This window comes from Pristiophorus japonicus, chromosome 11 (assembly GCF_044704955.1).
Source record: "Pristiophorus japonicus isolate sPriJap1 chromosome 11, sPriJap1.hap1, whole genome shotgun sequence".
Lineage (NCBI taxonomy): Eukaryota > Metazoa > Chordata > Chondrichthyes > Pristiophoridae > Pristiophorus > Pristiophorus japonicus.
In genome coordinates, this window is record NC_091987.1 from 130,552,413 (window position 1) to 130,624,501 (window position 72,089).

The 72,089-nt window shown below is 46.6% G+C and overlaps 1 long non-coding RNA gene across 1 annotated transcript; it reads right to left on the bottom strand.

The window, feature by feature from the left end:
- Positions 1-15,975: 15,975 nt before the first annotated feature.
- LOC139275849 (uncharacterized) lies at positions 15,976-45,752 on the bottom strand. The gene is made up of 3 exons (XR_011595768.1): positions 45,684-45,752; positions 24,067-24,160; positions 15,976-16,179 (listed from the first exon to the last, which is right to left on the bottom strand). It is a non-coding gene; the product is annotated as an uncharacterized lncRNA (long non-coding RNA).
- Positions 45,753-72,089: the final 26,337 nt, after the last annotated feature.

The window sequence follows — 72,089 nt, forward strand, 5'->3', positions numbered from 1 at the left end:
TGAAGTACTGATGAAGGGAAATCTCAAGACCAGGCTTTCTCTTGTTCATCCTGATTTGAATGATCGTGTTGAAAACAGACGTCAAAGTCAGCAATGGTATCATGATTGTGTTGCCGTGTCGCGCGACATCTCGGTCAACGATCCAGTTTATGTACTGAACTATGGTCAAGGTCCAAAGTGGATCGCCGGCACTGTTACAGCCAAGGAGGGTAACAGAGTGTTTATTGTCGTGCTCAAGAATGGGCAAACATGCAGGGAACACCTTGACCAGGTTAAACTGCGGCACGCGGATGAACTGGAACTGAGTGAGGAAGATGCAGTCAATGACCAACCAACCATTGTTCACTCATCAGAGGACTCTGCTGTCATTACTGACTCTGAACCTTCAGTCTTTGATGTGGTCATGACCACTCCCATCAGATTGGCTACTCAGCCCTCAGTCTCAACGGACTCAGAACGCCCGCCCAGAGCCAAAGTTGAACTGAGACGATCAACTCGTGAGAGGAAAGCGCCAGACTGTCTTAATTTATAAAAAGACTGTTAAGATTTTAAAAGGGGGATGTTGTTGTGTATTAATGCTTGGAGGTCACCAGAAACTAGAGGGCGCCGTGGTTAGCGGTCATCGGGCTGTATGTATGTGGCATGTGTGCTTGGTCACCTGTATATAAGCTGGTGTCTTTGTCACGCTGGCACTTTCGGGCTGGAATAAAGATGGATCAGGTTGCACCTGAGTGAATTTACAGTAACCAGACTCTTGAGTCATTACAGCAGAAGTGCTCCTGGTGGGGTAGGCCTCCTGCTGACACCCCTCACCCCCCCCCACCCACCTCTTTCGTCTCCCTCTGCGAGCCAGCTTGTCTTCTTTGCTGCCTGTGCCCCACCTCCCTGTCATGCTACCCCACTGGGGAACTGCAAGTAGAGTCCCCATGACTGGGAGCAAGTGATGTAGTGAGAGGCCTTCCAGTAGCAGCCAATGCCTTCCCAACATCCAGCAGCACTCCCTGCACACTTTACCAACTTTTGAACTTTCTCCCAGCAACCCAGTACTCCTACAAACTCTGCAAGAGCCTGTACAAAAGCAATAAACAACTTAACTGCAAGTTCTATGCGTCCCTTTAAATTGTGCACGGTTGGGAGGGTCCCTCGCGCAGCTGAACGTACTTTCAGCTGTGCGTGTTTAGGAGAGGGGGTTGTTCGTCGTCACCATCTGCCTACTCTGCATACTCCTGGCACACGTACGTCCCGCCCTGTTGCCCTCACCAAGATAACGACCAGTTTGAGCCTCGCCAGAAGTGAGCCAAAGCGAAGCAGCTGCCATATTTTTTTCAAACCCGCCTTAACTACCGACGCTAAGGTGCCGAATTTAATGGACAGAGTCTTTGCTTGTAGATTTATTAGAGGAAATGTAACTCACAGACAATATACACACGATGAGGAGGCTGCGGGTCACCTCGCGGTTCAGGTGCTGAGCTCCACAGCAGGGTCGCCAACCCTCGATCTTCCTAACTTCAAGTCACAATAGTCTCACTTTATCCCTCATCTGGAAGGCCAATACATCATACCTCTTCCCATGACCTTTACCCTTGGTTTACATTAGGGACCATTGGCTCAACATTTCAAGGACTTGCAGTCCCGTGGTACCAGGACTGAAAGGCTCACATTGGGCCTCAGGACATGGTACAAGAGGGCCAAAATTCGGTAGCTCCCTGTTTGGGGCCGCTAACCAAGGCGAGGTGGGACGTCCCACCCCAGTCGCAAAAGTGGGGTTACCGCCCCCGAAAGAAAGTGGAGCGCAATGTCGGGCGCTCGACTTCTCTCGGGGGCAGGACTGGGACGCTAAGTACGGCAATTTACCAGCGCTATGCGGAGTGCCACGTAGTGCTGGTGGGAGAACAGGGCCCTCCCCTTCTGTTAAAGCTGCGAGCTCTGCAGTGGGCAAATCAACATTCCAATCAACATTTATCAAACAACAATAAAATACATAAATGTGTATTTATTCATCACCATTGTGCATTTCCTTATATCCCCTCTTTCGTTGACCTATTGTAATACTCCTTCATAGTGTGTCCTTTGTGGCTGAAGCACGGCTAGTGGAAGGCTGCTGTGTGTTAGCTACCAGGGACTACAGATGGCCTTGCAGGATGCCCTCGACTAGGCCCGGCTGTAAACTGCACCACCTCAGGCTGGGCGGCGGCAGTCTGGGCTGGCTGGATGACAGGCAGTGACAAGTGCAATGGTGGAGTGGCTGTGCTGGGATCAGGAATGCTGTCATCCTGACAGAGGACAGCAGGTTCCTGCTCCACTGACTCACTGCCACTCCCTCGAGGCAGCACCTCAGCATTCCCACCAATCTGCTGCCGGACAGGAGGATGAAGCCCTCACTCTTGTACTCACTCTGGAGGAGATGCTGGTGTCGCCTATTGAGGTGCCAGCTCCTTTCCTGAGTGTTAGGACATTTCCTGGTTTCACACTGTCCGAGGCTGCGGGTCCCAGTGGGATGCAGTGAGCCACACCCAGGGCCCCACTGTCGGAGGCTGCGGGTCCCAATGGGATGCAGCGAGCCACACCCAGGGCCCCACTGTCGGAGGCTGTGGGTCCCAGTGAGATGCAGTGAGCCACACCCAGGGTGAGGAGAGGAAGGAGAGCTTGACAGCACTGTCTTGAGATGCAGGATGTAACAGATGTGGTTCAGATGATGGCAATGAGTGGGGAGAGCATTGACCTTACCCGGTCACTCCTGGACACCATCAGCGGGGTGGGTGATGAGGTATCGGGATTGTCGGGAGAAGTAACAACACTCTCATGAGAAATGGGAACACTGTCCAGGCACATTAGGGAGGGAATGTCGCAGGTAGCTGATACACTGTTGGTGCACATGAGGGAGGGAATGTCGGAGGTAATTGAGACGCTGTCGGGGCACATGAGGGAGGGAATGTCAGAGGTAATTGAGACGCTGTCGGGGCACATGAGGGAGGGAATGTCAGAGGTAGCTACTGCAATAAGGGAACATGCCCAGACCTCACGGCCATTGACGGAACCAACTGCCACTCCCACTCCAATCCCCAGACCAGCCTCTGAAGAGGCCCAATGCTCGAAAGAATAAGCTTGGTACCAACCTGAGAAATGCTGCGCCACTGCCTGCGGGCACCGAGACCAAGCGCAGCGGGTGGTCTTAGAGTAAGATGGAGGAGAGATGGGTGCTGCTTTGTTTGCTGCTGATGTTATTATTATTGTTGTTACTGTTCTCAAATTAAAAGTTTTTTGCAAGTGATGTAAATTTACAAGTTTTAAAAGTTTGTAAGTGATCTTAACTGAATAGTTTAAAGTTTGATACAAGAATATTTTTATTAAAGTTAAGTTAAGTACAAACAAGTGTTAAAATTTTGAATAAAACATATTTCAAATTATAACTGAATCATTTACATTATTTATTCCATTATTAGCACAACACAACATTACGGAACAGGTCCAAACAGGAAACATGGTCCATTTTGAATAATTGCCTCAGAGCCTTCAGGCAGCAAAGCGTTTACGGATGAGCTGCTGGCGCAAGGCTCGAGCAATTGTTAAAGGGGCACGATGGCCTGCCCTCCTCCGCTGTTGTACTCCGGGTTCAGGTAGTTGCATAGCTTCCTCCTCCTCCTCGTCCTCCACCTCCTTGTCATCTCCACCTTCCAGACCAAGAGCATGGGGGTGAGGGGGAGGGGGAGGATGAAGCCCCCACTGTTGTACTCACTCTGGAGGAGGTGCTGGTCCTGCCCGTTGAGGTGCCAGCCCCTTTCCTGAGTGCTACGAGTGTTGGGACATTTCATGGTTTCACACTGTCCGAGGCTGCGGGTGCCAGTGGGGTGCAGCAAGGCACACCCAGGGCCTCACCATCCAAGGCTGCCGGTCCCAGTGGGGTGCAGTGAGCCACACCCAGGGTGAGGAGGGGAACAAGAGCTCGACAGCGCTCTCCTGAGTTGCAGGATGTAACAGATGTAGTTCAGATGATGGCAATGAGTCGGGGAAGCATTGACCTTACGCGATCACTCCTGGACACCATCAGTGGGGTGGGTGATGAGGTAACAGGACTGACGGGAGAAGTAACAAAACCCTCACGAGAAATTAGAACACTGTCCGGGCACATGAGGGATGGAATGTCACAGGTAACTGATACACTGTTGGGGCACATGAGGGAGGGAATGTCGCAGGTAGTTGAGACGTTGTCGGGGGCACATGAGGGAGGGAATGTCGGAGTTAGCTACTGCAATAACGGAACACACCCAGACTCCGCGGCCATTGATGGAATTGACTGCCACTCCCATTCCAATCCCCAGACCAGCCTCTGAAGAGGCCCAAGCCGGGTTTTCCACATTACTGCCTGCCCACGAAATGCTCAAAAAAATAAGAACATAAGAAATAGGAGCAGCCTGCTCTGCCATTTAATACGATCATGGCTGATCTGATCATGGACTCAGGTCCATTTCCCCGCCCGCTCCCCATAACCCCTTATTCCCTTATTGTTTAAGAAACTGTCTATTTCTGTCTTAAATTTATTCAATGTCCCCGCTTCCACAGCTCTCTGAGGCAGCAAATCTCACAGATCCACAACCCTCTGAGAGAAGAAATTTTTCATCTCAGTTTTAAATGGGTGGCCCCTTATTCTAAGATTATACCCACTAGTTCTAGTCTCCCCTATCAGTGGAAACATCCTCTCTGCATCCTCCTTGTCAAGCCCTCTCATAATTTTATACGTTTCGATAAGATCACCTCTCATTCTTCTGAATTCCAATGAGTAGAGGCCCAAGCTACTCAACCTTACCTCATAAGTCAACCCCCTCATCTCTGGAATCAGCCTTATGAATGTTCTCTGAACTGCATCCAAAGCAAGTATATCCTTTGCTAAATATGGAAACCAAAACTGCATGCAGTATTCCAGGTTTGGCCTCACCAATAACCTATACAACTATAGCAAGACTTCCCTGCTTTTATACTCCATTCCCTTTGCAATAAAGGCCAAGATTCCATTGGCTTTCCTGATCACTTGCTGTACCTGCATACTAAACTTTTGTGTTTCATGCACAAGTACCCCCAGGTTCCGTTGTACTGTGGCACTTTGCAATTTTTCTCCATTTAAATAATAACTTGCTCTTTGATTTTTTCTGCCAAAGTGCATGACCTCATACTTTCCAACATTATACTCCATCTGCCAACTTTTTGTCCACTCACTTAGCCTGTCTATGTCCTTTTGCTGATTTTTTTGTGTCCTCCTCACACGTTGCTTTTCCTCCCATCTTTGTATCATCAGCAAATTTGGCTACGTTACACTCTGTCCCTTCTTCCAAGTCGTTAATATAGATTGTAAATAGTTGGGGTTTCAGCATTGATCGCTACGGCACCCCACTAGTTACTGGTTGCCAACTGGAGAATGAACCATTTATCCCGACTCTCTGTTTTCTGTTCGTTAGCCAATCCTCTATCCATGCTAATATATTACCCCCAACCCCATGAACTTTTATCTTGTGCAGTAACCTTTTATCTGGCACCTTGTCAAATGCCTTCTGGAAGTCCAAATACACCACATCCACTGGTTCCCCTTTATCCACCCTGTTTGTTATATCCTCAAAGAATTCCAGCAAATTTGTCAAACATGACTTCCCCTTCATAAATCCATGCTGACTCTGCCTGACCGAATTTTGTTTTTCCAAATGTCCAACTATTGCTTCTTTAATAATGGACTCCAACATTTTCCCAACCACAGATATTAGACTAACTGGTCTATAGTTTCCTGCTTTTTGTCTGTCTCCTTTTTTAAATAGGGGCATCACATTTGCTGTTTTCCAATCTGCTGGGACCTCCCCAGAATCCAGGGAATTTTGGTAAATTACAACCAATGCATCCACAATCCCTGCCGCTACTTCTCTAAGACCCTAGGATGCAAGCCATCAGGTCGGGGATTTACCTGCCTTTAGTCCCATTATCTTACTGAGTACCGCCTCCTTTGTGATTGTGATTGTGTTACTGCCTCCTTTGTGATTGTGATTGTGTTAAGTTCCTCTCTCCCTATGGCTCCTTGACTATCCACTGTTGGAATATTGTTAGTGTCCTCTACTGTAAAGACTGATACAAAATATTTGTTCAGAGTTTCTGCCATCTCCATGTTCCCCATTACTAATTCCCTGGTCTCGTCCTCTAAGGGACCAACATTTACTCTAGCCACTCTTTATCTTTTTATATACCTATAGACACTCTATAAGCTTGGTACCAATCCAAGAAACGCTGCCCACCGCCTGCGGGCAGTGGTGGAGTCACCGAGACCATATTGTAACTGTTCTCAAATTAAAAGTTTTTTGTAAGTGATGTACATTTACAAGTTTAAAAGTTTGTAAGTGATCTTAACTGAAAACTTTAAAGTTTGATACAAGAATATTTTTATTAATGTTAAGTACAAATAAGTGTTAAACTTTTGAATAAAATATATTTTAAATTATAACTGAATCATCTCCATTATTTGTTCCATTATTAACACAACTTTTTGAACTAAAGAAGAATCATTTCCATTATTTATTCCATTAGCACAACACAACATTATGGAACAGGTCCAAACAGTAAACATGGTCCATTTGGAATAGTTGGCGCTGAGCCTTCAGGCAGCAAAGCATTCACGGATGAGCTGCTAGTGCAAGGCTCGAGCAATTGTTAAAGGAGCACGACGGCCCACCCTCCTCCGCCATTGTGCTCCGGGTTCAGTTAGTTGCATGGCTTCCTCATCCTCCTCCTCCTCATCATATGCATCTTCCTCATCATTATCATCAGCCACTCTCACCTCAGGTGGGTCTTCTACTACCAGCTGCTATTGCTTCATGATGGCTAAGTTATGCAGCATACAGAAGACAACAGTGAACTGACCGACAATCTCAAGGGAGTATTGCAAGTAGCCTCCGGAATGGTCCAGGTATCGGAAATGCTGCTTCAAGATGCCAATGGTCCTCTCTATTATGCTGCACGTCGCAATGTGCGACATGTATTCCTGCTCAGCTTCCGTCCGGGTTACTCGTATGGGGCCTTATGAGACAGGTGGCCGTACCCTTTGTCTCCCAGCAGACAGCTCTGTCCTTCTGGCTGCTGCTGAAACATGGCAGATATAGCGCTCTCACATAGGATGAACGCATCATGGGTGCTCCCAGGGTATCTCGCATCAACTGACATGATGCGATGCACATGGTCACAGACAAACTGCACGTTCATGGAGTGGAAGCCTTTTCTGTTCCTGTACATCTCAGAATCCCCCAAAGATGCTCGCAAGGTGACGTGGGTACAATGAGTACAGCCCTGTACCTTTGGGAAGCCAGCAATCCTGGAGAAGCCCACAGCTCGGTCACGCATTGTCTGGGGTCATGGGGAACTTTATGTAGTCATTCCTCCAGCCATATAGTGTAGCAGTCACCTGCTGATATGTGGTTGATAAGAAGCCCGGGATGGGGGGGGGGTGGGGTGGTGGGGGAGCAGATGCCGAGCCCCAAGCCCGTGTCCAGGCGAGGGGGCGATTCTGCCGGACGACTCTCCGAACTTCGAGCCCGGTGAGGAGATGTTTGGTGGTGGGGTGGTACTTTGAAAAAAATCTAAAATTCAAGAATTGCATTACACTTCCAATTTCTCCCTTTTGACTGAAAAAGTTAAGATTTATGATGCATATTCTCTGCTTTCTTCACTCCCTCCAAAACTTCGGCTAAAACAATGGCGTCTTTCTGCACCGATTTTGTAATGTGTGCTGATTTTTGTTGTGGTACCACAGGTTTATTGGAGTGGTCACCAACGCTGTCCGAGGAAAAATGTGAGTTGGCCAAACTTGCTTAAATGTGAATAACTGGCGCACACATCAGGTTACGCAAAAAAATCCCTATGATGCAAAAAAATCTTAGCCTAAAAAATCGTATCCAACTGAATTACGCTGCCGCAGAAACTTTGGGGGAAACCTGGGGAGATTTTAATTGACTCCAAAAAAAATGGTGCATGCCAAAAAAAACGGCGCAGATAATTGGGGAAAATTGAGGCCATAGTTTTTTTCTGAAATATGTATCGGAATTTTTTTTTAATTAGTGGAGAAGTTCAGTCAAATTTCAAACTTTTACAAACCACAAGACAACTCTGCCTTAAATATTTTGCTCTTTCATGGTTGAATCTCTCTCCCCCACATCCAATGGTATTCTGGGTCACTGGCCTTTTCCCCCAACTCTACAGCCCATCCACTACTGCACTGGGTCACTCACTCCCCCCTCACCCCTCCACCACTGCCCTGGGTCACTCACTCCCCCCCGTCCCAGCCCTCCACCACTGCCCTGGGTCACTCACTCTCCCCCCTCCCAGCCCTCCACCACTGCCCTGGGTCACTCACTCTCCCCACCCCTCCACCACTGCCCTGGGTCACTCATTCTCCCCTCCCCGCTCCACCACCGCCCTGGGTCACTCACTCCTCCCTCGCCCCTCCACCACTGCCCTGGGTCACGCATTCTCCCCTTCCCGCTCCACCACTGCCCTGGGTCAGTCACCTCCCCCCCCACTCCCTCCCCCCTGCCCCTCCACCACTGCCCTGTGTCACTCACTCCCCCCTCGCCCCTCCACCACTGCCCTGGGTCACTCACTCCCCCCCCGCCAGCCCTCTACCACTGCCCTGGGTCACTCACTCTCCCCACCCCTCCACCACTGCCCTGGGTCACTCACTCCACACCCCCCCCCAGCCCTCCACCACTGCCCTGGGTCACTCACTCTCCCCATCCCTCCACCACTACCCTGGCTCAGTCACTCCCCCCTCACCCCTCCACCAGACTGCGCTGGGTCAGTCCTCTTAGTGCCCTTAAATGATTCTTCTTTGGGAGCAATGAGCTGGATATGATTTGGATGAGCAGTGTTTTTTCAGCGTAAATGAACTGTGAATAATAACTGTGAATGAAAGTCTGTATTATTCAACAGCACCACCACTGCAAAGTTAATCACCTTGCGGCGTAGTCAAAAAATGAAAAGTTACACAGAAACAAATAAAAATAAATGAAAGGAAGAGTTGCCTTTCATGTCTCTCACGACCACCGGACATCTCAAAGTACTTTACAGCCAATGAAGCTGTAAGTGTGGAGTGTAGTCACTGTTGTAATGTGGGAAAAAGTTTTAAAAACAGTTTAAGCAGCAACAGTGAATTTATTTTTGAAATGATTTAATTTATGGATGATATGCATTCCAGGAGCAAAGATAAAAATTAAATTAGCTGGAATTTCTAATGTTGCCTCAGGAAGCCTTAAGGTTCCAGTACCTCAAGTGGCAAAGCAGATTGTGCCTTTGAATGCACCCCTTTAATGTTACAAAGCATTATGCAAATACTACCACTGATCTCTCCTTTGTATCTCATGCGGTTTTCAATAGTCTTCCATTTGCAAATGACGTCTCATTAATATTGATAAACCACACATCCTGAAGTGATTTTCTAATTGAGACATCCAGTTCCTGTGCTGTTGAGGCAGCATCATCTACATTGCAAGCACAGTCGTTTTAAAGTCGAACTGTGAATATTTTGATTCAGTGCCTGTGGTCTGTACATTCGATGGTAGCACAACCACTTCTCTGCCCTCACAGAGGTGGGCTGCACCACACCGGTTTTGGTTGCTTTTGGTTGACAGCTTTTGGTTGGCCACCCTCCAGGTGCGAGTTGCCAACCCTTCAGGATTGTCCTGGAGTCTCCAGGAATGAAAGATTACTGATGCCAGCAACTTTGATGAAAAATGATAGGGGCATTAAAAACAATTGGATTTTTTTTTTCATTTTCTTTTAACACTTTTGTTTTTTTTGTTATAACAATATTGTGGAAGGGAGAGGGGGGTGGGGGGGGCGAAAGGCTGTTTGACCGGGTGGGGCGGTTGGAGCTGGGAGTCATGTGATGAAACCTCCAGGAATATGTCCAACCAGAGTTGGCAACCCTATCTCCGGTTCCTATGGGAATAGATACACTGCAGTCTGAAGTGGCACTGACAGCAGAGGAACCACTTAGAACCATCCTAACTTAGTGGTTTCTACTGCCTTTGGCAACAATTTACTTTGCATGCTTGCTACCGATTCTGGAGGTGTCATCCATGGCAAAGTGTAAATATACCAGTCAACGTGGCATTATTTAGATGGTTGCTAGATCCTGGTCAGAGTTTTGTCCAAATGTTCCTGCACCTCCTTCCAGATAGGTTGAAAGGTTGACCTATAGGGACAGGAGTAGGCCATTCAGTTCCTCGAGCCTGTTCTGCCATTCAATTAGAACATGGCTGATCTGCATGTCAACTCCATTTGCCCGCCTTTGGTTCATAGCCCTTGATACTCTTACCCAACAAAAAACTATCGATTTTGTCTTGAAAGCTTCAGTTGACATCCACAGCCTTTTCGGGGAAGGTAATTCTACATTTCTACTGTGCCTTGTGTGAAAATGTGCTTCCTGATCTCGCTCCTGAGTGGCGTGGCTGTAATTCTAAAATTGTGCCCCATTGTTCTGGATTCCCCCACCAGAGGGAAAAGTTTCTCTCTATCTACTCTGTCAAATCCTTTTATCATTTTAAACACCTTGGTTAGATGCAGGGAGAATGTTTCCCCTGGCTGAGGAGTCTAGAACCAGGGGTCACAGTCTCAGAATAAGGGGTCAGCCATTTAGGACTAAGATGAGGAGAAACCTCTTCACTCAGAGAGTGGTGAATCTCTGGAATGCTCTACCTCCAGAGGGCTGTGGAGGTTCAGTCTTTGAGTATATTCAAAATAGAGATTGATAGATTTTTTGACATTAAGGGAATCAAGGGATATGGGGATAGTGCAGGAAAGTGGAGTTGAGGTAGAAGATCAGCCATGTTCTTATTGAATGGCAGAGCAGGCTCAAGGGGCCGAATGGCCTACTCCTGCTCCTAATTCTTATGTTCTTTATGTTCTTATTAGATCACCATTCAATCTTCTAAACTTCAGGGAATATAAGCCAAGACTTTGCAACCTGTCCTTGTAGTTTAAGGCTCTAAGCCCTGGTATAATTCTGGTGACTCAGCATTGTATTTCCTCCAAGGCCCAAAAGGCTTCCTGAGATGCGTTGCCCAGCAATAAACATGCACACCAGATGGGGTCTGACCAAGACTCTGTACAACTGAAGTATCACTTCCTCCCCTTTGTAATCCAGCCAGTTTGAGATAAAGGCAAACATTACATTGGGCCTTTTGATTGCTTTTTGTACCAGTCCATGATTTATGTACATGGACACCCAAATAATTTTGCACCTCCTCAGTTCCTAGTTTTTCACCATTTAGAAAATATTTCTGATTTGTCTTTCTTGGATCCAAAGTGGATGATTTCTCACTTTCCCACACTGAACTCCATTTCCCAGAGTTGTGCCCACTCACTTAATCTATCTATGTCCCTTTGTAACTTCCTGCTCCCATCTGTGCTATCGAGTGGTGTAGAGGGTACCTTCGCTCAAAGAACATCGTGCAGCAGCACCTCAACTACAGCAGCCATCAAACAGTGGGCCGGGAGCTTGGTGCTCCTTCCCTGTTTGCAGGCTCATGCTTGGTACCAAGGGTTCCCCAACACTTCTAATCTCCTGGCTCTTCAGTCTTGGCAACAGTTGAAATGGCTTTTAAGGTTCCCTAAAAGCTTCCTGAATTTTCGTTCCCCGTTGTGACACTTGCCTTTAATTGTCCCCATTCCTTTAAATTTGACTTACTTTTAATGATCCCTTGCTCCCATTAGTGCCGTCCCTTGACCTGCCTGAATTTGCAGTTGTTGCCCATGGCTCAACTGCTAGCATTCTTGCCTCTGAGTCAGAATGGTTGTGGATTCAAGCCCTGGTCCAGAGATGTGAGCACATCATCTAGGGCAACACTCCAGTGCGGTATTGAGTGGGTGCTGGATTGTCGGAAGGGCTGTCTTTTTAACGTGACGTTAAACCGAGACTCCATCAGCCCTCTCAGGTGGATGTAAAATATCCCATAGTACTATTTGAAGAAGAGCAGGGGAGTTCTCCCTGGTGTCCTGTCCAATATTTATCCCTCAACAAATATCACTAAAACAACTTATCTGGTCATTATCACATTTCTTTTTTGGGAGCTTGCTGTGTGCAAATTGGCTGCCATGTTGCCTACATTACAACAGTGACTACACTTCAAAAGTACTTCATTGGCTGTAAAGCGCTTTGGGATGTCCTGGCGTTGTGAAAAGTGCTGTATAAATCCAAGCCTTTCTTTCTATAATTATACAAACGAGCTGCGATCCAAGCAATGCATACTATTTGCACTGAACCCTCACAGTGGGTTTAGTATCTGCTCCCAACCATTTAAAGCCCACTTAGACCTACTGACAAAAATCTATCCCAAGGCATCATAGCACCAGTGCAGGCCATGTTGAATGATGGATGGAACTGGGAGGTACAAGAGGCATGCAATCCAATGCCAGCTTGTGTGAGGAGTATTGGGAGACTAGTTCCTGTATATTGAGGAGTGGCAGCAACAATGGGAGTACCTCATGCCTGCTATCGATGGCACTGTCTTAGTGTGGCAATGCTTTGCTGTCCAGGTATTAGTGTTAGTTAAATGTCAGGTTGAATCTGATTATGTGAGGCTGAGCTGTTAGATGTATGAACTTCATCAGGGTTACCTTTCCAGTATTCGTAGAAAATGGCATCTAATCCCTTCAACTGTGTGAAGCTGCAATGATTGAAATATTTTTATGAATAGACATTCCAATGAAAAAAAATTACTGCACATTTGTACAAAAATACCTGCCACTTATACTGTTTTGATGTGTATTTCACTCCACTTACCTGTCAAGTTGATTCCTTCCCAGGTGACTGTAAGGTTGCAGCAATTGGCCTCCGCACACTGGGTTATGTAGTGGGGGGGAAATTGGTAAAAGGTCTTACACCTGACCACTAACAAATGCACCCTATAAGACGGTGCATCAGTTGTCAGTTGTGGCTCAGTTTGTAGCACTCTCACCTCTGTGTCATGACTGTTGTGGTTTCAAGCCTCATACCAAAGACTTGAGCACATAATCTAGGATGACACGCCCAGTGTGGTGCATCTTTTGAATGAAGTATTAAACCGAGGCCCCGTCTGCTCTCTCAGATGGGTGTAAAAGATCCCATAGCACCATTTTGAAGAAGAGCAGGAAGTTTTCCCCGTTGTCCTGGTCAATATTTATCCCTCAACCAGCATCACTAAAACTGATGATCTAGTGTTTATCACATTACTGTTTGTGGGACCTTGCAGTGCACAAATTGGCTGCTGCGTTTCCTGCAACAGTGATTGTACTTCAAAAGTATTTAACTGTTTGTGAAGCACTTTGAGTTGTCCTGAGGACATGAAATGCACTATATAAAGTTAAGTTCTTTCTAAATACAGGGCTGACTGCAATCATTCCATCGCAGCTGAATCAAAGCATGTGCATGATTTTTGTGAGATTGCTACATTGCACATACACTGATACATTCCTCAACTATTGTAGTTCAGTCTGTTGGCAAAAAAGATACAGAATTGCAAAGGACTAGAGTCAAACACCTCAATTTGGTTAGAAAATGAAAATTGGCTGTCAAGCGCTTTGGGACGACATAAGGTCATTAAAGATGCTGTATAAATACAAGTCTTTCTTTTACGTGTAGACGTGGGTGAGCACAGGATCAGGGTTCCCCTTCGCCATGTGGAATAGTCACCAACATTCTCTGTCAAGGCTACTTGGGTCTGGTGCTAGAGGTTGACTTTTAGAGATTGAATGTTACCTGGCAAGGAATCCGTGGCCTTATCATTCTGCCCCGCCCGGCCCTTGGCTTCTCGTTGGGTGCGGGTGCTGGGCCGGAGTTTAGAAAGTTCTCCGTCGCGTCCCCATCGATCTCTGGGGACGGACCTCATCAGGGCATGGACGCTCGTGGTAACTTGATCCAGAACAGGACACAGTCTTCTGTGTGTAAACAGCCTGCAGCTGAAAATAAGGAGCAGGGACACCTGCCTGAGACAAGCTGAGGACTAACTTAACCGGTGATGGACTCCAAATGGAAAGTCTCGGCAAGCCTCTTCATGGAATGGAAAATCAGTGAAGTAAACAATGCTCTTTACAAAAATCTGTAACTCATGAATTTTTTCCATTGTTTAATGCAGTATTGGTGTTAGAGGAGGCAGCCCCAGCGGCATAGGCTGTAAGAGAAATGAGGTGATTCGTGTGTCTCCAGTTATTCCTTCCCACGTTGCCAGTGGCAAATGTAAGAGGTGCTTCAGGTTGCCATCTGTAATTTTGAATCGGGTGGGCTAAGTGCTCAGTACTTGCGTTATTGGTGCTTTCAGACTGTTCCCTCACTTCGGGGGGCGGGGCGGGGGTCGGGGAGGTCTGCGTCTAGAAACTTGGAATCACAAGTGTGGCAGGATCACCCAGTTCTAATGAAAGGTGATTGACCTGAAACGTTAACTCTTGTTTCTCTCTCCACAGATGCTGTCTGCTCTAATGAGTATTTCCAGCATTTTCTTGTTTTTATTTCAGATTTTCAGCATTGACGGTATGTTGCTTTTGTCCTGGAGACACTGGGAATGTTCTCCTCAGAGCAGGGAAGGTCAAGGGGAGATTTAAGAGGTGTTCAAAACCGAATGGTTTTGATAGAGTAAGTAAGAAGAAACTGTCAGGGCGGTCGGTAACCAGAGGAGACAGATTTAAGATAATTGGCAAAAGAACCGGAAGAGAGATCAGACAAATTTTTTTTATGCAACATTTTTTTATCTTGTGGCATGCACAAGGCGTTGGAAGCAGATCCAACAGTTACTTCCAAAAGGGAATTGGATATATACTTGAAAAGGAAATATTGGTAGGGATTATGATTCTATGAATTGTTCTTACATAATCTTCCAATTATTATACTGAAACCCTGGCCAATCAATCAGCTGTTGCCACAGCAAGTAGACAATAAAAATGACGCCAGTTGCTCGAGACTTAAATAAACTCAAATAATCTGTCATCCTAAAAAAAAAGAGTACACAAGATTAAATGTGTTTGGCAGTATCGGTCACATTGGGATTAAGGCTGTCATCAGCAATCATTTTAATGACAGTCTTAAATCTCACTTGAATGCAATGGAGTTCATGCTCCTGCTGCTGCCGCCTTCCAGTTTACTAGCGGGTGGCACTAAACTCTTATTAATGAAAGGTGACATTTTACCCCCCTCAGTTTCACTCCAGGAAACCTCTATCTGATGTTCAACTGGCTTCAGAAAGGTGCTGTCCAAGTTTTGCTGTGATCTTGCAGTTGGAAATTCACTGGAATTCCTCAAGGTATAATTTGGGACCGTTGCCATCTTGAGTGTTTATTAACTCATTGCCATCTGGCGTATATTCAAATTTCCCATGTAGATCTTTATGGAGATGACACCGTATGTTTCTGTTTTAATAGGAACAGCAGTGAGGCAAGGACTAAGGAGGGACAGTGTGCAAATGGTGCACTGAAAGTCAGAGCTCAGTTTCTTTATAAAAGGTGTGGAGGCTCCTGAGAGAAGGACAACTGGCTGATCCAGAGTCTGTGAGATAGGTCACTTACAATCCAGCTGCAGACCAGGTTCTCCAGTCTGTCTTTGTTACCTGTACAATGGAACAGAACTAACATTTTAACTGCGGACAGTGCAACTTTGAGATTGATGCACCACAGACAGTTGGAGATTGCACACTAGACCTTGGAGGAAGCCTTGCTAAAAGGGAATGCAAGAAGAGATTCAATGAAATGATTCATTTTCAAGGCATGAGGTTGAGAAGATTTGTGTCCGTTTTGGTCTTAAACTTTAACCGTGTAATTGTACAACCATGCAGCAATCACAGCCTGCAGGGATGCTAATATCTGATGGATATTGCTCTCCTTAAGTTTCATAGCTATATTGGTTCATTGCAGTCTCAATGCAACAGAATGGTACTTGGAAGGAAAATAATATACAAAACAGAGAAAATGCAATTACTGGGTTCATTAATCACAGTTAGTTAATATTGTAAGAGAGATCCTTTACTTGTTGCGTATATCTTCTCAAATCTTAGCACACATCTAACGAACTGATACTGAAGGAAAGAGGAAGAATCGGAAGGTGGCTCATTCCTTAGTTATTCTTGCAAACCTTCTCGTGCCAGAGAGAGCCAGACATGTCACCCAATCTTGTTGATAGATGGCTCAAGAGAACTGGGAGAAAATAGAAGGAATTTATTACTTTACAGAAAAATTGCCATTTATTATTCATTAAGTGTCAAAGTTCTGTTCTATATTATTCAAGATGTTTTTTTCTAAGTATTTGCATAAGTATTCCTTTCTGTTCATAGAATCAGTGAAATTTATAGCATGGAAGGAGGCCATTTCGGCCCATCGTGTCCGCACCGGCCGACCAAAAGCTATCCAGCCTAATCCCACTTTCCAGATCTGTAGCCCTGTAGGTTACGGCATTTTAAGTTCACATCCAAGTATTTTTTAAACGTGGTGAGGGTTTCTGCCTCGACCACTCTTTCAGGCAGTGAGTTCCAGACCTCCACTACCCTCTGGGTGAAGACAATACCCCTCAAATCCCCTCTAAACCTCCCCCCCAATTACTTTAAATCTATAGTGTAAGAAATCACTTTGAGCTATTAATAAACTGTTAATATTTGGGGAGACTCTTTTTTCTGCTGATTTAGCAACAATTGCGATAACTTCAATTTATTTAGAAAAATGTCTAAAAGGCACTTCACAGAGGCGTAAAAAGACAAACTGGGCACTGAGCAGGAGAAAGGGCTATTAAGAGAGGTGACCAAATTTTGGCAAAAGAGGTATGTTTTAAGAGGCCCTTAATGGAGGAGAGGGCATAGAAACATAGAAAATAGGTGCAGGAGTAGGCCATTCGGCCCTTCTAGCCTGCACCGCCATTCAATGAGTTCATGGCTGAACATGCAACTTCAGTACCCCATTCCTGCTTTCTCGACATACCCCTTGATCCCCCGAGTAGTAAGGACTACATCTAACTCCTTTTTGAATATATTTAGTGAATTGGCCTCAACAACTTTCTGTGGTAGAGAATTCCATAGGTTCACCACTCTCTGGGTGAAGAGATTTCTCCTCATCTCAGTCCTAAATGGCTTACCCCTTATCCTTAGACTGTGACCCCTGGTTCTGGACTTCCCCAACATTGGGAACATTCTTCCTGCATCTAACCTGTCTAAACCCATCAGAATTTTAAACGTTTCTATGAGGTCCCCTCTCGTTCTTCTGAACTCCAGTGAATACAAGCCCAGTTGATCCAGTCTTTCTTGATAGGTCAGTCCCGCCATCCTGGGAATCAGTCTGGTGAACCTTCGTTGCACTCCCTCAATAGCAAGAATGTCCTTCCTCAGGTTAGGAGACCAAAACTGTACACAATACTCCAGGTGTGGCCTCAGCAACACCCTGTACAACTGTAGCAACACCTCCCTGCCCCTGTACTCAAATCCCCTCGCTATGGCGGTGGATAGTCACTGGACAAAGGGACAGGGAACCCACAAGTGATCAGAATCAGTGCAATGGAGAGTTCTCAGGCAATTGTAGGGCTGGAGGAGGTTACAGAGATAGGGAGGGGCGAGACCGTGGAGGGATTTAACCATGAAGATGATAATATCAAATTAGAGAATTTTGGGAACCAATATAGGTCAGCAAGGACAAGGGTGATGGGTGAGTGGAACAGGATATGGCCAGCAATGTTGTGGATGAGCTGATGTTGATAGCTAGTGGAGACTGGAAGCTGGAAGAGAGAGCATTGGAATTGTCCAGTCTCGAGGTGACAAAGGCATGTATGATGATTTCGAAAGCAGATAAGCTGGGGTAAGGGCGGAGACAAGCGATGTCAAGGAGGTAGAAGTAGGCGGTCTTTGTCACAAAGAGAATATGGGGTCACATGTTCATCTCAGGGTCAACTAGGATGTCAAGGTTGCAAATAGTCTGTTTCAATCTCAGACATTAGCTAGGGAGAGTGATGGAATCGGTGGTGACGGAACGAAGTTTGTGGTGGAGGCCGAAGACAATGACTTCGGTCTTACCAGTGTTTAACTAGAGGAAATTGCAGCCTCATCCAGGGCAGGATGTTAGACAAGCAGTCCGACAGCAGTGGAGAGCTTGAGAGAGGTGATGGAGAGGTTGAGTTGGATGTTGACAAGGTACACGTGGAAGCTGACCTCATGTCTGTGGATGATATTGCGCAGGGGCAGCATGCAGGGGAGGAAGAAGAGGGGGTAAGGATAGTTTATTTGTGGGACTCCAGTGGTAACAGTGCAGGGACAGGAAGAGAAGCCATTGCTAGAGATGCTCTGGCTAAGATTGACGAGGTAAGTGTGGAACCAAGCGAGGGCAATCCCACTCAGCTGGACAGCAAAGCAACATAAGAACAGAAAAATTAGGAGCAGGAATCGGCCATTCGGCCCCTCGAGCCTGCTCTGCCATTCAATAAGATCATGGCTGATCTTCTACCTCAACTCCACTATCCGCATATCCCTTGGTTTCCTCAATATACAAAAATCTATTAATCTCGTCTTTAATATGCTCAACGACTGAGCTTCAACAGACCTCTGGGAGAGGCACTAACCCATTCACCAGAGGCATAAACCCATTTACAGTAAATAAGTGACTGTCAGAGTTAAGATAACAGACGGAGGAACTACTTCCAAATATATTAGGCATTCATTTGCTACTAGCAGCAGCAGGCATCTCCAGTTCGTATCTTTTGAGATTTTCATTCAGCTCTAAGGTTACAGGTGTGTACATGTTTTAAATTAAATGATTTTCATAATTTAGAATGTGTAGAGCAATTCCCAGTCAGAAATAGCATTCACTTCACCTATTCCTTGCATAAGCTGTAACTCTTCAGCCTCACCATCCCACACAGTGTGTGGTCGTGTAACTTTCGGTATGAAGAGAGTTGGCACGGGGATGTGTTTAAGGATACCTGGTGGGTGTGTATGTGTGGGCATGTAAGACACTGTTACATTGATTGATCTGGCCAGCTGTGACCACTTAGAAATGCTTCTCTTGGTTAAACTAATAGAACTCTAGGGCTACCCTGCTCGCCAGCAGAGATTCAGCTTGGGACTCCAGCGAGACAAAATATACAAACAACCGGAAGAAAATAGGAAGGAGACAGAAGGAAAAAAGCAGGAAATCATATATAAAGACAGAAAGCAGAAGAACACAGAAATAAATACATATTGCAGAAGCTCAGTCTGTAGAAATGAGTTTCAATGTAATACATTGAATGTTTTGAAAACAGAAAATGCTGCAAACACTCAGCAGGACAGGCAGCATCTGTGGAGAGAGGAATTACATAACAGAATGTACAGCGCAGTAACAGCCCATTTGGCCCAACAGGTCTATGTCGGGATTTATGCCCCACACGAAGCATAACTTCACCTATCAACAGGACATCACTGTAGGAGTTCCTCAGGAGTGTGTCCGAGGCCCAGCCATCTTCAGCTGCTTCATCAATGACCTTCCCTCCCTCATAAGGTCAGAGGTGAGGATGTTCACTGATGATTGCAGAGTGTTCAGTGCCATTCGCAACTCCTCAGATAATGAAGCAGTCCATTCCCGCATGCAGCAAGACCTGGATGACATTCAGGCTTGGGCTGATAAGTGGCAAGTAACATTCGTACCACATAAGTGCCAGGCAATGACCAACTCCAACAAGAGAGAATCTAATCACCTCCCCTTGACATTCAACAACATTACCATCATCAAATAATCTCCCACTATCAAAATCCTAGGGATTACCATTGACCAGAAACTTAACTGGACCAGCCACATAAGTACTGTGTCTATAAGAGCAGGTCAGAGGCTGGGTATTCTGCGGCGAGTGTCTCACCTCCTGACTCCCCAAAGCCTTTCCACCATCTACAAAGCACAAGTCAGGAGTGTGGTGGTAAACTCTCCACTTGCCTGGATGAGTGCAGCTCCAACAACACTCAAGAAGCTCGACACCATCCAGGACAAAACCTGCTTGATTGGCACCCCTTCCACCACCTTAAACATTCACTCCCTCCACCACCGCCGTACCGTGGCTGCAATGTGTACCATCTACAAGATGCACTGCAGCAACTTGCCAAGGCTTCTTCGACAGCACTTCCCAAACCCATGACCTCTATCATCTAGAAGGACAAGGACAGCAGGCACATGGGAACATCACCTGCAAGTTCCCCTCCAAGTCACACACCATCCTGACTTGGAAATATATCACTGTTCCTTCATCAGCACTGGGTCAAAATCCTGGAACTCTCTCCCTAACAGCACTGTGCGAGTATGATCACCACATGGACTGCAGCAGTTCAAGAAGGTGGCTCACCACCAACTTCTCAAGGGAAATTAGAGATGGGCAATAAATGCTGGCCTTGCCAACGTTGTGCCCACATCCCGTGAAGGAATAAAATAAACATTCTTCTGTTCCTTTCTCCCTTATGTACTTATCTAGGTTCCCCTTAAATGCATCTGTGCTATTTGCCTCAACTACTCCATGTGATTGTGATTTCCACCTTCTCACCACTCTGAGTAAAGAAGTAAAGGTAGGGTTAATGTTTCAGATCGATGACCTTTCGTCAGATCCCTGTATTGTATGCTTTGCTCTTTCCATATCCGGACATTCTGATGCCTGAGTTGGAACAATGTGTGCACCTATATAGCATACACTGTTAGATCACCCAAAATATCAGTAGTTGAGTTAGATGCAGACAGATATTTGTTGACAGTGTTTTACCTATATGCAGGTCAGATTGTGGAGAGGAACAGGGAAGGTGTCAAGTGGTTCAAGAAGGCCCACCCCCATCTTCTCAGGGCAACCAGTCCTGATATCCCCGGGTGCCAGGTAAGGTCCAAAACATGCAGATAATCATGACTTTGCCTACCTGTACCAGCAATCTTTTCAACACTTTGCTTAAAACCCAATGCACTGTATGAACGTCTTGCTCAGTACCTGTACCATCCAGTTAACTGAAGTCTCCCTGAAGACTGACCTTTGGCACTGTATTGTATCTGTAACATCAAACGGGAAACTGCTGGGTCCGAAATGCTGCGCAGTAGGCTTCTGCATAACGTCGTTGTCAGCAGTGGCAAACCAGCATCGCGAGAGAGGGAGGCCTGAGATTTTAGAGTGGTGTTTTCCCGCACTTCCCAACACACTTCCTGGCTGTTTGAGAGGTGCTGCATTGTGTGGGTGGTGTCCTGGCACATCGGTACGGGCCTTGTGTGAGTTTTACAATATTGGTTCGTCAACAATGTATGACATTAAGAAGCAAGAGGATAAGATCCTTAAGTTTTTTTGCTGACAATGAAAGTAAGAAAAGTATGGCTTCTCATAAAACATTGAGGGAAGTAAAAAGTATTGACTTAGAGAGTGCCCCATTACAGTGGTTCAGGCTTCGTTGAAATGATGGTGTTAGTATTTCTGACGAGATGATAATGGCACAAGCGAAAATAGTCCACAAAGACTTTAGTCTGCAGCATGAATGTGAATATTCTCAAGAATGGCTGCAGAACTGTAAAACCAGGCTTGATGTTACTCTACATTGTGTGCGGTGAAAAAAGAAGTGCAGATCACGAAGCAGCAGCTAAGTTCGTCGATGAATTTGCATAGTTAGTTGCAAAGGAGAAGTTATCCCCAGAGCAGGTATACAATGCCGATGAAACTGCTCTCTATTGGCATTGTCTGCCTAGAAAAACCTTAGCAACAGATGCTGAGGAGACACCAGCTGGAATGAAGGCCTCAAAGGACAGGGTAACTGACCTTGGTGGCAGCAACAAGTGCAAGCTCATGGTCATTGGGAAAAGTGTCAAGCCAAGGGCATTCAAAGGGGTGGAAATATTATGCAGAACTTAAGCACGCTCCTGGAGCCTCTCCAAGTGCTACTCAGGAAGGGGTGTGATTGGTTTTGGGGGGACGCCCAGGAACGCGCCTTCAATAAGGCATGCAATCTTTTGTGTTCCAAAAGTGTTTTGACTTTCTTTGACCCAGGTAAAAAGCTAGTTCTCACATGCGATGCGTCAGCGTATGGAGTCGGGTGCGTTTTGCAACATGTCAATAGTACGGGCAGATTACAACCCATAGCTTATGCCTCCAGGTCACTTTTGCGGGTGGAGTGCGGGTACGGAATGGTAGAGAAGGAGACGCTCGTGTGCGTGTACGGTGTCAAAAAGATGCACCAATACCTTTTCGGGGCCAAGTTCGCTTTAGAAACCGACCACAAGCCCCTCACATCCCTCCTATCCGAGAGCAAGGCAATAAACGCCAACGCCTCAGCGCGAATTCAACGGTGGGCACTCATGCTAGCGTCCTACGACTACACAATAAGGCACAGACAACTGTGCCGACACGCTCAGCAGGCTACCCCTGGCGACCACGGAAGGGTCTGACGAACAGGACTGTGAGATAGTCATGGCAATCAATGCCTTTGAGTCCACAGGTTTGCCCATGATGGCTCGCCATCCTTAGTAAAAAGATGTGTCCTAACCGGTGACTGGGCAGAGGCTCGCGATGCCTGCCCCGAGGAATTAAAACCCTTTCACAGGCGCATGCATGAGCTATCACTACAAGCAGACTGCCTGATGTGGGGCAGCCGAGTAGTCATGCCTCTGTGAGGCAGAGAGTCATTTGTCCGGGAGCTCCACCGCGAGCACCCGGGGATCGTTCTCATGAAGGCCATAGCCAGATCCCACGTCTGGTGGCCTGGTATTGACGCGGACTTGGAGCTCTGCGTCCAAAGGTGCATCATTTATGCCCAACTCAGCAATGCCCCCAGGGAGGCTCCACTGAGCCCCTGGCCCTGGTCTACCAAACCGTGGTCACGGGTGCACATAGACTATGCGGGCCCATTCATGGGCAAAATGTTCCTCGTAGTTGTAGATGCATTTTTAAAGTGGATCGAATGCACCATTTTAAACTCGAGCACAACCTCCACCACTGTGGAGAGCCTCACAACCATGTTTGCAATGCACGGAATCCCTGACATATTGGTCAGTGACAATGGTCCGTGCTTCACCAGCGCAGAATTCCAAGACTTTATAATTGACCATGGCATAAATCACGTCAAGACGGCACCGTTCAAGCCGGCCTCCAACGGAGAGCAAATCATTCAACAAGGCATGCTTAAAATCCAAGGTCCCACGCTGCAGGGTCGCCTGTCGCGACTGCTGCTGGAATACAGATCTCGTCCGTACTCACTGACTGGGATCCCCCCCCCACGCAACTGTTGATGAAAAGGACTTTAAAAACAAGGCTCTCATTAATTCTCCCAGACATGCACGAAATCGTTGAGGCAAAGCGCCGTAAGCTGACTGAGTACCATGACAGAAATTCGAGGGGGAGATAGAATGAGATAGGGGACAAAGTGTTTGTACTAAACTATGGCAGGGGTCCCAAATGGCTTGCAGTGACAGTAACGGGCAAGGAAGGAAACAGGCTACTGGTAGTACAAATGGACAATGGCAAAACCTGCCAGAGGCATGTAGACCAAGTCAAAAGCAGATTTACCAACAACACTGCAGAACCAGAGGCAGACTACAATGTGGAACTCGCACCACACCTGGTGGACAGACAGAGGGAACAACCTGAGGAAAGGGCAATCCCAACAGACAGCCTAGGTGAGTCAACAACAATCACACCAATCGAAAAAGACAGCCTAGGCGAGATACCAGCAACCACACCCAAAGAAAAACAGACACCAAGGCAAACAACTGAACCACAACTCACATGCTCCACGCGAGAGCGTAGACCACCTGAGAGACTGAACCTATAAAGACAATAAGACCTTGGGGGAGGGTGATGTCATGTATCTTACATTATTATATATAACTGTATCCTAACATGCTATACATGACTGTAATAAGATATGACCTGTAACCACCAGCATACCTTACCACCAGGGGTGCACTTGCAAGAGACAGGTACATAAGGACAGGTCTCAGGCAAGTGCAGCATTCCAGAGCTGTGAAATAAAGGTGCAGGTCCAGAGTGACCTTGACTTCATTACATGCCTCGTGTGAATCTGTACTGAGGGGACAGGACTTTACAGAGATGTAATTTGAGTTAGTTACCAATTCTTCTTTTGTGGCTCTGTGTCAAATGTATCTGTTTTATCTTGTTGTACTGTTGTTGATCGCCTTGGAATGTTTTACGATGCTGAAGGCGCTACAGAAATAAAAATTATTTATTATTATTGCTGTACTGTATTATTATCATCACATCAGTAACACTTGGGACTTTGAATCACATCACTAATTAGCATCAGTTTTTGAGCCAGAGCGTGGCGGAGGCAGTCAGGGGCATGAGCGCTGTGATCAGGACTGGTGCCATCAGTGATTTCCAAGCACGGCAGTTGTCGGCTCTGTTTGATGTTGATATTTCCACCGCCCCCCGCCCCCCCCACCCCATTTATAAACAGATTGCCCCAAATCTTTCAGAATATTTGCTGTTACAATACAGTGCCAAAGGTCAGTCTTTAGCTGAACAAATACAGTTGCAAGATTAGGGAGACTTCAGTTAATTGGATGGTACAGATACTGAGCAAGGCATTCGTACAGTGCATTGGGTTTTCCAGTTCAGTGCAGATGAAAGCAAAGTGCTGGAACGATTGCTGGTACAGGTCGGCAAAGTTACGATTATCTGCATGTTTTGGACAATCCCCAGCGCTCGGGGATATCGGGGCTGGCAACTGAGGTTGGGAGTGCGGCAAAGAGATTGTGGGGGGTTGCGGTGGATCATGGTGTCAGGCCAGCGATTGGAGTTCATGAAAGTTGTAAAAATTCCGCTTAATGTACACAATAATGTGTGTACTTGGTCGCTATGGCACAGAAATGAAGACACGCTCTGTTTTTGACCAATGATTGACACCAATGAAGTTTTAAAAACGGTTTGTTTAGCGTTGCTCCCCTTGTAACACGTGACCTCTCCTCGTCCAGCAAGATCCCTTATTCAACACACGCCAGATCCCGAGGGTGCCAGATAAAGGAGGTTCAACCTGTAGTGGTATTTGGGAATCCTTTTAGGTTTACAAAATAGAATTAATATGCAGAGCAATTTTCTCACTTTTCTCAATAAGCAATCTGATTTGCTCAAATTCGGTGTGCTTTGTTAATTATTTGCACAAGACAATGAATGTTACATATTTTTAGTAATTTATTTAAATTTGTGCATTTCAGTTGTTTATGATTCTGCGATTCTGCTAATCACCTTCGCATTTTGAGGAGATACTTGTAAAGCTCTCACAAAGTGCACCATCTTAAAATGTGGACGATTAGCAATTGAAACAGAATTCAACCTGATTTTACTCTTAATTCACCTGAAGCAGAATATTTCAAGGAGCTCAATGCATTCCTGGTTTTCTTCACATGGAGGTGGTGTATTTTATCTGCAGTCATACTAAAATGTGTTGATGTGTGGGCTGGATTTTACGAACCTGGCCTCGTTGCTGTGTAGAATGATTTTCCCTTGATTGGGCTTGTTAAGCCCTCCCAACGTGTTTCCCAGCCAATTGAAGGAAGCAGGTCTGATGATGTCATTTGATGATACGTCATCAGCCGTTTTCCTTAAAGGGACCAGGTGAAAATTTACTTTGACAGTTGTGCTGTCATTGTTCTGCAGCATTGAGGTGCTGCAAACACTGACAAGTACTGCACAGAGGTGCAGGGCTGCATCCAGGCTCTCCCATCACTCCCTCCACATGCTTATGGAGGGAGTCACAGCACACAGGGAGGTTCTCTTCCCTTCCAATGGGCGGAAGAGACCTCCTCAGGACACCAATGCAGCCTGGTTGCACATTTCACAGGAGGGCACAAGCAGGGGTGTCGTCAGGGGGACCAGGCTGCAGTGACGCAAACCTTTCAATGATCTCAGTAGATCATGAAATGTTACTCAACCTCATCCTGCTGTGTCTCTCATCACATCCCCATCACTCTGCATTCCCTATCCTACTCCTGCACATCCTTACTCACAGCAACTTACCTTGCACCTCCAGCCATCCCTCTCTATCTGCATTATCACAAGCTCATCTCACTAGCCACCCCTCACACTCACCCTCATCCTATTCCTATCATATCAACTAACAACACACATAGATATGCACTTGGGTGTTTTAGCCAATTTAGCTAAATAACACGTTAAATTTCTGTTAATGTGCTGTCAAACATTAAAATCTTTTATTTACAATACTTTCTGTTCTTGGACAGATTTATGTAAACCTTTGGAAGTGGCTTAATGAGTTGCAGTGAATCGTGAGACATAATGGTAACCCCCACCCTCCCCGCCCCCACAATGCTGATGAGTGTGAAAGGAATGGCTTGGGCATTGTAGGGCTGCTTTATGGTGTTAGTTTGGGATGGTGTCAACCTGCCGCATCATGTGGCAGCCAGCATGTACTGCACCAAGTGAAGTCAATGTGGCCATGGTGAGGCCATTACTGGCGCCCTGGGCAGCAATGTGATCAGGTGCTAATGTCCTCTGAACGTGGTGGGATTCTGAGGACCAAGGTGAGACAGTATAAACCGTAACATTCTGATGTAATAGTGAAGTTGAGATGACAGAAACAATCTGTCAGTGGTGAGAGAGGTTGTCCCAATGAGGTGACACTGGATAGAGAGTTTACTCCAAACACTTGCCACCTGCATAACGCTCAATCTGTCTTCCAAATGCAGTAAGCAACAGCTTCTGAGCTTGGAGAGTGAAGAGCTGTGATATGGGAGCTTTTATAGCACAGTTGCAGCTGTCAAGTAATGAGATGATTCCTTGGCCATTCAACTCCTGCCCTGCTTACCTGTGATCCTGAGCAGTGTGGACTCTGTGGGCGACCTGGTAAACACTGAAGGTGAGCTGAAATGATTGTTAATCCTCTGTAATCCTCCACCACCGTTGTGTCAGGTCTGCTCAGCGCTGGTGGCCTGTTGACAGCGGGGTCCAAAAAAAAGCATTTGCCACCGATCGCTGCCCCCCCGCCCCTCCCAAAATTCTGCCCTATTTTTCTAAACCAGACACCCAGGTGATTGGTATTGAGGCTGTCTGATGTAAGAAACATCAGAGTCGTGGGAACAGCATCACCTCCAACTTTCTCTCCAACTCACACAGCATCTTGACTTGGACATATATCGCCGGCATTCCTTCGTTGTCACTGGTCAGTATCCTGGCATTCCCTACCATTATTGCTGCACCATTATGACAAGGAGTGCAGGTTCAAGAAGGCCCACCAACATCTTCTCAGGGCACCTAGGGCTAGCAATAGATGCAGCCTTACCTGCAATGCCCACATCCCAAGAACAATTAAAAAAACATGGTGCTGAGGTGTGGTGTCCTATAGCGGGTGCTCCTCGGGTCTCACCATTCAGGTGCAGTGATCGTTCCCTGCACCCAAATTTCTAGGACATCGAATCTCAAATCAGCCACGTGACAATTATCAGATGCCTGTGCAGCAGATTCCAAGTACTCCAAGGAGATGGCAAAAGACCAGAGAGCACTTCGGAGCCACCACTCTGAAGTGGCCCAGAAAGCTACACAGTTATAACAACTCATTACAAACATAGACTGCATTGGTTCAAGAAGAAGGCCCACCTTGTCAGGGCAATAGGGATGGGCAATAAATGCCGATCTTGCCAGCGACGCCCACATTCCAAGAATGAATATTAAAATAATGACTATTTCTCAACAGGAGCAGCCTGCTGAAGCATGGAAACAACTGGAGAAGGTAGATCCATTGATAAAGGAACTTGTAAAAAGACCAATGAATTATGGAGCTGAACAGAAACCACTTATGAGCAAATGTTCTTGGTGATCACTGTAGCATCCTGAGTAGCAGGCAAAGTAAAGAATTGGCAGGGTAAATACAATGGTATTCAAGTCACAGGAACATTGTGTGAACATGGAAAATTGGAAATAAGCCATGCAGAGATGATTTCTTTGGAGATTGTTTATTTCAAATTTAATTTAGAACGCCTGTGATGCTAACTTTAAAAGGGTCGCATATTTTATTGGGGAAAAGCCCATATTTGGACGCAGTAACTAATCTTCAGAATTGTGGCAGGACTTTAACTTTTAAACTAAAAAGGGGTTGTGTAAGTTGCAGATTGCTTTCTCAAGTAGGAGAACTGGAATATTGTGTAATGCCAATAAAATAATAAACTAACTGAGCAACCAGTGCAAACTGAATCACGGACCTGCCCCGTGAGTCACTGCTGGCTGTGTACAAACACTCAGGTAGATTTTAACTCCAGGCCTGGGGCACTCAACAGAAGGCTCCAGTAAATATAACGGCAGTGCAGGAGTAGGTAAGCACAATGATTTTAACTCTGCTACCACCCTGTTTTCACTGGGTGGGCTGAATTACAATCGGTCCTTCCGTGTTAAGACAGTTGATGGCGTGCTGTGGGAGTGGGAAGGAGAAGATTGCTGCAGGATTTCAAGGCAGCTCGAGTCTTTTGAACTGGCTTTCTGGTTGAAGTACAAATAGGTGGTTTAATAAAAACAGGAAATACTCAGCAGGTCAGGCAGCATCTGTGGAGAGAGAAACAAGAGTTAACATTTCAGGTCGATGGTCATTCAGATTTCCATCATCTGCAGTATTTTGCCTTTGTACATGGAGTGAGGCAAGTTGAAAATGCCTAATTTGTCAAATTTAGCTAAGAGATTCTGGCAACATCTATGATTCGAATTGTGTGACTAAGCTCCCGGGGGATGAAGACATTTGTGAAATAGATTTCAGGAATGCACAGTTATTTACTTGGGAACAGATTCAATGAGAAACAAAAGGTCATTGAAAGTAATTTTGGCAGAAATATTTTCTGGCTAAGAAATCAAAGTGGTCATCGTCATAGGCAGTGCCTCGAAATCGAGAAAGACTTGCTTTCATTCTAAAATTAAGTTCTCAGGTTCCCAACCCTGAAGATTCAACACCACCTCCAGTGCGCCAGTGCAGCCTTCGGCCACCTGAGGAAAAGAGTATTTGAAGACCAGGCCCTCAAAACTGCCACCAAGCTCATGGTCTACAGGGCTGTAGTAATACCCACCCTCCTGTATGGCTCAGAGACATGGACCATGTACAGTAGACACCAAGTCGCTGGAGAAATACCACCAACAATATCTCCTAAAGATCTTACAAATCCCCTGGGAGGACAGATGCATCAACGTTAGCGTCCTCGACCAGGCCAACATCCCCAGCATTGAAGCACTGACCACACTTGATCAGCTCTGCTGGGTAGGCCACATAATTCCAGACATGAGACTCCCAAAGCAAGCGCCCTGACTCAGAACTGCTTCATGGCAAACGAGCCAAAGGCAGGCAGCAGAAACATTACAAGGACACCCTCAAAGCTGCCCTGAAAAAGTGCAACATCCCCACTGACACCTGGGAGTCCCTGGCCAAAGACTGCCCGAATTGGAGGAAGTGCATCGGGAGGGTGCTGAGCACCTCGAGTCTCATCGCCGAAAACATGCAGAAATCAAGCGCAGGCAGCAGAAAGAGCGTGTGGCAAACCAGTCCCGCCCTCCACTTCCCTCAACGACTATCTGTCCCATCTGTGACAGAGACTATGGTTCTCGTATTGGACTGTTCAGCCACCTAAGAACACATTTTAAGAGTGGAAGCAAGTCTTCCTCAATTCCGAGGGACTACCTATGATGATGATGTAGACCTTAAGCTTAGTGGCAGATTTGAGGGCCTGATCCTCGAACACTCTCTTCCTCAGGCGACCGAAGGCTGCGCTGGTGGACCTCATCGTTGATGTCTGCCCTTCTTGATAGTAAGCTCCCGAGTTATGGAACGTGGTCCACGTTGTCCAAGGCCGCATGGTGGATTTTGATGACCGGGGGGGGGGGGCGGCGGTGCTGTGTGGTGGGGTCAGGTTGGTGGAGGACCTTTGTCTTACGGATGTTTAGTGTAAGGCCGATGTTTTCATCAACGAAGATGTTGACGATGGCTTGAAATTCAGCCTCTGAATGTGCACAGGCACAAGCGTCGTCCGCGTGCTGTAGTTCGACGACAGAGGATGGGATGGTCTTGAATCTAGCCTGGAGGCGACAAAGGTTGAATAGGTTTCCACTGGTTCTATAGTTTAGTTCCACTCCAGCGGGGAGCTTGTTGAGCATGAGATGGAGCATTGCAGTGAGGAAGATCAAGACGAGGCTTTGCGCAATGACGCAGCCCTGCTTGACCACGGTCCCGACGTGGATTGGGTGGATCCACTGGTCAGGATCATGGCTTGCATGTCGCCGTGGAACAGGCGGAGGATGATGACAAACTTTTGGGGGCAGCCGAAACAGAGGAGGATGCTCCATAGTCCCTCGTGGTTAACAGTGTAAAAGGCCTTTGTGAGGTCAAAGAAGGCCATGTACAAGGGTTGGTGCTGTTCCCTGCATTTCTCTTGCAGTTGCCGCGCCGTAAAGATCATGTCCGTTGTATCTCATAATGGATGAAATCCGCACTATGACTCCGGGAGGAGCTCCTCAGCCACAGGGAGAAGATGGTTGAGAGAGCATTCTAGCAATGACTTTCCCAGTGGCCGACAACAGGGAGATTCCTCTGTAGTTGCCGCAGTCGGACTTGTCCCCTTTTTTAAAGATGGTCACGATTACGGAATCTGAGATCTCCTGGCATGCTCTCCTCCTTCCAGATGGGAGAGGTGAGGTCATGCATTCGAGCCAATACTGCCTCTCCACCATACTTTAATGTCTTTTCAGGGATTCCATCTGCTCCTGATACCTTGTTGTTCTTGAGCTGATGGATGGCCATTTCTACCTCGTGCAGGGCCGGGGTTTTGCTGAGCTGGAGGCAGGTAGCATGCTGCGGGATGGAGTCGAGGATACTCATGTCAAAGGCAGAGTCTCGGTTAAGGAGATCTTCGAAGTGCTCCTTCCAGCGGGCCCTGCCGGCCTCGGTGTCCTTGATGAGTGTCTCCCCGTTCTTGGCCAGCAGTGGGGTGGGGCCTTGGGTGCTTGGGCCATAGGTGGACTTGATTGCGGTGAAGAACCCTCGCATGTCATGGCTGTCGGCCAGCTGCGGAATCTCTTGTGCTTTCTCCATCCACCATCTATTCTTTAGGTCACGGGTTATTTGTTGGACCTTGGCCTTCAGCCGTCTGTAGAGCTGCTTTGCTGCTCCCGAGTTGGGTTGTTGGTTTAAGTTCAGAAATGCCCTGCATTGTGGTTTATTAGCTCCTGGATCTCCTGGTCACTCTCATCAAACCAATCCTGGGGCTGGACTTTCCACTTTTGTATAGATCACCCAAAAATGGGCATTGTTTCCAGCATTGGCAGTAAATATGGATTTTGAGATTATCACCCATTTTTAAAACCCCAACTTTCCATTTTATAAAATGGGCATTACCACAAGTGATCTGAAATGGGTGTTAGTGTTAAAATTTTTGATCTTCTGCCGTAAAGTGTCGCCATCCATAGCAACGGCACGGCAATGGTCGTTTCCCGCATTTCAGGAGATCGGGGGTCATCATTACATGCGCAGAAGAGGAGAGAGAGAGAGAGAGAGGGAGCAGAGAGGAGCTGAAAGCATGTGTGGGTGTGATGTGTGCTTGTTTGGCTGTTTTGGGAGGTAGGTGGGAGATTTTGCAGCAGCAAGAAGAATTCAGAGCACAAATAACATTGTTCCACTGAATTTTTTGCAGAAATTTTTTTTTTTTTTACAATGGAAGGGCTGGAGGAGGTGACACAGCACACTGTGAAGACTGATGCTGGCGAAAGCAGTGAGCTGGGAGAGAAACAATTGGGAGGACGAAAAAGAGCGAGGAGATTCTCGGACGAGGCAAATGTCTCCCTCCTGCAGGAAGTCGAGTCACGCTGGGGTGAATTGACCCAGGGAGGGCATGGGAAGCCCATCCTAAAGGTCTACCAGAGGATATGGACCAACATAGCCGAGGTGATGTCGTCGGCGACCAACGAGGTGTGTGAGGGCAACCAGTGCCGCAAGCGCTGGAACAACCTTGTCGGATCTGCCAGAGTAAGTATTACATTTATTTACATGTACTTATATATTTATATAATTTGATTCGTAAGTGTAATGAATGATTAAAATCAGATGTGATGTCTTGCACTTATACCGGGAATGTTGTACTCAAAGCCTGCATTCACGGTGTATGCCTTTAGGTAAAGAATGATAATTTTCATAATAATCATGATTACATCTGTTGGTTATGTGTTATATAAGTCTCTGTGACAGTACCTAGCAATGATTTCATGCAATGATCTCATGCCATGTCGTGCTGGTATTACATTTTACAGAAGAAGCTTTCGAGGAATAGGGCCGAGCAGAGGCGAACGGGTGGCAGGTCACCAGTCATCAGTGAGCTGACTGACCTTGAGGAGCGGGGACTGGCACTAGTTGGGAGCCACTCCCGGTCGGCCACGCAAGCAGCAGCAGAACCTGATGTGATGCTACATGAGTAAAGTATACACCATTGTGTGATGTAACCTTTATAGATACCACACCCACTCATACCTGACCAATAATATATGATAGATGATTGCTAAAAATGTTTTCTAAATAATGATGACCTCATGAGAATCATTGCAATGCAGAATTTAGTGATGGTCATGAAATGTGATGCCTGTGATGATTTTGATAGCAGTGCTGCTTTTGTCGTGTATATGCTGTGTGTAGCGCTGGAATCACCTTGTGACCCTAGCACCCCCGCCTCCTCTAATAACCTCATTTACGTTTTACAGCTCAGCCAGCAGCGCTGCCCCGTGCAAAACCACCGAGCCCAGAAGGTGGGGGAGCGGGGCCGGACTTGTTGGATGATTCCTCCATATGGTGCTGAGGAGCTCCGATTCTCGCCCATGGATCTGCTGAGTCCCTTCTCCACGGATGACAGTGCCGACTTTGAGGAGCCTGCATTGCCAAGCTCCATAATGCAGTCCACATCAAAGGCATCTAGTGCTCCTATGGCCATTCCTACCTCCACCGTGGAGGTACCGGGCCCAAGCACCTTGGCACAGGGCACCTGAGGTGCCTCCAGGACGCCGCCCACCAAGCGGAGGTTGGTTCAACGCAGCATGTCTGCTCCACGAGCGGCAGATCTGAGCGGGGACATGGTAGTCTTGTCCAGAAGGAGTGTTGACATAGGTCAGCAGATCCTACAGACAATGGGGGGCATATTCCAACTGCTGGCCAGCATATCCGCCACCATGACCGAGTACGTGACGCGGATGGCAGAGGCCCTGGAGGTGATAGCCAGGAACACTAGTTGCAGAGGCCTCCCTGTGGTCCCAGAGTACGGCACTGCACCCTAAGGTGCCGCACCCCCATTGCCAACGGCACAAGAGCCAGGAGGAAGATCTTGCTTCTTGCTTGGAGCACGTTCCCACCTTGGGACCGTCCTCTCCCGTATTTGTCCAACCACCGGTTCTGCCATCAACCTCCCCAATGAAGCAGTGCCCGAGGAGCTCCTTGGCCAGGCGGCTTGGAGTCAGGAGGGGAGGGGAAGGGGTAGAGGTGAGGAGAAGTGGAGGGGGGGGGGGAGGAAAGTGAGGTGCATGGCCGCAGGAGTTGTCTTGGCCATATTTTTATGTTGTTGTTGCTATTTTGTTGGGAGGTTTGGGGGAAGAGGGGAGGGGGCTACTTTGTTGGTTTGCATTTGTGTTGTGTGTTGTTGGAAATGTTGACCATTTGATTAATCTAAATGTTATAAATTTGTTTTGTGGTGGGTTGGGGTGGGGTGTTTTTTTTACAGTTATAATTATGATTTCATACAAATGTTCTCATTAAATATTTTTTATTTAACATAACCTTGTTGCGCATTGTCTCAGATAGCTGTGCCGTTACACACTGGTGATTCCATAACATGAAAGGGGATAATTAAACTTAATTTGAATCAACTTAAACTTTAACTGGCACCAAGGTGATGCACACCATTGGTGTATGAGCTGCAGACACAGCAGTGTTGCAGCTTTGTAATAAAACCAATGTTATTTCAAGCAAAGCGCTCATTTATGAGCTGCTGACGTAAGAGTCTTGCAGCTATGTAGCCACCACGGGCCCTTTCCTGCAGTCTAGAAGGGGGCGGGGGCATGGTTTCATCATCAGCCTGATTGTCTGGCCCTAGGTCAGCATCCACCGCCTCATCCTCCTCTTCCTCTTCCTCTTTCTCCTGAGGTGGACCAGCAGTCCCTTCTGGCAATTCTTGTCCCCTCCTAATAGCCAAGTTGTACAGAATGGAGCACACCACCACGAATTGAGCTACCTACTCAGGGTGGTATTGTAGCTCGCCTCCCGAGTGGTCCAGGCAGCTAAAGCGCTGCTTAAGCACTCCAATGGTTTTCTCCACGATATTGCGAGTGGCTCTGTGGCTCTCATTGTATCGCCTCTTGGCTTCTGTCTGGGTATTACACGGGAGGTGGGGGGTCATCAGCCAGGCGGCAAGGCCATATCCTTTGTCACCAAGCATCCAGCATTGACCTTGTGGCTGACTGGTAAACATGTCAAACCCAGCGCTCACACCCAGGATGTGAGCATCTTGGATGCTGCCCGGAAATTTTGCATTCACTGCCATAATAATTTGCTGGTGGTCGACAACAAGTTGCACATTCAGGGAGTGGAATCCCTTTCGGTTCTGAAAAACCTCTGCATCCTGAAAAGGTGCCTGCATGGCGATGTACGTACAGTCTATTGCTCCCTGCACCTTGGGGAAGTTAGGAATTTGGTAGAATCCTAGAGCCCTCTCAGTTTGAGCCTCCATCGTCATAGGAAAGCTGATAAAGTCCATCCTGCATACATAATGGGCTTCAGTGACCTGTCGAATGCAGCAATGTGTGGCATGCTGAGATATAGCGCAAATGTCACCAGCTGAGGCCTGAAAGGAACCTGATGCATAGAAGGAAAGTGCCGCGGTGACCTTGACCTCGACGGACAGTGCGGTTCTGATGGTGCTGGCAGGCTGTACATCTCCCCTGATGAGCTGGCATATCTCATTGATAACCTCTTTCCGGAAGCGCAGTCTCCTAAGGCATGTGTTATCAGACAAATTCAGGTAAGACCGCTTCTCCCTGTAAATGCGTGGGGTGTAAGGTCTGGTCCTCCTCATCAATTTGGCACATCTTAGATTGGGCACACTATGCTGTTGGATATATCTTCTGCCATCTTTAGCCTGCAGCATGTGCATAGTCATCAAGACAGGCTGAGAAATGACAGGCCCCATTACAATAACTATCAGTATTATACCTATTGTTCACAAACAATAAATTTTCCCACTAAGACACCTAAACTAAATTCCAATCGTCCACATAATAAGATGTTTGTTCAGATGTTCAAATCACCTTAAAAGAACTCCACAGTACATCAAAACTCCCCAGAAGTTGAAGCAGCCTTTTCAATGAATCGACCTGCGATTTACAAAATGTTGTCCATACCGCTGTGATTAGTTCAGATGAGTGTAATTTTTTCACAGCAGTTTTTTCGACGTTAAATATTTTCAGCGATATGTGTGCGAGGTGCCGAAAGAAACGTTTGGCGATATTTTGGCCATTAGTTTCGGCAATTCTGATCTTTACGACAAAAAAAAGTGGGTGGGTGGTATTATTATTTTTCGGCATTAATTACATGCCGTAAGTAACTCAGCGATATTTTGGGCGTTAGCTTCACCCATTCTGATCTTTGCGCCAAAAGAAAGTGGGCGGGCGGTATTATTATTTCTCGCCGTTAAGTACATGCCGCAAGTAACACTGGGCGATAAGTGAGCACTAAGTGGGCGTTATTTTCCATTTTGTGCCTAAATGAGCGATATTTGGGCGTTATACCTCATCTCAGCGTTAAAATGGATGTTAAGTGGGCGGTATCGATGGAACAAAAATGGAACGTCGACTGGTGTTTCCTGGTTGAGTGACCAAGCATCTCTTCGCAGGCACTGGTTATGGAGGCCTGAAGGGCAGACCAAGCGCTGTGGGCACTCTGCATCTCGGGGTCATCGAGGGTTGCCAGGTTGACAGTGAAGAGCTGGCTGTATAGGGCTCTTTTAGCTGGGTCTTTGAGTGCCCCGGCATTGATTTTTCTGAGGCATTGCTTCTGTTGCTGTCGTCGCTTTGGGGCTGACGTTCCAGGTCCCAAACTTCATTTTGAAGCGTGGAAGATGCCTGTGCATGAGTTATTTTAACGCGGGGTGGCTGTTGCATGCCAGTTACCACACAGGCTTAGCAGAGCAAGGTCTTGGTCTAGTGGCAAGGGGGTCCGAGATGACTGGAGACCAGCCTCTACTGTATGGGCCTAGTTGCCTACGGTGGGATGTGAGCTGTAACCTTGGCACTGAGCAGCACCTTCAGGAGAGGTGGTGGGAGATCTGAGGTGTGACGTGAGGAAGGGATGAGAGATACTGGGGCCCTGCTCCATTTTAGCTTCTCGAAGGGTCAGAGTGGCTTACCCGTGCCACATGCCCGATAGGTGCTCCAGACTCGCACTGCCTCCGTTGTCAAGGAGACTCTATAGCCCACTTTTATCAGCGTAAGAGTTTTAAAACATAGAAAAATTAAATTTTATCACTAATCAAAGTGGTAACAATGCAATTAGTGATGAGTTGGTAATGATTACGATGTAGAGACTACTTTGCCGAGATATTGTAATGTGTTATCCCTGACATCTAATATAGCCAGGGTATGAGATGGAGTATATTGATGGAGAATTTGACTGCCTGATTTCACAAGCTCTGGGTCAGCAAGACATCTTCCTATATAATAAATATGGGATTGCCTGGGACTTTTGTCTATTAACACTGAATGTTTAAGATGTGCTGTGACTGCAGCATGTTCGGAAGTCAAATGCAGGAACCACAAAGAAAGGCGAAACAGTATCCAATGTACAAGGGCCAAGAGGTGTCGAAAGTGCACGTGTGGGGGATTTGGCTTTTTTTTTTAATGCCCCTGAATATTATGCAGAGAAAAAGTGATGAAGAAAGAACAGGAATAACAGCAAAAGGAAGCATCTTTGGAACAGGAAGAAAACTTAGTGAAGAAGAAGTTAACTGAGCCAAATAGCTGTGGGAAATGTGATAATGGACAAAAGAAAGAGGAACTTTCATGAGAGAAGTGGGAGGTTAAATGGAGGGAAGTTAAACCATCACAAAAGGTACGTAAATGTGGAGAATTCATATTTGAGTTATGGAATAAAGAGGGGGATTTTGTACCTTTGCAAGATAAGGCTGATGATAGTGAATTTGAGGATATTTTATGATGCTTATGAGTAGTGACTTGAAATGAAATATCAGGTTAAAATGAGAAAGGTTATAAAGAAGTGTTGATGACAATATCACAGAAGAGAAAAGGGAATACAGTGGTGTGGTGATAGAGATTGGTACATTGGACCGTAAACTGCGGCCCCTCCGGGTGCGTACGACGTGCGCACACACCCGAAGAGGCCTCGCAAATGCTGGTTCTCGGCGTGCAATGCGCGTGTACCGAGAACCGTGTGGAAAGTATTTTTATCTAAGCTGATACCATACGGTATTTGTGTGCCTTTTGATTAAAATGGAGTCCTGGCCCTTCCAGAACTTTCTGCATTTTAGCAGTCAGCTTGCATAAACAGCTAAACCTGCTGTTAGATGGCTTGTGGCCATCAGACAGCTAGGAGACAAGTCATGCTGAGACAAGTAACCCCCCATGGTGCTCTCCTATTGTCTACACTACAGGAATTCCATGTCACCCCACCCTTATCTTCTAGCCATTATCTCTTTCCGAGACCTCATCCATTTGATGCAAACAGATAAACTGACCAGGAAATTGAAACAATCCTGACACAATACAAGACAGGTGATAGCCCATTACCTATGACTCATGGAGTAATGGCCGTTTGGCTTTCTGATAACCCTGACAAAAGGAAATATCTGGATACCATGTCAGGACCAGGATATAGTAATTAACTCTTTATCTGTATTCACTGACTGTGAGACAGAGCAATACACAGGGAGAGGCCAGAACTTTGGTTTTACTGTATAAATATCTTGTTAAACTGAACCATTTTGGAGGTTTTCACTTAGCCCTTGACTGAGTGTGACCTACCCCTTGCGAGCAAGTAAAGAAAAGAAACTTCTACCGGAGCTGTAAGTGTCGGAGTCATTCTTTTCGGAGGTCGAGATTTCGACAGTTATAACTTGGAGGTTCCACCGAGATACATACTCTCTGTCCTGTGAGTAAAACAGATACGGGCATAGTGCCTCTCCAGTGAAAGGCTTCAGTGGCCAAACAAGGTGAGCCTTTTGCTCACAAGAGGTTTCTTCACTGTTGAATCGCATATGTAATCTGTTGTCCACAGCGGAGGTACTGCATCTACAAGACTCGGCATTTAAAAGTTAAAGGTATTTTTTTTATAACCATTTCTTTCTCAGCTCGCCAGCAGAAGAGAACAGGTTCTGGAAAAAATCTCGAGACAGCCCGGGGAAGGTTTCAGTAGGTAAGGGAGCGCTAGTCGATCGAAAAGGGTTCCAGGTTCTTATGTGATAAGATTTTTATTGTTTTTAATTCGGAACGGGTTCTTATGTGATAAGGCTATTAAAAAAAAAGAAAGCGCAATCGATCAAAGAGTTTGGGTACGGAACCTTAAGTTTTATCAGTTTTTTATTAGGATAAGTTAAGGACTCGGTCTGTAGTGGCGTACAACGCAGACTGAGAATTTGTTTAGAGGTTATGATTTGTGTACTCGCGGGAATATTGTTTGTTGTCCTTGTATTACTGTTGTGTGCAACACCTTTGTGAGTCATTGCCATTAGAGAAACGGGAAGAGTCACTAGGGAAAATTGTGATTCGGGGAAAAAAAAACCCACAAGGATTGATTAAGAAAAGAAACAGTAACTGATCGATCAACTACGATTGGTTCGTGCCAACATATCTCACACACCCAGACTGAGCCCGAATTAAGAGCCTTTTCAGGCCACGTAACGGCCAGGAGAAGTGGGCGTAGAGAACTTGGTTGGCCGAAAGGATTGTGAGATCAGAAACTGTGGGAAAATCTTAATCATCCAGAATGGGGGCCGGAGCAAGTTAAAACACCACAAAAGGCACACCAGCCTATGTCATGCTCCAGAATTGTGGTCAGTCTTCAATTGACCAAAGAAACAAAAACGGTAAAGTGGACTAAGGGTGAAAACAGGCCATTTCCACCCGATAGTTCATTTAATTTAGAGAGAACAACTTGTCTCGAGGAGTGTCTTATAAACAGAGATCCAGGTAGAAAAAAAAAAGGAAAGTAATAGAAAAGGCCTGGGTTCCGATTCTTCAAGCCCATGTAAAATTAACAGAGGAAGTAAATTAAAAAAAAAAGAGAACCTGATAGTGACTTATGGATTCAAAAAAAAAATGAAGCTAGCAAAAGAAAAAGCTTTATTGAATGGAGACTTGTGAATGTCTTGTCTTTGAATGAGAGTGCGTGAATGTCTTGTCTTTGAATGAGAGTGCGTGAATGTCTTGTCTTTGAATGAGAGTGCTTCTGTGTTTTTTTTTTCTTTGTGTCTGGAAACCTGTTTGGAAAGGTTGTGGAGCTGCCTGTTTGTTTTAGCTCCACCCACTTTTTCAAACAAAGTGAAGTTTTTTTTAACCCTTCATAGTGTTGTCCTGTATGTGGGAAGTTTAAGACATTTTAAGTTAGAAGCGCAGGTGTGGATTTATTCGGATGAGAAGTTACGGAGCTAGGAAATGCACAAAGGATAGGTTTGTTGAGACATGGTCCCGGTGGTTAAAAGTTGTAATGACTTTTTTTTTTTAAAAAAGCCTTTGTGGGTCTCTCGAGGTGCAGGCTGGGAGAGTACACTTTCATTGTCCTTGGTGTAAAATCTTGGTACAAAAGCTTCTAGCTCAGTAAGAGGATTTTTTTTAGATAAAGAATGGCAGTACAATATTTGAATTGGGATTTTGAGATATTTCAGGTGATCTCCTTAATCAACATTTTGGGTGTATTGGAAAAATCTTGGGTTTGGAAGCCTTTTAATAAAATTAGAAAACAAGTACTTTACATTCTGTGATCTGTGAATCACTATAAGCATAAATGAGAAGTCCGTGTAACACACAGATTCGTCCAGTTCAGAAGCCCACACAAATGGAGGTGTGTCCAAGACCTATGAGCTGTGAATGAATCTACTATATTCTCACAATGCTTAAAGGATGTGGAATGAAGTATCCCGGAATGCTTTCCAGAGTCTTAAGCAGTCCCTCACTTCAGCACCAGCCTTGGGATTACCAGATTACACTAAGCTATTCAACTTATTTGTGCATCACAAGTCGGGTTTTGCACAATCTGTTTTGACTCAGTTACATGGGGACAGGCAGCGACCGGTAGCATATTTCAGTACCCAACTAGACCCAGTGGCACCGGACTACCAGGATGTCTTCCTTCATTGGCAGCAGCTTGTTACACTGTACAACAGGCTCAGACAATAACTCGAAATCATCAGACTATTTTGTATATCCCACACTCTGTCGAGATTTTACTTACTAAATGTGCCACCCAACACCTAACCTCCGCAAGAACCACTAAATACGAGGTCGAACTGTTATCAAATCCGAACCTTATCATCAAAAGATGTACTACCTTAAATCCAGCCAATCTACTCCCCACGGAAGACGACGGCGAACCCCATTCATGTGAAATGGTAACCGAATTAGTGACTAAACCACGTATCAATTTAACAGATGTACCAATGTGTAACCCTGATCTAGTGTACTATGTTGACGGATCAGCCTTACGAAATGATAGGGGCCAACCTAGAGCGGCTTATGCAATTGTAACTCAGTTTAATGTTGTCGAAACAGCCTCTCTTCCAGACTCCTTTTCAGCCCAACAAGCCGAATTGTTTGCGTTAACTCGAGCCTGTATTCTGGCTGAAGGACACAGAGTTAATATCTACACTGACTCCAGGTATGCTTTTGGGGTATCACATGACTATGGACAAATTTGGAAGATTCGCGGGTACCTGACTGCTTCAGGAACCCCTATCAAAAATGCAGAACAAGTGGAAAATCTCCTGCGAGCCATTCAATGCCCTTTGAAACTTGCCATTATCAAATGCCAAGCACATACAGGCCAGTCGAATGAGGTGGCACTTGGGAATGCCAGAGCTGATAATGCAGCTAAGTCAGCAGCTCTGTCGAAAGGGGGGATGCAGGTGTCATTGTTCCCACTAAGGAAAAATAATTGCTCAGACCCGCCACCCACTATTAATGACGTGCTGGCCTTTCAGACACAGGCCAGTACGGAGGAGGTGGTGACCTGGACGAAGGATTAATGTTATAAAAATCCAGAAGGAATATGGGTTCACCATGACGGCAGCGTGGTGGCCCCTAGATCCTTACTTCCATGGATTGCCCGATGTGTTCATACATTCACACATGCAGGCAAAGGGGGATTGGCAGATTATATTTTGGCAACTTGGTATGCACCAGGTATTTCGGCAATTGCAAAACAAATCTGTGAAAATTGTGTTACCTGTCAGACAATGAATCCGGGTAAGACGGAAAAAGTAGAATCTGCCTCCCACCCAAATCCAGTCGGGCCTTTTGTACATTTACAAATGGATTTTATTGAATTACCTATGTGTATGGGATTCAAGTATGTATTAGTTATTGTAGATGTGTTCTCTAGATGGATTGAAGCCTTTCCATGTAAAAAGGCCGATGCCACTACTGTTGCTAAATGTTTGTTAAAGGAAATCGTACCGCGCTTCGGAATCCCTGCTGAGCTTTCTAGTGATAACGGGTCACATTTCACGGGAACTGTTATAAGAGAAATGTGTAAAGCTTTGCAGATTAATCAACGTTTTCATTGCAGTTATCATCCACAATCAGCTGGACTTGTTGAAAGATATAATGGAATGCTTAAAAATAAGCTGGCAAAACTATGCAATGACACTGGACTGAAATGGACAGAACTGCTGCCCTTAGCTTTGATGGTAATGCGATCTGCAACCAACAGAACAACAGGCCTGTCACCGCATGAGATAGTTATGGGACGTCCCCAATGACTACCTTTTACAGCACCATTTATTGCAAAACAGATGGACATCCACAAAATGGAGGAAAATATGTTGAATTATTGTATTGCACTAACCAAATGTATTTCCAGCTTTCATTCACAGATAAATGAAGCCCAAGTCAAGCCAGCGGAAGGGAAGTGTCATAACCTGGAGCCAGGGGAATTCGTTTACATCAAGATTTTTAAAAGAAAAACCAGTCTACAGCCAAGATTCGAAGGACCATACCAGGTCTTGCTGGCGACCAATACTGCAATCAAGGTAAAGGAAAGACCAACATGGATCCACGCATCCCATTGCAAACGGGCACCCGACCAGGAAGAAGGGACGAAGGAATCAGAGGAACAGAAAAAGGAAGACTGAATAAGGAACTGTATGGACTATGGGGACTGATGGTGCTGGGCTTGACAGGGTTTTACTTCACATTATTGATTACACCAGGGGTACAGACCCACCACCGAAGGGAATTGCACGTAAACGTATTTATGGCACTGAGTCATAGGTATGCTCAAGAAAGAAACTTGTCGAGTTGTTGGATATGTTCCCATGTACCTGTCCACTCCAGGGGGGGTATTCCCCCGAGATCTGTCCCCTTTAACGAATCAGAAATGGTAGAATTGTTGACAGTGCAAAACAGGACAAAACTAACTAAGGGGCCAGAAACGAAGGAGCAAACAGAATGGAGGTCGGCAGGGTATAAACTTACAGCCTTCCAGGGATGGTACCAGCTCAATTATGATAATAACCATCAGCCTCCCTTCCTAAGCATTACTCCCAGAATAGGAAATCCTGAAGGTATAATATGCCTAGTGAGTAATGAAACTAAAGGACCAGAAATGGGACGCAGCAAGTGTTCCCAAATGACTAAATGGCAAGCCACAACTAATCCCACTGAGAGAAAGATAGCAACTGTTGGCTGGACAACGGTCCATAACAAAGCCCCAGGTGAAGGGTGGGAAGGTGAGACCACTCGAGTAGGGATAGTGCGAAAGGACCAGGAGCTGACGCCCTATAATTGCACCTACTTTATTTGTGGCCATAAAGCCTACCCATGGTTACCAGCCAACTGGACAGGGTCCTGTTACTTAGGATATGTGGTACCCCTTATCAGATCAGTAAGGACTCTAAGGGAGGCCTATGGAAGCCACAGATTTAAACGGGATTTGACGTGGCTAAACGGAATATTCAAGGTAATGGTGCCACCCTATGGAATAGCATCGACCGAATGGCAGTTACGGGAACTGGCTAACTTAGTAGAATCAGTAGCCAACGCAACTTCCCAAGCCTTTGAAGGGATAAATGACGAAATGGTAGCTATTCGAACAGTGGCTCTCCGAAATCGTATGGCCTTAGATTATCTCCTAGCCAAGGAGGGAGGAACATGCGCATTAATAGGTGGAGAATGCTGTACGTATATCCCAGATAAATCAGAAGATATCGGCAGTCTAGCTGAAAACATCAGGATGGTTGGGAGCCCTGGGGAAATCTGTGGTACAGGGTTTGATCATATTCCTGCTGATAGTCTTCGCCCTGTATCTATTATTTGTCATCGTTAAGTGTTGCTGTGTCAGGGTGGGAGAAACTATGTTACCTACCGAGACCACGGCTAGACTTATGGTAGCAACAACTGCTGAAGGCTCTTGTGTGGAAATGGAAATGGAGAGACTGTACAAGATCAGAATGGATTGAGTTGTCCTTGTGAAGGACAAAATGGGGGAATGTGGAAAGTATTTTTATCTAAGCTGATACCATACGGTATTTGTGTGCCTTTTGATTAAAATGGAGTCCTGGCCCTTCCAGAACTTTCTGCATTTTAGCAGTCAGCTTGCATAAACAGCTAAACCTGCTGTTAGATGGCTTGTGGCCATCAGACAGCTAGGAGACAAGTCATGCTGAGACAAGTAACCCCCCATGGTGCTCTCCTATTGTCTACACTACAGGAATTCCATGTCACCCCACCCTTATCTTCTAGCCATTATCTCTTTCCGAGACCTCATCCATTTGATGCAAACAGATAAACTGACCAGGAAATTGAAACAATCCTGACACAATACAAGACAGGTGATAGCCCATTACCTATGACTCATGGAGTAATGGCCGTTTGGCTTTCTGATAACCCTGACAAAAGGAAATATCTGGATACCATGTCAGGACCAGGATATAGTAATTAACTCTTTATCTGTATTCACTGACTGTGAGACAGAGCAATACACAGGGAGAGGCCAGAACTTTGGTTTTACTGTATAAATATCTTGTTAAACTGAACCATTTTGGAGGTTTTCACTTAGCCCTTGACTGAGTGTGACCTACCCCTTGCGAGCAAGTAAAGAAAAGAAACTTCTACCGGAGCTGTAAGTGTCGGAGTCATTCTTTTCGGAGGTCGAGATTTCGACAACCGGCATTTGCGATCTAGAGCGCACGCATCCCCGGGAGAAGGACAAGGACGGGGCAGAGATTGGGCTATTTGCCCAACTCCTGCCCAGCGAATGTCTTTCAAACTATTACGCCTAGTAAAAGCCCACTTTTACCAGCGTAAGAGTTTTAAAACATAGAAAAATTTAATTTTATCACTAATTTTATTTTAAAAACCCTGTCCATTACGGTAAGTTTATTTTTAACCCTATCAATTAATATTTTTTTTTTAATTCAAAAAAATAATGTTATTTCTAAAACATTGAATTAAATTCAATTTCAATTAATTTTAAATATGAGGTGTTTTTTAAATTTATTGTGTTGTGTTTCTGTGTTTTGGAAGTATTCTCATTGATAGTAATGGGAGTTCATACAAACGGAGCTCCCATTATTGTCAATGAGAATACTCTATGTTCATTGGTGGTCCAGGCCCACGTGATCCCAGGTTGAGCTTACCTTCCTGGGATGTGTGAGCCCATACCCTCGGCTTCAAATGGAGGCCTCAGACCGCAAGTCTACGTTCCTCCGGTAACTTTCCGAAAAATATTTTTGGTCGGAGGCGTCTACCCGCAGGAAGCCTCCGACTGCAATTTTCGGGCCATTATCCGGGGAGCATCCTATTGTGGTGGGCATGGGGACAGGGGCCTCCGAACCTTTATTCAGGTTCAGAGAGTGCTATTTTTTTTTAGAAGAGAGTGTTGTACTTGTATGGAGAAGAGGAAACCTCTTTCTCTCTTGAAAAATGAGGAAGGAAGGTGTGGAATGGAAGGGAAATGATGTATGTGTTGGGGTTAATTCAGTATTCCTTTTGTTAAAGGGTTAAATCGAAATTGCTGTGGAAGTACCTTCTTTAAAACAGACATGAATTTCTGGCAAGGATTTCAAACCCTATTGAAGGCTTTAAGTGAGCGTTTCAAGAGGAGGTGGTGGAGGTGGATCTGTGACTGAGGTTGAATCCTCCTGGACCTGCGTTGTGTCGCGCAAAACTGTAAACAGATACTTTCTAAAAAGGGTGTTCAATTTGATTGAAAACACGAAGGAGGTCAGGCGGCTAGAAATTCATTTTTGCCCAAGAATGGCCGGTATCATTAGAAAAGTTGGAGAATTAGCACCAGGCACTAATGCTTTAGACTGCATGCAAAATTCGTGCTCACTGCTCAAAAGAAATGATTGGAATCCTAATTCAAGTCTTAAAGCCCAAACTCATTGGCATTACATTCGAAAGCCCCAAATTTCCCCAGCCGCTCAGAACGGCGTATTTTGATGTGGTGCGCCGACTTCCTGGAGGAAAAAAAGCGCCAAAAATCTACCTTTAAATTTGGTCGCTCCCTCGTTGTCCGGATCCATCAGCACCACGCAGCAGAGCCTGGGGGGTGGGGGGAGGGGCCGGCACGGGGGGGTGGGGCTTGTGCCCAGCGTGTTTTGTAGTGCTGGCAGGGGCACACATGACCGTTTGAGCGTGCGCACATGCGCAGTGGGAGGTTCAATTTGCGTGCATGCGCAGTGTAACAGGAAGCTCGGCAATCGGCCAATTAAAGGAAGAGCGTCCTCAGAATAAGTGGTTATGGAGCATATATAAAGGTGAGGTCTGAATATTGATTTTTGTGGGGCTGAGGGAGTGGAAAGGAGTGCTGGATAGGCGTAAGAGAGATGTAAGTGTGATCTTTGAACATTACCTGCGTTTGAATGCAATAGACGAATGGCGCAAGAGCTTGTAAGATGAACCAAGAATTTCCTTCATGAGGAAGTGGAGAAATTAGTGACTGTCATTGAGGAGAAATGGCTGGAGCTGGATATCAGCAAGAGTGGTCCGTCAAAGGTCTCCCCCAAGGAAATGAGAAAAAGATGGAACCTCGTTGCTGAAGAATTCTCCGCTGTGGTCAACACCACAAGATCTGGAAGCCAGTCCAAGAAGAAATGGCAGGACATTGGTCAAGTAGTGAGTGTAAGTAATATCTTCATCTTTAAATTGAATTGCAGTGGAAAATGTGAGCATCTGTATGTGTCCCACCCATCAGAAGCGTATCATGTCTGACAATTAATATTTTCATCTTTGCAGAAGAAATTGGCCCTCAACAAGAGGAGAGAACTAGAACAGGAGGAGGTCTGCCAAATCTGCACCAACGGACACTCCTGAAACAGAGAGTTGCTGCCTTGCTGACTCGCACCGGCAGAAAAAGAATCAGCTCTGCACAAGCTGGACCCACATGTGAGGGTGAGGGTGAGGGTGAGGGTGAGTCATTAAAATGCATAGTGGCCCTTAAAATCAACCTGCTGACTGGCCTGCTACACATGAGACTACTCATGCCACCCTTCTGTGCTGCTAACCATTTGACTGTTGTGTTGTCTTTTGCAGAAGAAGACGACACTCCTCAAGATCCTGAGGATCCAGATGCATGCGCTCCAGACCAAGGTGGGTGGGGGGAGGAGGGGTCCATGGAAATGTGTGCTCAGGAGAATGCTGACAGCGATATTGATCAGGACATCTCACAGGTCATCACACTGCCAGAACCCTCCATTAGCTCCTTGGCAACCTTCCATGGGTTCACACCTTCCGAGGTTACGGGTCCGAGTGGCGGTTGGGAAATGCATTTTGGAACACCCAGTTCGCCCACTGTCCCAGCCTGCGCCTCACACTGGAGGGGTGCCACTAGGCAGACCCACGGCGAGGGGAAGGAGAAGCTGACCAGTCTCCTGAGAGGCAGCCCTCAGCAGAAGTTAATCAGGTTAATCAGGCATTGGGTGAGGAGACCAATGCCCTCACAAGATTACTCGTGGCGGCCGTCAGTGGGGTGCGTGATGAGGTCGCGACACTATCGGGTGAAATATCTGCACTAAGGCGGGAAGTTAGGGCAGGCATTTCAGAGGGTTTGCAGACGATGGCAGATGCCATGAGGGAGCTGGCTTCTGCAATAAGGGCACAAAGGCTGGAGACTCAAATGCCACTCCCACTTCACTCCACGCACCAGCCACCGGTCAAACCCAAGCCGGGCCCCCAACCACCACTCGCCCCCCCCCCCCCCCCCCCCCCCCCGCCACCATCACCAACCCTGTAAGGAAGTGCACTTTCCCTGAGATGTGGGTGAGGGATGGGTGCACACTTTCTTTCCTGTTGTTGTTGTTGTTGTTGGTGTCGTTGAAGTGCACTGTAAAATTTACAATAAAAGATATTTTGCATCAAAACTGAATTAGCCTCCATTAGGACCATGCAACATTTAGGGTCAACTGTAAAACGTAAAAATCCCTCATTCCTAAAGTGTTGCGTGCCTGCTGTCCGTAGCCAGTGCGTTCTGCATTCGGCAAAATGGGACTGTTCTGTTTTCTGTAGCTGATTTATCTTTCATTTATTTGTGGTGATGTTGCGCAGCTGTTGTGCTGAAGATGCTGTAATCTTGTGCTGATGTGAAGGTTTTTAGAGCTTTGGAATCCTCTAACTAACCTTCCCCCACCCCCTCCCTCCCTATCTCTGGCTACCTGCGCTGATTTCTTAAATGTAGGTAAGGTTTTTCTGTGCCTACAAAAGTGGCCACATACACTGGCCTAAGTTAGTTTGGAGTAACTTTCAGCTGGCCAAATTTGCTTCTATGGCCAGAAGAGGTGTAAGTGGCTTGCCACGCCCCCTTTTGGAGAGAACAAACTAAACTACAAAAAAACTTATCTAACTGACTTATTTTGAAGCAAGTTAAATGGGGAAATTTGCGATTTTTAAGTTACTCCAAAAAAAGCTACTTACTCCAAAAGAAACGGGGCAACTCTTAGGAAAATTTGGGCCCAAAGGGTGGACCAATATTGCATGCAGTCTAATCGCAAGTCATGATTGCCATAGGCTTTTTCCAGTTCTTAAAGGGGAGGTTCATTGATGCTGCAGAACCTCATTCTCAGTATTACTGACTGTACAGCTGCCTCAGCAAGCGGCAGCAGGACAAGGAGAAGGAGCCGGAGGATTGAAGCAGCTGTACTCATGGTGTATCCACGCCCAGGGAGAGAGCCCGCAGATTCTGCGATCAGCATTGGAGGCGTTGGTGTTCTCTGTGGAGAGATGGAGGGGGGTGATCAACCCGGCAAGTGGCAGGAGACCCTCACCACAAGTGTTCTGCACCATATGGAGGGAGGCAGCTCAGCATGTCTCGGGCAGCACTGTGGTCCCCAGGATCCACACAACACAGGACGAAATTTAACGACCTCACTTGGATGGTCAGGGTGAGTGAATGTGTCAACAAATGATACACACCACCATTTGAACCACAGTCGTCACACACTGCCCAAAGCACCACACCCTCAGCACTCACCCACCAACAATCTCTACCTACCCACACTCACACCCACATCTCACACCTTGCACACAATGGTAGCTATTCCACTATGGCAGGCACATCACCCAAACACATTGCTGCACATTCACTCACACACTTTCCTTTCTCTTGCAGACCAAGATGGTTCACAACAGGAGGGAGCAGGAGCACGCAGGCGGGGGACAAGCTGACACCCAACCACTGCGTGCGCTGGAGAATCGAGTGCTGCAGATCATTGGGTGCCAGGTGGTGGGTGCCGCGGCCACCGGCGACATTGACCCCCTTGGGGACAACAACGGTTTGTACATCCCCACTCCTTCTTCTCACATCCCACTTCCCCCTCACCCCACAAGCGTTTTGCAATTTCCAGCTAACCATGCATGTATTTCTCCCTTCCTGACCCCCTCTCCTCACCTTAAAGTCTTTATGCTTTCAGATAATGAGCAAGCACCTGAGCAGCCAGTCCCTGCGGGCATTGTAGAGAGCAAGGCGAGGGAAGAGGAGGAGAAAGAACACATTGCGTCACTGCATGTCTCACCTGCAGGCAGCAGCTCAGATACTGGCACCACGCGTTCTTTAGAGGCTGGTGTAGTAGCGGGATCTGCACAGGGTGAGGCACCGGGGACGGGTGGGCTGCTGCAAGGCCAGGGGAAAAAGGATAGCTCGGGGGGCCATCTCCCCGGGAGGGTGAGTTCACGCGCGACTTCTGCTGCACAGGACTCAGCTGAGGACCTCGATGGAGAGGTGTTTAGAAGGGTGACGGGCCATGCACACGGAGATGATAGATGTAATGTCAAGGGTGCCCAAGGGCCTCTCGGTAATAAGGAGTGTGGAGGAGTCCGCCTCCAACATTGCACAAGGCTCTGCGCAAACCATGGAGCCCATCATTTCCAGTCTGCAATGGATGGTAGACTCCCAGAGAGACCGTAGTGACCCAGACCTGATGCTGCGTGTGATGGGCGATCTGGCAGATTGCATTGCAGCACAGGGGGGAGAGACACAATGTCTTAGTGCTGTAATGTAGTCTATACTTGGTGGCATCCAATCTCGGACTGCTCTCATGCCGTCTCAGCTTGATGCCACACAAGCTCTGACTGCTGCCATCGTGGCTGGGTCGACCACAGTCGACTGCCGCTTAAATGGTGTCGCAGCAGGCCAGCAATCTGTGCTCCAACAGATTGGTGGGGATGCTGAAGTGCTGTCCCAGGGAAGTGGCAGTGGGTCAGTGGAGCAGGACCCTGCTGTTCTATCTCAGTATGACAGCATTCCTGCTCCTACCACTGGCCTTGTCGCTGCCTTTCACCCAGCCAGCCCAGACTGCCGCCGCCCAGCCTGAGGTGGTGCATCTACAGCTGGGCCTTCCAGGCCCAGAGCTGGTCGAGGGCATCCTACAAGGCCATCTGAAGTCTCCCTCTTGGAAACTCAGCAGCCTTCCACCAGTCCTGCTGCAGCCACTGGGCCAACACTTCATAGGAGCACTAAAGTAGGCAAAGGCACAGTTTCGAGAGGCACTAAGGGATTGCACAAGGGTGAACAGTTAATATTGTTGTTGCAAATATATGTTCACTGACTTTTGATCAATTTATTAATTTAGTTTGGATTCTTTTGTGGTGTCTCTCATTTCAGCTTTGCATTGTGATATGGCTTGTGACAGGGATGGAATGATGGGGATGTGGTGAGCAACGGGGACCTGGGGTTTACTTCATTCGAACCACAGTCTGATGAGGCAGTCACGGACTGCCCTTCTGGAAGGCCTATTGACTGGCTGCCTCCTCCCTCGCTCCTGTTCCTCTTCCTCTTCATCCTCCTCATTTTCCTCTTCCTCCTTGTCCTCCTGCTCCTCTCCCTCTTCCTCCTCCTGAGGTGGTCCCACAATCCCTGGTGGCAAGGGCTGGGCCCCTCATGATGGCCAATTTGTGGAGCATGCAGCAGGGACACCCACTCATCCAAGTGCTGGAAGGCTCCTCCCAAGCGGTTAAGACAGTGGAACTGTTGCTTCAGTAGGCCGATGTTCTCTCCATGATGTTCCTGGTGGCAGCATGGTGCTCATTATGAGTGCTGGGCAGGACTGTTGGGGTTGCGGTGGGGAGTCATGAGCCAGGTGGAGAGCGAATAGACCTTGGCTCCGATCAGCCACTCGCGAGCTTGATGTGGCGGCTGGAAGAATGCTGGCACATAGGTCTGGTGCAGGATGGAGGCATCGTGGCTGCTGCCAGGGTAACGGGGATTGACTTTGAGGATTCGCTGTGTGTGGTCACACATTAAGTGAGTGGAAGCCTTTGCGGTTACGGAAGATCTCAGGATTGTTATGCCGTGCCCGCAAAGCAGCGTATGTGCAGTCAATGGGGCTCTGCACCATGGGGTATCCTGCTATCCTGGCAAAGCCACATGCACGCTCGTTCTGCTTCTCTCTGGTAATGGCGAAGGAAATGTAGTCCCTTCTCCTCTGTGACCTCCCGGATGCAGCGAAGGACGGTGAACTGCAACATGTTATCTATGTCTCCTGTTGCAGACTGGAAGGATCCACTGGCGAAGAAATACAGGGCGACGGTGACCTTGACTGAGAGCTGTGGTTGCCCTGATCTGAGGCTGGAGGTTTGGTTGCAGGAGGTGGTAGACTTCTGTGACTACCTCCTTGGTGAAGCAGAGTTTTCTAATGTCCTGCTCCTCACTTAATTAGAGGTAGGAGAAGTGCTGTCGGAATGCCCTCGGAGGATAAGGCCGCCTATTGATGGCCCTCCTCCTCCCTCTGGTCACATGGTCCAGTCTTTCCTGCTGCCTCCGCTCCCTCTGCCGTAGGGCGAGGTCGAGTGTCAGTACCTCCCCCATTCATGTAACCAAGTGTAGCTGTTTGATTTTTTTTTTAAAAGATAAATGCAGCTACTTTTTAATTGCAACAACACTCCTGATACTAAATAATGTTGATATTACAAAATGAGGCTGTTGCACTACGTGAAACTGACAAGAAAGCACTGAAATTCCACTAACCTACAGGTGCAACTCATTATTGATGATTCTTTTACTTACGTCTCTGGAGCCGGCTTCCTGTTGCTTCACGGCAGCTCTCCCTGTTGCTATTTCCTCCAGGTGCTAATGTAGGTGGCGACAATCAATTTCACAGATCGGGCACTCAGTGAGCGTTGCACACTCACTGACATCACACTGACCTGGCGTTGAGGCTCCCGGCGATAACTATTAGCGGCAGTGCTGCAGTGGGGGGAAGATTCGGTGTGCAGCTTTGGATTCGCCTTGCCCCGGCGATAATGTTCTAGCGCCCTGGCGCTAACTTGGTGCGAGAGCATTATCGCCGGGGTTAGGTGAATCCAACGCCAGACCACGAATCTGCTGGCACTAACGGGAGGCGCTATGGTACCAACATTTTCCCCCAGAAAGTTTATGGAAGGTTATTCATGCTGGATGTGGAATCTGAGGGATAGCAGGTAAGATTAACATATGTATTGACTGAATGGGAGTTAGTCACAAGAACTTAGCATCCTTGGGAGATGTGAATGAGCTTCTCCCTCGACCAGTGACTTACTCCGGTGGACCAGCTTCATTGTCCGGAATCTTCTGAGATGTCGTCACACTAGACTGCACTTGTGGGACCTGTTGTGTTGTCACTTGTGCAGGATTTTATGGTGCCTCTGAAATGCTGCAACATGAGATCCAGCTGCCATACCTGTCAGTATTTAACACCTTCACATTAGCTACGGTTTGAGGGTATGTCCTCACGTTGACTTTGTCATCACATTGTTTAATGATTCAACAGCAGAGTATAGGAACAATGGAAACATTAGGAACAGGCGTAGACCATTCAGCCCCTCGGGCTTGTTCTGACATTCAATTAGATCATGGCTGATCTGCAAATCAACTCTATTTTCCTGCCTTTGCTCTGTATCTCTTGGTACACTTACTGAAGAAAAATTTATCCATCCCAGTCTTGAAAGCTCCAATTGTTCCAGCATCCACAACCTTTTCTTGGAGAGTTCCAAATTTCTACTCCACTTTGTCTGAAAAGTTGTATCCTGATTTTGCTCCTGAAGGGCCAAGATCTAATTTTAAGCTTATGCCACCTTGTTCTTGGTTCCTCCACCAGACGGAATAGTTTCTTTGATCGCGATTTTCCCTACTTCGGCGGGTCCATGGCGGGCGACATCGGTTGCGTGTCTCAGCCCCACTGTTAACTCCATCTTGGCCTCCGACATGAGTTTCCCCTGATTGGGCTTGTTAAGCCCGTCCAGCAAATGTTCCAACCAATTGAAGGTAACGGGTTAGATAACGTCATTTGATGACTCGTCATCAGCCGGTTTCCTGAAAAGGACCAAGTGCAAATTTACTTTGACATTTGTGCTGTCAGTGTTCTACAGCATTGAGGTGCTGCAAACACTGACCCAGGCTCTCCCACGACTCCCTCCATATGCTTGTGGAGGGTGTCAGCATGCAGGGTAGGCCTCTTTCCTTCCAATGCCTTCCACACATCACAGACCACCTTTTTTGTTCTTTCCTCCTCTTCCCCCCCCTTTCCCTGCCTCTGTTCTTGCATAAAACTGTTGCATCTCAAACATTTTGCAGTTCTGATGAAGGGTCATCGACCTGAAACGTTAACTCTGTTTCTCTCTCCACAGATGCTGCCTGACCTGCTGAGTGTTTTGAGCATTTTCTGTTTCTAACCTATGGTCACTGTCCCCAAGGGTGCTATGTCTTCCATTTTCTGTCAATTGTCTGGATCACTCACCATTACCAAGTTACTACTTGCATGGCCTCTGATATCTCCTCTGACACACTCTATTTTCTCTCATGAAGCAATCATGGATTACTTTATCAACTCGGGTCTGAACCAGTCAGGCATTTCCAATTTTATATTTGGTTGATTAAAGTCCCCGATTAAAATAGCCTTCCTGTTTTCGCGTTCAATTTTCATCTCTTCATGGAATGAGCTGCCTTTCTGCCTATTCTAACCTGGTGGTCTGTGGCAAGCCTCTAGTGTTAGCATTTGTTCATTACTGTAATCTCCTGAGTAACTTCATCGGCATTCTTATCTTTCTTGTTAATTTCTCCAACTTTAATCCAACTAAAAATGGCTGTGGATTGAAATTTTCAAGACTGAGATCGATAAATTTTTGTTGGGTAAGGGTATTAAAGGATATGTAGAAAAGGCGGGAAACTGGAGTTGCTGTACAGATCGACCACAATCTTATTAATTGGCAGAACAGGTTCGTGGGGCTGAATGGCCTACTCTTGCTCCTACGTTCCTACAACAGTGCTAGCCTGGCCATTTCACTGACCTGTGTGGACTCACTTGGATTGATAGCGGTGTTGGGCCATAGCGCAAAATGGGCATTGGTGAATCGACAGCCCGTTTTACCATCCGTCCAATTCTCAGGTGGGCTGCAAAAAATGCTGCCGGCTTGCTATCATGCATTTAATTAAATGGAGCAACATCAATGTCACCCCCACTGAGTATGCTGCAGTGCGCTCTCCCTCAATAATCCCCTTGCTTTTGGCTGCCCCTTTGTGCTCCTTCAAGATCTTTTCTAAGGCCATTAATCTTTAAAATTTATGATCGACAGTTTTCGCCTATCTTCCTCATCTATTATACCTGACTTTTTCATGCATAAGCATCCCACAGCAAGCACAGCTCACAATCTCCATCCTAACTATACTTCTCTCGGATGCTCCCATTGTAATTTACTTCTTTCAAGTTCCCTTTTTAATTGTGGTTTTCCTAAAGAATAGTTTCATATTCTACCTTTGTGGTAAAATCCTTATAAAGAAAACCTAAAGTAAAACCTTGCACACTGAGAAGTTTGTTGAGGTTGGAGTTTGTAGAGGACTGAGCGGCGTTTATTGTACATTGAGAAAATGCATGGGTAGTTTTTCCAAGTACCACCTATTGTTGTGGAACAGACTGTTAGAGAAACCGCCCGATTTTCATTTTCAAGCAGCAAGTTGAAAGTCTATCCCACAGCATTTTTGACAGACCAAAGGGCCTTTTATCATTTTTCCTTTTTTTTACATTCTTAAAGGAATTTTTGTTGAGCAATTTACCACAAAAAATGTTCATTTCAATGCTGGTTCAATGCACGTTTATATGGGTTAAATGGCTTATTGGCTGCTTCAGCAACATTAACTGGTAATTTTGAGCGCGAGAGGTCTGTTCCTACAAACCTGTTTTGAAAAGCTCCACTCCAACGCTTGAATTAGCCATTTGAAAATTGTAAAAAAAAAATTGCCATTTCCCTTTTTTTTTTTCCCCGAATCGAGCAAAAATATTCTCCAAAACATTAATGGCTACATTCAGATCAAAGAGTCAAGTGCTCACTTCTGAGACTATTGCGAAGATGGCGACCTCTGACACCATTCAAGTTGTGCAACCTAAATGAGAAGCATGTTCGACAGACAAATAGTTAAGGAGTCAGGTATTGTAATATTCAAATAGAATGTGCTTCAAATAAAGTGAAGTTATTCCAGTGTTAGCCAATCTGTGAGAAAGTACCTTGCAATTATGTTTGCTTAATTGAACATATTTCACAACGTTCGCTTGAAATGAAAGCTTCTCTTGTCCTGCTGTATTGCAGTATGCACTGATAAACATTTAACATGGAAGTTTGAAAGAAACACAGATTTCACAGCATGAAAAATGGAAGTGTTTTCTATAATATCAGTTTCCACGAGCTAGCGGGAAAAAAATTGCAGTCTTTTTTATTCGATATAGCGGCTTAGACTTTCCATTGGGGCATGAGCCTGAACGGGAATGGGGAAGTGCAAAAGGAGCATCTTTAGCTCAGTCAGCAGCACTCTCACCTTTTAAGTCAGAAGCTTGTAATTTCAACCCCACTCCAGAGACTTACATAGAAACATAGAAAATAGGTGCAGGAGTAGGCCATTCGGCCCTTCGAGCCTGCACCACCATTCAATAAGATCATGGCTGAACATTCCCTCAGTACCCCTTTCCTGCTTTCTCTCCATACCCCTTGATCTCTTTAGCCATAAGGGCCATATCTAACTCCCTCTTGAATATATCCAATAAACTGGCATCAACAACGCTGTGGCAGGGAATTCCACAGGTTAACAACTCTCTGAGTGAAGAAGTTTCTTCTCATCTCAGTCCTAAAATGGCTTACCCCTTATCCTTAGATTATGTCCCCTGGTTCTGGACTTCCCCAACATCTGGAACATTCTTCCTGCATCTAACCTGTCCAGTCCCGTCAGAATGTTATACGTTTCTATGAGATCCCTTCTCATCCTTCTAAACTCCAGTGAATACAGACCCAGTCAATTCAGTCTCTCCTCATCAATCCCCGGGAATCAGTTTGGCGAACCTTCGCAGCACTCCCTCAATAGCAAGAACGTCCTTCCTCAGATTAGGAGACCAAAACTGAACACAATATTCCAGGTGAAGCCTCACTAAGGCCCTGTACAACTGTAGTAAGACCTCCCTGCTCCTATACTCAAAATCCCTAGCTATGAAGGCCAACATACCATTTGCCTTCTTCACCGCCTGCTGCACCTGCATGCCAACTTTCAATGACTGATGTACCATGACACCCAGGTCTCGTTGCACTCCCCTTTTCCTAATCTGCCTCAATTCAGATAATAATCTGCCTTCGACTTGAGCACGTAATCTAGGTTGAGGGAGTGCCGCACTGTCAGAGCTGCCGTCTTTCGGATGAGATGTTAAACCGAACACCCCGTCTGCTCTCTCAGGTGGATGTGAAATATCCCATGGCACTGTTCCAAAGAAAAGCAGGAGAGTTGTCCCAGGTGTCCTGGCCAATATTTATCCCTCAACCGACATTGCTAAAAAATGATTATCTGGCCATTGCTGTTTGTGGGAGCTAGCTGTGCACAAACTGGCCGCCGCATTTCCTACATTACAATAGTGACTACACTTCAAAAGTATTTCTTTGTCTGTCAAGTAATTTGGGTCGTCCTGAGGTTGTGAAAGGCGCTATATAAATACAAGTCTTTCTTACATTTGTCCACCGATGCAATCCATTGCCCGCTGATCGACCATATATTTGCAGGCCCAGCCTTGTTTGCTGAACCAGCACTGGTAATTGAGAGTTCACCCATTACTGAGCAGGAAATCACATGCTACTATAAGGCAGAAAGGCCTGCGGCAGTTCAAAGTAGCAGCAGGTGATGGTTTATATAGTAACACTCTTCTATTTGGAGCCATGTTTCAGGTCATAGGCACAGAATGTCACACAGCCCCCTCGTGCAAGCTGCAACATGAATGACAGCAAATGGCAGCAGCAAGTATCACAGACTTGGAGACAATGGTGTAGGAAGCTTAATGACCTTAGCAAGTCTGCTAAGGTAAGAGAACCCACTATGACCTTCCATTAATTCATTGTTCTGAGCACCTATGACACCAGGAGCCATAATACACATAGCACTTGATAAACTGGGAACATTCAGGTCAGGGTGAGGGATTTCTGGTGCCAGCAGCTCTTAAAGGGCATCGAAGATGAGTGATCAGGCATTAGATGTCCTCGAGCAGGAGATCCGGCAGTGAAGAAAGGTGCTATTTAGCGGGCAGGACCATTCTGAAGTGAAGTATACTGCTCGATCAGCATGGATGGGTCTAGTTCAACCCTCCTTGCAAAAAATAAAGGCAACCATGAAGGAGAGATTTGCAGAATTCTGCGTAGCAGAGGTGATCAAAATGTTAAAAGGATTTGATACGGTAGATATGAAGGCCGCGATTTTGCCAGCGCTCAGCGGACCCGATTGGTGGTGGGTCAGCTGTGAAATTTAAAATGATTGTCAGCGGGTCATGAACTCCCGTTTAAAAAACGCACACCTACATTTCATGATATTGGGTCTGCCAGCGCTGAGCAGTCCCGACATGCAGTGGTGGGTGACCCAATTCAAATCATTAAGTGCTTGTTTACAGCCACTTCGGCTTTTTAATTTTCACAGATCTCCCACGGGTTTCCCGCTGTGCCTAGACATCGTCAGTGAAGCTGAGGCAGGAGGTCAGAGTCCATTGAATCTCTTGATGAACTTACTGCTTCAAATGTCAGTTCAAAGCTCCCAGGTGATTCAAATATCTTCGCTTAAGCACTAACATCTCTAAACTGCATTTTCACTACGAATTCAGGATGCTATAAGTCTTTACACAAGTCTCCATGCGATCAGACCTCATTACCTCTCCCGCCATTGACTGATCACTTGTCATCTCTACTTCGCCAGCCATCTATTCCATCAGCATGGGTGCCGTTGAAACTCTCTCACCTTGGTCCTCGGAATCTGACCACAATCAGTCCCAACACCAGCATCACCAGGCAGACCAGCAGCACCAACAACCACACCAACCTTCTCCGCAATCACCTGATCCTGCAGAGGACAGAGGGCATCAGCACCTGACCGCATTGCTGCCCAGGAGACTAGGGATTGCCTCCCCAGGGCCACATTTACTTCACTTGACACTGTACATCCTGGCAGCCACATGATGAGCCAGGTTGGCACCATCCCACACCAACAAAATAAAACCACAGTTCAAAAGTACTTCATTGGCTGTAAAGCACTTTGGGACGTCTTGAGGTCATGGAAGGTGCTATATAAATTCAAGTCTTTCTTCTTTCATTCCTTCTTGCTCTTGCATAATTTAAACTCATGTCTCATAATTCCTGTCTGAATTCCTTGTTGGGCCTCCCATTGTGAGGCTAACTAGTGAAGTTTGCCCTTGTAATCAGGGCGAGTGACTGGACAAATATGACTTGTTCACTCGAGAGCACAAGTTCCTCAGTCAGTGCCTTGACTCACTGCTGCTTCAGCTTTAATCAACAGCGTGTTGTGAAATGCCAGTTGCTTCCTGTCACAGCTGCCTCTAAAGCCAGCGTGCAGTTAGCTCTGCTCTCTCCAGCAATGCTATTTAAAGTGGCTGCATACAGTGAGTCCACAAACCCCGGGCAAAATGAAGATGATGGGCTAATTCCCCTGTCAATAAAGCCTGGAGACCAAGTTCATACCCACACCAAATCAGTTACTCATGATATAATCTTGAGGCACTTAAGGTGAATGTTAGAAATTTGGAATAACAACAGAAAATGTTGGAAAACTCCAGAAACAAAGTTAATATTTCCGGTTAATGACCCTTTGTCAGAACTGAAACTTGGGTGTGCTGTCAATACCTTCTCCAGTACCACGGTGATATTTACTCCCGCACACAGTCTGAGCGTTTTGTCTTTAAGGGAGTTGACTTCCCCTGCCTTCTATCTACTGGCACGATGGCGTAACCAGAGATGTAACAGTAGTTTTCCTTTGTGATCTGGATTGGATATTTGTGTCTTTTGCTTCTTCATTTCTACTGAAGCCTGACCGAGCACATGCGTGGTGAGACAAGGTATGGTGTGAATCATTACATTGCTTTATTTCACAGCAAGGCTAACATAGAGTACAACCATTATGATCAGACTCATTTGATTCATTCTGTTTAGCTTATCTTCACATAATAATCTAAAATAAAGAATATGTCATGACACCATCTTACTGAACTTGAGCAAGATGGCTTCTAGCTATTTTCTAGCATATCTAACCACTTCAATATACTTGACTGGTGGCTATAGAGATAGTGGATGCATTGGTTGTCATCTGCCAAAATTCCATAGATGGTTCCCGTGGATTGGAAGGTAGAAAATGTAACCCCGCCATTTAAGAAAGAAGGGAGAGACAAAATGGGGAACTACAGACCAGTTAGACTGACATCAGTACTAGGGAAAATACTAGAATCTATTATTAAGGGCATGGTAACAGGGCATTTAGAAAATAATAATAGGATTGGGCAGAGTCAATACGGAATTATGAAAGGGAAATTGTTAGTCTGCATTGTTGCTCTTTTTCATTTTGTTGCTTTAAACGTCAGATTACACACATACTCAGATGTAGTGATGGCAGGATTAGGCCTTTATTTAAACTTCATACTACACAAAAAACAGTTTGAAAGTGACTGAGACACACACTTCACAAAACCAGTGCATGCGCCCTGCTTTTGAGACACACACCCCAATTCCAGTGTATGTTGCTAAAACAGTGTTCACTCACATCTCTTATACAACATTTGCCTTTGCACACTGTAAAGTCCTTACACAATACCACAAATCCACACGAGGCATATTCTATGAACAAGGTCACTCCATGACCTGAACCTTTATTCATAGGACCAAGAAGTGATGACCCTGCGTGGGACTATACCTGGATGACCAGGTAAGGAGTGTCTCCCACAAGTTCACCTCCTGTGGTCAAGGTGTGCATTTCTTACGTATATACAGTATTGCAGTGTTGTTACATAAAGGTTACATACATAACATCACCTCCCCCTCAGCATCTTATTGGGATCATAGGTTAAGTCTCTCGGGTGGTCTGCGCTTTCTCGTGGAGCGCCGCAGTTGGGGCTCTGGTTGTTGAGCCTTGGTATGCGTGTCTGTCACCGTGGTAATTCTGGCTTGTCCGGGCTGACCGCAGGGACTGTGCATACTGCTGAATGTTCTTGTTGCTTGTTTACTGGCAGTGGTATGAATACCATCTCATGATCTTCCTCAGGTTCCTCAGTGTCCATGCTGAACCTTTTTTTTACTTGGTCCACATGCTTGTGGCATATCTGCCCATTGTTAAGTTTAACCACTATGACCCTATTCCCCTCTTTGTCTATTACAGTACCCTCAAGCCATTTGGGCCCCAAAGCGTGATTGAGAACAAATATGGGGTCATCAATTTCTATACATCTCCCCCTTGAATTTTGGTCATGGTACTCGTTTTGGGACTGGCGCTTGCCCTCAACAATGTCGGACAGGACTGGATGAATGAGGGACAGCCGAGTCTTGAGTGTTCGTTTCATGAGTAGCTCCGCGGGCGGGACCTATAGGCCAGCAGGAGGCGCTATAGGCGGCATTGAAGGGAGGGTCCTTGAATCCGGAGCATGGCTTGTTTTATGATTTGGACCGCACGTTCCGCCTGACCATTGGAGGCCGGCGGTGCTGTCCTGACATGGTTAATGCCATTACCAGACATGAATTCCCGGAATTCGTAGCTTGTGAAACATGGGCCATTATCGCTAACAAGGATGTCCGGCAAGCCGTGGGTCACAAAGACCGTGCGCAGAGTCTCCACAGTGGTGGATGACGTGCACAAATTCAAAATGATGCACTCGATCCATTTCGAGTACGCATCAACCACAATGAGAAAATTTTTTCCCAAGAACGGACCCGCGTAGTAGTCTACGTGAATATGTGACCATGGCCTGGTGGGCCAGATCCACGGGCTGAGTGGGGCCTCCCTGGGGGCATTACCTAGCTGGGCACACGTTGTGCACCTGCGAACACAGTGTTCCAGGTCTGAATCAATTCCCGGCCACCACACATGTGACCGGGCAATGGCCTTCATCAGCAAGATGCCTGGGTGCTCACTGTGGAGTTCCCTGATGAATGCTCCCCTGCCCTCTGGGGCATGACTACCCAGCTGCCCCATAGTAGGTAGTCGGCTTGGATGGAGAGCTCATCCATCCGTCTGTGAAACAGTCTGACCTCCTCAGGGCATGCTCCGTGTGCGGGCGCCCAATCCCCAGTCAGAACACATTTCTTAATCAAGGATAGGAGGGGATCTCTGTTGGTTTAGATTTTGATCTGGCGGGCTGTGATGGGGGAGCCTGCGCTGTCAAAGGCATCGACAGCTATGACCATCTCAGCGCTTTGCTCCGCTGCCCCCTCAGTGGTGGCCAGTGGAAGCCTGCTGAGCGCATCAGCGCAGTTTTCGATGCCGGGCCGGTGCCGGATGGTGTAGTCATACGCAGCTAGCGTGATAGCCCATCGCTGTATGCGAGCTGACGCATTGGCATTGACAGCCTTACTGTCTGACAGCAGGGATGTTAACGGCTTGTGGTCCGTTTCTAATTCGAACCTCCTGCCAAAAAGGTACTGATGCATCTTTTTCACCCCATAGACACATGCAAGTGCTTCCTTCTCAACCATCCCATATCCCCATTCAGCTTGAGAGAGCGACCTAGAGGCATAAGCCACAGGTTGTAGTTGGCCCTCAGCGTTACCTTGCTGCAACACGCATCCAATCCCATAGGACGATGCATCACACGTCAGAACCAATTTCTTACGGGGGTCGTACAGGGTCTACAACTTACTTGAACAAACTAGGTTCCGTGCCCGATTGAAACCCCGTTCCTGACATTCCCCCCAAAACCAATCGCAACCCTTACGCAGGAGCATGTGTAGCGGCTCCAACAATGTGCTTAAGTTCGGCAGAAAGTTCCTGAAATAGTTCAAGAGTCCCAGAAATGAACGCAACTCCGATGTGTTGCAGGGTCTGGGTGCTCGTCGAATCGCCTCCGTTTTGGATTCAGTAGGCTGAATCCCATCTGCAACAACCCTCCTGCCCAGAAACTCAACCTCAGGAGCTAAGAACACACATCCTTGAGTCGCAGGCCTACCCAGTCCAGTAGGCGTAGCACCTCCTCCAGGTTGTGGAGGTGTTCCTCGGTGTCACAACACGTGATGAGGATGTCCTCTTGAAACACGATTGTTCCAGGCATAGATTTGAGCAGGCTTTCCATGTTTCTTTGAAAGATCGCGGCCGCTGATCGAATGCCAAATGGACACCTGTTGTAAACAAACAGTCCCTTGTGCGTGGTGATGGTGGTCAGTAGTTTAGATTCATCGGTCAGTTCTTGGGTCATGTAGGCTGAAGTGAGGTCCAACTTGGCGAACAGCTTGTCGCCTGCCAGCGTGGCAAAAAGGTACTCCACTCTTGGGAGCGGGTATTGGTCTTGTAGGGACACCCGGTTGATAGTGGCCTTGTAGTCGCCGCAGATCCTGACCGAGCCATCCGCTTTTAGGACGGGAACGATGGGGATCGCCCAGTCGCTGAATTCAATGGGCGAGATGATGCCCTCTCTCAGCAACCGGTCCAACTCGCTCTCAATTTTCTCCCGCATCACATACAGCACAGCTCTGGCTTTGTGGTGCAATGGTCTGACGTCCGGGGTGATGCGTATCACTACTTCGGTACCTTTGAACGTCCCGACGCCAGGTTGAAATACTGACTCAAATTGCTGTAGGACCTGTGAGCATGAACTTCGCTCCACAGATGACATGGAATGCACATCCCCCCATTTCTAGTTCATCTCAGCTAACCAGCTCCTCCCCAACAGTGCGGGACCATTGCCCGGGACAATCCAGAGCGACAGCCGTTTCACCGATCCATTGTGTGTGATCACCAACATTGCACTGCCTAGCACTGGAATGATTTCTGTGGTGTACATCTGTAATTGCGTCTCAATGAGTTCTAGTTTGGGTCTGCTGGCTTTGAGTGGCCACAGCTTTTCGAATTGTTGAACACTCATGAGTGACTGGCTGGCCCCCGTGTCCAGCTCCATGCGTACAGGGATGCCATTTAATAAGACTTTCATCACCTTGGTGGCATTTTGGTATATGAGCTGTGAATGTTTGCCACATGAACCCGCTGAACTTCAGCGTCCATTGATTTGCCCCAAGCGTCATCCTGCCTCGCAAACCCCTCATCTGGTTCATCCGCCTCGAATATTAGCCTGGTTGCAGGCTTTCTGCACATTCTGGATAAATAGCCACTGAGGTTACAATTTCTGCAGGCGAACTGTTGAAACCTGCAAGTGCTAGCAGCATGTCTGCCCACACCTCCAGCATGAACTGAGAGTCACATTGCTGTGAACAAAAGAGCTGTTACAAGGCATTCCTCGCTGATTGTCCCGTTGACTGCTCTTGAGCACCCTGTTAGTGGGTGTCAATGGCCCCATCCCGGGCCGCATTGTCCATTGGGGGGGCGTAAATGTCCATTCAACCTGCCATTGTCTCTGTTGGAGACTTACTCTTGGGTCTATTGCTGCCTGGGGTGTGTCGAACTGCCCTTGCCTGCCTGCGGGGCTCTGTGTGGCATTTATGATATTGACTCCCTGATCCATTACCACGTTGGAAGCAGAATTGCGCACGTATATTATCTTGGTTTCCTCCTCCCACGCCATAAAAGTCTGAGCCATCAACGCCGCCGCTTCCAAGGTCAAGTCCTTGGTCTCAATTAGCTTTCTGAAAATCCCAGCATGACCGATGCCCTCAATAAAGAAATCCCTTAGCATCTCCCCCCTGAAGGCATCTGTGAACTTACAGAGGCTGGCCAAGGGCCGGAGGTCCGCAACGGAGTCCGGTATGCTCTGTCCTTCCCGACGTTGGTGGGTATAGAATCTGTGTCGGGCCATATATACGCTGCTCGCCAGTTTGAGGTGCTCACCGATTAGTTTGCTGAGCTCTTCAAAGGTTTTGTCCGCCGGCTTCTCGGGTGCTACCAGGTCTTTCATGAGCGCCTCAGTCTTAGATCCACAACTGGTCAGCTGCTGCGTCTCCCAGCCAGTCCTTCATGACAAAACTCTGCTGGAGCCTCTCAATGAAATCGTCCCAGTCCTCACCAACACAGTACCGTTCATCTGTGTTGCCGGTGGCCATTCTCGTGGGTCGTTGATTCCCGTTTCTCGTCGCCAATGTAAAGTCCTTACACAATACCACAAATCCACACAAGGCACATTTTATGGACAAGGTCACTCCATGACCTGAACCTTTATTCACAGGACCAAGAAGTGATGACCCTGCGTGGGACCTCCCTTTATATACCTGGATGACCAGGTGAGGAATGTCTCCCACAAGTTCACCCCCTGTGGTCAAGGTGTGCATTTCTTACGTATATACAGCATTGCAGTGTTGTTACATAAAGGTTACATACATGACACACACTACTATCAATAAATCATGGTACTTCAAAAGTACATACAAATACTCACAGAATGGCAATGTAAACTAAACAACCAGTCACTCAACCTCTTGAAATTGCTTTCTTGCTGCAATCGATTCTTGCCATGAATTTTATTATTATAACACACAGGTGACCAAATTGGCACAATTGATTAAAGCTGAATAATTCTCACACCTTCTAGCATCTTCTTTCCTGTGGAGACATCCTCTGCTTTGATCTCGTACCCAATTTAAGAAAAAAAAGAAAGCCTTACATTTATATAGCGCCTTTCACGACCACCGGACATCTCAAAGCGCTTTACAGCCAATGAAGTACTTTTGGAGTGCAGTCAATGTTATTATGTGGGAAACGCAGCAGCCAATTAGCACACAAGCAAGTTCCCATAAACAGCAATGTGATAATGATCAGATAATCTGTTTTTGTTATGTTGATTGTGGGATAAATATTGGCCAAGACACCAGGAATAACTCCGCTGCTCTTCACAGAAATAGTGCAATGGGATCTTTTACGTTCATCTGAGAGAGTAGACAGGGCCTCAGTTTAACATCTCATCTGAAAGACAGCACCTCCAACAATGCAGCACTCCCTCAGCACTATCCGGGATTGTCAGCCTAGATTTATGTGCTCAGGTCCCTGAAGTGGGACTTGAACCCACGGCCTTCAGATTCAGATACAAGTGTGCTACCCACTGAGCCACAGTTGACACAATTTACAATCCATGCTCGTCAGAAAGCTGTTTGAACTGTTAACTCAGCATGTGTCATTCGCACTCGCAGAGAGAGAGGTAATATGAACTTTTGGTCCCACAGAAATCTTGTTTGATAAATCTGTTAGAGTTTTTTGATTTTAACTAGCAGAATAGATAAGGGGGACCAGTGCATTTTCAGAAGGCATTTGATAAGGTGCCACACAAGAGGTTAACAAAATTAGAGCTCCTGGTATTGGGGGTAATATAATAGCATGGATTGAGGATTGGTTAACGGACATGAAAACAGTGAGTAGGAATAAACGGGTCATTTTTAGGTTGGCAGACTGTTACTAGTGGGGTACTGCAAGGATCGGTGCTTGAGCCTCAGCTTTTCACAATCTACATCAATGATTTGGATGAAGGGGCCAAATGTAATATATCCAAGTTTGCTGATGAAACAAAGCTAGGTGGGAATGTAAGTTGTGAGGAGGCTGCAAAGAGGCTTCAAAGGGATATAGACAGACTGAGTGAGTGGGCAAGAACATGGCAAATATTATGTGGAGAAATGTGAAGTTATGCACTTTGGTAAGAAAAATAGAAAAGCAGAGTATTTTTTAAATAGTGAGAGATTGAGAAATGTTGGTGTTCAGAGGGACCTGGGTGTCCTTGTACACGAATCAGGTACAGCAAGCAATTAAGAAAGCAAATGGTATGTTGGCCTTTATTACAAGAGGATTTGAGTATAAGAGTAAAGACGTCTGACTGCAATTATATAGGGTCCTGGTGAGACTGCACCTGGAGTATTGTGTACAGTTGTGGGGGCCCGAAATTGCTCCTTTTCACAGCCCCATTCGCATCTCCGTGTGGCGCTAATGGGGTGCAATGGCATTTTCACACGGGGAGGGGGCCTCCGTGGAAATTGCCACACAGGTTTGGGGATGCTGTGCAGGTAGCGATTAGCGTCCTGGGCTGGCACACAACTGATGGTGACATCATCGTCATGCGCACCGACCTCTCACTGCCCCGCGCCGACCCATTTGCTGCCTGCGTGGGTAATTGCAGGCGACCAAATGTAATATATCCAAGTTTGCCGATGTTACAAAGCTAGGTGGGAATATAAGTTGTGAGGAAGATGAAAAGAGGCTTCAAGGGGATATAGACAGGCTAAGTGAGTGGGCAAGAACTTGGAATATTAAGGGAATCAAGGGACCTGGCGGATCGCGAAGCTGCTGGATATTTGTCACCGGGGCACCCCTTAAAGGGACAATTTGCTAACGGGGCAATTTCACTCTCTTGGTCTCCTTACCTAAGGAAGGATACACTTGCCACTGAGGGAGTGCAACGAAGGTTCACCAGACTGATTCCTGGGATGGGGGGATTGTCCTATGAGATTGAATAGACTAGGCCTATATTCTCTAGAGTTTAGAATAATGGGAGGTGATCTCATTGAAACATATAAAATTCTTACAGGACTTGACAGGGTAGATTCAGAGAGGATGTTTCCACTGGCTGGGGAGTCTAGAACCAGGGGTCACAGTCTCAGAATAAGGGGTCGGCCATTTAGGACTGAGATGAGGAGAAACGTCTTCACTCAGAGGGTGGAGAATCTTTGGAATTCTCTGCCCCAGTGGGCTGTGGAGGTTCAGTCTTTGAGCAAATTCAAGACAGAGATCGGTAGATTTTTTGATATTAAGGGAATCAAGTGATATGGGGATAGTGCAGGAAAGTGGAGTTGAGGTTGAAGATCAGCCATGCTCTCATTAAATGGCGGAGCAGGTTCGAAGGGCTGAATGGCCGACTACTGTTCCTATTTCTTATGTTCTTATGTTCTGAGCTTTCAGCCATCCTGTTTCAAAAAGTCTCTTTTCCTGTCTCCACGTCGCTTTCATTTTAATCTCCCTCAGACAAGGAACAAAGGAATTTATAACTGAATGGGTATGAGGTGTTTTTTGATTACCTAGATGACCCGAAGATATGCTTGTTACATAGTCTGTGGGCAAAACAATGTCCATATTAACCACCTTCTGCCCGAGTGCCCCTTTTTAACATTTCTGCGAATACACTTTTCTGAAAAAACCCAACATGAAAAGTATAAAAGATGTTTCTACAGGGACCCGCATGGGTCCTAGCTATACCTGCCTTTTAATGGGATATATCCTACTCAGGGCTCCTCCATCACCTCTTTTTCCGGTACATTGATGACTGTATCGGTGGCTTTTCCTGCTCTCATCCTGAACAGTGTGAGGTCATCCACCTTGGGAAAATAAAACAGTAAAAGGGAATATTATTTGAATGGGGAGAAATTACAACTAGCTGCAGTGCAGAGGGACCTGGGGGTCCTTGTGCATGAATCCCAAAAAGTTAGTTTGCAGGTGCAGCAGGTAATCAGGAAGGCGAATGGAATGTTGGCCTTCATTGCGACAGGGATGGAGTACAAAAGCAGGGAGGTCCTTCTGCAACTGTATAGGGTATTGGTGAGGCCGCACCTGGAGTACTGCGTGCAGTTTTGGTCAGCTTACTTAAGGAAGGATATACTAGCTTTGGAGGGGGTACAGAGACGATTCACTAGGCTGATTCCGGAGATGAAGGGGTTACCTTATGATGATAGATTGAGTAGACTGGGTCTTTACTCATTGGAGTTCATTGAGGGGTGATCTTTTCGAAACATTTAAAATCATGAAAGGGATAGACAAGATAGAGGCAGAGAGGTTGTTTCCACTGGTAGGGGAGACTAGAACTAGGGGGCACAACCTCAAAATACGGGGGAGCCAATTTAAAACCGAGTTGAGAAAGAATTTCTTCTCCCAGAGAGTTGTGAATCTGTGGAATTCTCTGCCCAAGGAAGCAGTTGAGGCTAGCTCATTGAATGTATTCAAATCACAGATAGATAGATTTTTAACCAATAAGGGAATTAAGGGTTACGGGGAGCGGGCGGATAAGTGGAGCTGAGTCCACGGCCAGATCAGCCATGATCTTGTTGAATGGTGGAGCAGGCTCGAGGGGCTAGATGGCCTACTCCTGTTCCTAATTCTTATGTTCTTATGTAACAGGAAAATTTCATTCACTCTGCTTCCAGTTTCCACCCTTCCCTCGCCTTCACATGGTCTACCTCTGACTCTTCCCTTCCCTTCCAAGACTTCTCTGTCACTATTCCTGAGGCTAGGCTATTGGCCAATATTCACTATAAGCCCACTGACTCCCACAGCTACCTGGACTACACTTCCTCCCACCGCACTTCCTGTAAGGACTCTATTCCATTCTTCTAGTTTCTCCACCTCCGTCGCATCTGTTCTGACAATACCACCTTCCTCACCAGTGCTTCTGACACGATTGACTTTTTCCTCAACCGAGAATTCCCCCCCACCGTGGTTGACAGGGCCCTCGATCATGTCTGTCCTATTTCCTACACTTCTGCTCTCAGCCCTTCCCTTCCCTCTCAGAAGCATGATAGGGTTCCGCTTGTCCTCACCTTTCACCAGCCTCCACATTCAATAGATCACCCTCCACTATTTCCGTCACCTCCAGTGTGATCCCACCACCAAACACATCTTCCCCTCCCCACCTCTTTCAGCATTCTGAAGGGACCATTCCATCTGTGACACCCTTGTCCACTCCTCAATCAGCCCCCAAACATAGAAACATAGAAAATAGGTGCAGGAGTAGGCCATTCGGCCCTTCTAGCCTGCACCGCCATTCAATGAGTTCATGGCTGAACATGCAACTTCAGTACCCCATTCCTGCTTTCTCACCATACCCCTTGATTCCCCTAGTAGTAAGGACTTCATCTAACTCCTTTTTGAATATATTTAGTGAATTGGCCTCAACAACTTTCTGTGGTAGAGAATTCCACAGGTTCACCACTCTCTGGGTGAAGAAATTCCTCCTCATCTCGGTCCTAAATGGCTTCCCCCTTATCCTTAGACTGTGTCCCCTGGTTCTGGACTTCCCCAACATTCCCGTACAAGCGCAGGAGATGCAACACCTGCCCTTTTACCTCCTCCCTTCCTTAAATTGCGATTTACTTGTACTTCTTGCAATTTGCTATATTGTATTCGCTGTTTACAATGTGGTCTCGTCTACATTGAGGAGACCAAACGCAGATTGGGTGACCGCGTTTCAGAAATCCTCTGTTCAGTCCGTAAGCATGACCCCGAGCTTCCGGTCGCCTGTCACTTTAATTCTCCGCTCCACTCCCACTCTGACCTCTCTGTCCTTGACCTCTTGCATTGTTCCAATGAAACTCAATGGAAGCTTGAGGAACTTGAGGCATTTTAAAGCCTTCTGGACTCAACATCGAGTTCAACAATTTCAGACCATAATCTCTGCCCATATTTTTTCACGTGGCAGCTGTTGATGATTCTGCATTTCCCATTTCCGCTCCTTCTAGACTCATCTTTTATTCCTTAACTTGTTCCATTACCATCTCCTTTTGCCTTGCACCATCATCCCTTTTGTCATTTAATCTATCCTGCCTTAATCTATCCTGACACAAAGATTAGTGGGAAAGCGGGTTGTGTAGAGGACACAGAGAGGCTGCAAAGAGATTTAGATAGGTTAAGCGAATGGGCTAAGGTTTAGCAGATGGAATACAATGTCGGAAAGTGTGAGGTCATCCACCTTGGGAAAAAAACAGTAAAAGGGAATATTATTTGAATGGGGAGAAATTACAACATGTTGCAATGCAGAGGGACCTGGGGGTCCTTGTGCATGAATCCCAAAAATTTAGTTTGCAGGTACAGCAGGTAATCAGGAAGGCGAATGGAATGTTGGCCCTCATTGCAAGAGGGATGGAGTACAAAAGCAGGGAGGTCCTGCTGCAACTGTACAGGGTATTGGTGAGGCCGCATCTGGAGTACTGTGTGCAGTTTTGGTCACCTTACTTAAGGAAGGATATACTAGCTTTGGAGGGGGTACAGAGACGATTCACTAGGCTGATTCCGGTGATGAGGGGGTTACCTTATGATGATAGATTGAGTAGACTGGGTCTTTACTCATTGGAGTTCAGAAGGATGAGGGGTGATCTTATGGAAACATTTAAAATAATGAAAGGGATAGACAAGATAGAGGCAGAGAGGTTGTTTCCACTGGTCGGGGAGACTAGAACTAGGGGGCACAGCCTCAAAATACAGGGGAGTCAATTTAAAACCGAGTTGAGAAGGAATTTCTTCTCCCAGAGGGTTGTGAATCTGTGGAATTCTCTGCCCAAGGAAGCAGTTGAGGCTAGCTCATTGAATGTATTCAAATCACAGATAGATAGATTTTTAACCAATAAAGGAATTAAGGGTTATGGGGAGCGGGTGGGTAAGTGGAGCTGAGTCCACAGCCAGATCAGCCATGATCTTGTTGAATGGCGGAGCAGGCTCGAGGGGCTAGATGGCCTACTCCTGTTCCTAATTCTTATGTTCTTATGTTCTTCCACCCTATCGCAGACCTTCCCTTTTGTTCTTTCATCCTCTCCCCCTTTCCCTGGCTCTGCATTTGATTAAAACCTATTACATCTCTAACTTTTTCCAGTTCTGACGAAAGGTCACCGACCTGAAACGTTAACTCTGTTTCTCTCTCCAAGATGCGGCCTGACCTGCCGAGTATTTCCAGCATTTTCTGTTTTATTTTAGATTTCCAGCATCTGTCGTATTTTGTTTTTATATATGAAAAGGAACTCTTGTTTTGTTCTGGGAAAATTCTGTTCTGTAGCTTGTGGTACGAGCCGGTCTGGATGGCATTTTGTTGAGGACAGTAGGGCGGACGTTAGGATGGTGCGTCGCAAGCATGTGGGCAGAGCGTGATGTCAATCAGCATACAACGCTGATTTAATGCCATGCTGCCATTTCCGTCCTCAATGCTGGAGCTCTGTTTTAATGTTACAGAGCTGAACATGTGTTCAACAGCAACAAGGACCCCCCACCAGCCATATTTAAAGGGATCAGCAATTACTTTCAGCTTAGTTGCTGATTAATTTCCACTAGCTCTGTATAAATTTGTGGAAGTGTTTGGAGCTTTCCAGTGTTGTTTAGAGTTGGCGAGATACAGGGAGTGGTGTTGCAAGTGGAGAAGGCCTTGGTTCTGACTTCAAGGGTTCTGATCGGATCACTTGCTCCCAGTCATGGGCGCTATAGTTGTTATCCCCCTTTGGCCCGCAGCAGGACAGGGAGATGGAGCAGAGGCAGCGAAGAAGAGGTCAAGCTTCTTACAGAGGGAGGAGGAGGAAGGGGAGAAGGGCTCTTAGCAAGAGGCCTTACTCACCTCCTGAGAGCAACTTTCTTACCGCAGCCTGAACCAGAAGCAGTGAGGCGGCTGTGCATTACAAAGGAGGTGCTCACAGAACTCTGCCACCTTTTGCAACCAGAGCTACAGCCACACTCCAGGGCAAGGACAGCGCTGCCGGTGGCGGTGAAGGTGATCGTGGCCCTGAATATTTTTCACTTAGGGATCCATCCAGGCTGGAGCAGGTGACATGGGTAACATCTCCCAGCTCACCATCCACTTCTGCATAAGAGAGATGTCTTTTCTCTGATCAGAACACAACCTGAATTCTCCATTCAGCAATAGTCCCACACCTTCCCTTCCCTCTGTTATTGGCCATCACAGCATCCTCTTGGCCACAATGCTGAAATAAAAGCTACCACAAAAGAAACATTTCAATCCAACTTTATACATAAATCCATCCAATATTACATAACAAAGTCAACTAATCACTCTTGGGACTGTCTTCCGTGTGTCTTTGCCTGTCCCAGTGCCCCTACGGGGCGCTGCAGCATGGCTGGTGGAAAGTTGCTGACTTTCAGTGGGGGACACTGCAGGATGGCCTCGAGCAGCTCTGGTCCTAGAAGGCCTGGCTGTGGAAGGATGAAGGCTGTCATCCTGAGAGAGGACAGCAGGCTCATCCTCCACAGAGCCACAGCCACTCCTACCATGCAGCACCTCAGCATTCCTAGCCATCTGTTGGA